This window comes from Dipodomys spectabilis, unplaced genomic scaffold (genome assembly GCF_019054845.1).
Source record: "Dipodomys spectabilis isolate Male_0828 unplaced genomic scaffold, ASM1905484v1 ptg000061l, whole genome shotgun sequence".
Lineage (NCBI taxonomy): Eukaryota > Metazoa > Chordata > Mammalia > Rodentia > Heteromyidae > Dipodomys > Dipodomys spectabilis.
In genome coordinates, this window is record NW_024870738.1 from 5,407,874 (window position 1) to 5,468,814 (window position 60,941).

The 60,941-nt window shown below is 43.1% G+C and overlaps 1 protein-coding gene across 3 annotated transcripts; it reads left to right on the forward strand.

Annotated features, from left to right (window-relative positions):
• The first annotated feature begins 626 nt into the window (after positions 1-626).
• Positions 627-58,749, forward strand: Txlng (taxilin gamma). 3 transcript variants are annotated; one of them, XM_042680425.1, is made up of 10 exons: positions 627-841; positions 21,904-22,207; positions 27,140-27,231; positions 36,943-37,113; positions 40,886-41,080; positions 46,634-46,753; positions 48,566-48,640; positions 53,628-53,720; positions 56,499-56,594; positions 58,070-58,749. In XM_042680425.1, exons 1-10 carry the CDS (start codon positions 740-742, stop codon positions 58,388-58,390), a joined length of 1,569 nt encoding a protein of 522 aa, XP_042536359.1. In that variant the 5' UTR covers positions 627-739; the 3' UTR covers positions 58,391-58,749. The 3 variants fall into 3 exon arrangements, with proteins under 3 accessions (XP_042536359.1, XP_042536360.1, XP_042536361.1); XM_042680426.1 differs by lacking the exon at positions 627-841 and adding an exon at positions 7,999-8,103; XM_042680427.1 differs by lacking the exon at positions 627-841 and adding an exon at positions 8,105-8,147.
• Positions 58,750-60,941: the final 2,192 nt, after the last annotated feature.

The following is a 60,941-nucleotide window of genomic DNA, read 5'->3' on the forward strand; positions in this document are numbered from 1 at the left end:
AATCTAAGTGTGGAGAAACAGTTCAACGCAGGTGAGTAGCAAGCAGTCCTACACTTTAGAGGAGCTTCGGACAGGTAAGTGCAGTGGGAATTCTGGTGGAGTCCTTGAACTTGGGTAAGTGTCAGAGTCCAAGGCGCACATTGAAAGCCATTACATCTCCCACCTTGAAAATAGCGAAGTACTGCCCCTCTATGCCCAAACCATTCGCGCTCAATTCCAAAGAACAACCACCAAAACAAGAACACGTCAAAGTGCCCCTGATTCTGTTCCTTCTCGAACACTGGAATGTTTTAAAACTTTTCCGGTAGGGATAATATTGACTCTCTTTCGGTACAGAGACATCAACTTCCGAAACTACAAATCCCAGTAGGCTGCGCGCGCAGTAGAGTGGGAACTTCACTGCTCATAATGTAGCTTAACACTCGAATCCCCCCCAATCCGGGCCTGTAAGCGGTCGTCGTGCAGCCTTCTGGGACTTGTAGTTCGCTCCCAAGTCCCTCTCTCGGTTAGCGCAGACTCGTGGGGCCTCGGTCTGCCCTTCGGCCCTAGAAGAAGCCCAACCCAGCATTCAGTGCTCCCCACCCCCATCTCGCGGTTTTCCCTTGGGGGCAAACCTCCTCCTGTCACGTGGAAAAACTCCCATGCTGTGATTGGCTGTGGTAATCAGGGGCGGAGCGCAAGGCCCTGCGAGGTTCCTTGCCCCTGGTCGGGCCGCTTGTTTGGCTGCTGCCGTCACCTCATGGCGACGCGGGTTGAGGAGGCAGCGCGGGGAAGAGGCGGCGGCGCTGAGGCGGCTGTCGAGGCCGGACGGGGGGGACGGCGACGCAGCCCTCGGCAGAAGGTCGGTCAGAGGGACTCCTTCATGTTGTTGAATCGGGAGTATACACGGGTTACCTTTTTTCGGGGTCCACCTCTTCACTCTCCCTGGTTACCTTTAGCCATGGGACGAACATCCGGCCCTTTTCCCTCCCGGGGGGTGACGACAGTGGGAGCAGGTGGGGGGGGGATGCGACTGGGATGGATGGGATGGGTAGGGATGATGGTTGGGGCTTGGGGATGCAAGGCACTTGGGGGGGGTGTTGAAGGAGAGCAGTATACACCGCGACTGAGGGGGTAGGTGTGCAAAGCGGGGGCGCGCCAGGTGTGACAGCCACGTGCGGCCGGCCGGCGCCGCGGGGCCCCGGACGCCAGGTGTTCTCCTCTCTCTCTCTCTCTCCCTCGCTCCTAGCCCCTGCGGTCATGATGCTCCGGGCGCTGGACGCCGCTGTCTGGGGCTCCCTGAGGTTATAGGTTCGCCCACTTTGCATCCGGCAGGTGCGCAGGGTGCGCTGCGGGTTGCACCCGGGTTGTTGAGGCGAGGCTGTTGCGCAGTAAGATAACAGAGCGGGAGCCGGGGCTGCGCTGCGCCCCCCTCCCCCCGCCCCTCTCCGCTCCCCGCCACTGCGCGGGCGGACGGGCGGTGAACGCTGCGGGACTGAGTGGGGAGTGGCGGGGTGGGGGGGGCGCTTGGCCCTTAGGACCTAGGCCCCCGGGGTTCGTTCGTCTCTGGGCACTTTGGGCCTTGGTTACACGTGTGGTCGGGGTAGGGGAGGGGATGCTGAAGAATCTCGTGACCCCCCCCCCCCCGCCCCCCAGTCAGGAGCAGCAGCATCTAATAGCCTTCCCAGTCCTCCAACTCCTCACCTTTTCTTTTCTTTTCTCTTTTCTTTTCCTTTTCTCCTTTTTAATTTGGTAAGGGAAACTTGAGCGCCTCCCCGACTTGGCCTTTGGTCTTTCTTCATCTGGGAGGCAGGCTGGACGGTTCCCCTTGCCTTACTTGACTCTTGTCAAGGAGTTTTCAATGTCTCCCTGGATACAGGAAATCGAGACCTCTTTCAGAACGGGAGAATTCCACTTGTTCTGGAGCTCAGTGGGTGGAGTTTGAGAAAGATTGCACAAGGAATGGGGTACTGGGCTTTTGGAAAGCGCTGGGACAGAGAACTGTGGGGAATGGGGCTGAGAGGTAGAATCCCCGTCCCTTTTTCTTGCAGGTGAACATTTGTTAAGATGTCTTACTTGATCACTCAGGGCTATTTCATATTACTTAATTATGTATTTGGCTAATCTTAAAAATAATTCCTGTATGAAATTACGAAATAATATTTTTCCTAATGCGATTCATGAACTTCAAAAGGGAACAAAGGTCTGGTTTACGTTTGAGCAAAGTGTCAAGAATTGGCTTTTGGGGCCAGGCGTGTTTCTACGGTCAGGTATTTTCATGTCTCTGCATGAGAAGTTGGTACTACTCAATTATCTCCCTCTCCTCACTCTCCCCTCTTCCTTCTTCCCCCACTCCTTTCCTCCTTCTTCCCTCTCTCTCCTAAAAGAAAGATCTAGTACTTGTACAACTCAAAAAGCCAGGGACCAAATGTACTTTAGGGATTCAACACTGTCATTCTGGACACTTGACTATTCCCTAAGGGTAGAAAGCCAATCTCTGTGTTTGATTTCATAGGTTCCCCAGGGGAGAACTCAGATAAAAGGCTATTGCAATTGAGGACATAAGTTCCCTTTTATGCCAGTGGGATAAGGACAGAAAGTCATTGAATTAGGAACTGAGGTTTAATCAAGTAGTATTTTAAACTACCCCATAAGAGGTAATGACCCTTGGAGGTACAGAGCTTTTTTAGTATCTAGATATGAATAGTCATATGTATCTGTTGTCTTGTCTGCTTTAATTACCTTGTACTCCTTTTTTATTTTCTTATACTTCTTTGAGACTATTTTTCCTTTTGATTTCAACCGACTTTGATATGAAATTGAAATGCACAGCTAAATACCAGTTTTTGAATTTTCACTAAAAAATAGAGCATCGTATCTGCAGAAATAATTTTTGAGTTATTCTTTATGACCTCCACCTCCCCCCCCCCCACACACACACACATGGAGCTTGAACTCAGGGGCATGGGGACTAGAACTAGCTGGGTTTGCTTGCTCACCTGGCTGTCTCCCACTTGAGCCATGACACCAGCCCAGCTTTTTGCTGGTTATTTTGGAGATGGAGTCTCCCAAACTTGTCTGCTGGGCTGGTTTCAAACCTCTGATCTTCCAGTTCTCAGCTTCCTTGAGTAGCTAAGATTACAGGCATGAGCCACCTGTGCCCTGGAGATCCTTATTATAATTTCCTCCCAGTCACTAACTTGAGAAAATATTCCTATTCGTAACTTCTACTCTTTGTTTTTCAGGAAGCAGAAATAAAATTTAGCAAATTAGGGTTTTGAAATATTGAAGGAATTAAAAGTGACAATCATTGTTTGGTTCCATTATGGAACTTAAAAGTGAGGAAAATTGGAGATGGGCTTTTTTTTTTTTTTTTGGTTGGTTGTGGGGCTTGAACTCTGGGCTTGGGCACTGTCCCTGCACCCTGCACTCTTCAGCTCAAGGCAAGCACTCTACTGCTTGAGCCACAGCGCCACTTCCGGTTTTCTAGTGGTTTATTGGCAATAAGAGTCTCACAGACTTTCCTGCCCAGCGGCTGGCTTTGAACCGCAATCCTCAGATCTCAGCCTCCTGAGTAGCTAGGATTATAGGCATTAGCCACTGGCCCCTGGCGAGATGGGCTTTCTTGGTTCTCATTTGAATCATTTTTGGTTGTTTTGAGACAGAGCCTCACTTGGATTCTGTGGTCTCAGCCGCCTGAATGCTGGGATTACTGGAATTACAAGCCTATATCACCACACCTTGCTTTTTTGAAACAGGTTCTCTCCATGTTGCCCAAGCTGGCCTTGAACTCCTAGGCTCACTTCCCTAGTCACTCTTGATCTGCTCAATTAACTGGCTTCATTTCATAACTACATCCAATTGAATGGTCTCTTAAGGTAACTTTTTTTTTCCTGAAGGTAATATTACAGTACATTTTTTAGAGGTCTCTTGAGGGATTTCTACAACTGTGCTGATATAGTAGCTATGAGCTACATGTAGCTAAGTTGGTTAAAGCTAAATAAAAATGAAGAATTCTGTTTGTCAATCCTACTAGCCACAATATCAAGTGTTACAATAGCCAATATGGCTAGGTATCTGTATTAGAGCAGATCTAGAACATTTTCATCATATAGTTATATTGGACAGCATTGTTCTAAAGATAAAAAGATCATTATATTATGAAGAATTTAGGGGAATTTTTGTTTTATTTTATTTTATTTTTTTTGGGTCCGGGCGTGGGGCCTGAACTCTGGGTCTGGGTGCTTCAGCTCAAGGCTAGTGCTCTACCACTTGAGCCACAGCGCCACTTCCGGCTTTTTTCTTTTTGCTTATGTGGTGCTGAGGAATTTAACCCAGGGCCTCATGCATGCAAGGCAAGCACTCTACCACTGAGCCACCTTCCTAGCCCTGGAATTTTTGTTTTAGACAATTAAGCACATTCATATTATTTTCTAAATTCCTGTGTAGAATTTATTTTTGAGTTTAGTTTGTGTGTGTACGTGTGTATGTGTGTACACGTATGTGTGTACATGCGTATGCACTGGTACTAGGGCTTGAACTCAAAGCTAGGGCACTGTCCCTGAGTTTTCTTGTTCAAGGCTAGTGCTCTACCACTTGAGCCACAGCCCCACTACCGGTTTTTTGGTGGTTAATTGGAGATAAAGAGTCTCATTCCCCTAGCTAACTTCAAACTGTGATCTTCAGATGTCTGCTCCCTAAGTAGCCACGATTATAAGTGTGAGCCATTCATGCCCAATTTATAGGTTGAGTTTTAAGAAAACTAGTCCCACATTTTTTATTGATTTTTATGCATGTGCATACATGTGTGTATGCTGGTACTGGGCTTGATCTCAGGTTCTGGGTGCTATCCCTGAGCTTTTGTGCTCAAGGCTAATGCTCTACCACTTGAGCTATAGCTCTACTTTTGTTTTTTTTGGTGGTTAACTGGAGATAAGATAGTCATAGGCTTTCCTGCCCAGACTGACTTTGAACCATAACCATCAAATCTCAGCTTACAAGGGCATTTGGCTATTTATTTATTTATTTAACTTTATTTTTTTTTGCCAGTCCTAGGGCTTGAACTCAGGGCCTGTGCACTGTCCCTGAGCTTCTTTTGCTCAAGGCTATCACTCTACCATTTGAGCTACAGCGCCGGAAGTGGCTTTTGCTGTTGATGTGGTACTGAGGAATCAAACTCAGGCTTCATGCATGCTAGGCAAGCACTCTGCCACTAAGCCACATTCTCAGCCCCTTGGCTTTTTATTTAAGGAAGAAAAAAAACTCCACATTTTTTTTTTTAGCAGTTTTTAGGTTTACAGGCTAATTTAGCAAGAAGTATAGACTGTCCACAAGTCTCCACACATACTCCTTTCTTTTATTTACATCTTGGACTAGCATGATAATTTTGTTGACATTCTCCAAGTAGCATTGATGCCTAAGCACTAAGCCTATAGTTTACAGGGTTACTCTTACGTTATATAATGTATGTATACCTTTTGACAAGTGTATCATAATATGACTTCTACCTAGTCATCCCTCTTTTTCCCTATACTACTGGGCCCCCTAATCTTTTTCTTTGTTTCTTTTTGAGATTAAAGTCTTGAAATGTATACTCTTTTTTTTTTTTTTGGGTCCGGTCATGGGGCCTGAACTCTGGGCCTGGGCGCTGTCCCTCAGCTCTTCAGCTCAAGGCTAGCACTCTACCACTTGAGCTACAGCACCACTTCCGGCTTTTTTTTTCTGCTTATGTGGTGCTGAGGAATCGAACCCAGGGCCACATGCATGAAAGGCAAGCGCTCTACCACTGAGCCACCTTCCCAGCCCGAAATGTATACTCTTAAAATGTAGCCTGCAATATTTCCCTCTCAGCTTCATGAGTATTAGGATGGGCCAGCTATCGCTGGTCTTTCTCTTTAATCTATAATTTTGACTCCCAGAATGTCTAAGCTTGATCTTTTTTTTGCTAGATTTTTTTTTTGTCTTGAGAATGTTTAAAACTATTTATTATTAAATTTATTTTTAGTTCTATAAACCATTTGGAAGGGTAAAATATATGTTAATTAAGCTCAACTTAACAAAATTATACATTTACAATAGTGCCCTATAGCTTTTTATGGCATAGTTGCACATACATTAATTCTCAGCATTAGTCAGATGCTATGGAGAAGATTGGGCGGCTGTCCTTGCCCACATTTACTGATGACAAACTGCTCAGTAAGGTCAAGTGATTTGCCCAAGGGGTGAAGCTGAGTCTGGAACTCAGTACCCTTTCATCTTCCTTACAGTAATAAGTAGTGTAGCAGTGGTAAATAGTGTAGATTTTAGAGTCAAGACTCTTGGCTCGCTGCCACTTACTAGCTATGAAATCTTGGGCAAGCTTCTTAATATGTAAGTTGGGTTATCTATACGGTGGGGATGATGCTAATGTCTCACATTAGGATTATTCTGAGGAATAAGAATTGATGTGACATTAGGCATAGTGCAGAGCACATAACATTTTCACGGCTGGAGGAAGGTAATTCATACGATGTATCTCTTGCTTTTAGGGTGCCATTAATTTTGTTTTCCAGCTTTTTATATTCTCCCCTCTTTCCAGACTCTGTGCTTGATATAATGAAGAAAAATCAGTCAGGATTGGCAAGAGTGTAGGGTAGGACGAAACTATTTTATTAAATCTTGTCTTTGTCAGTTTGTTGAATTTCAACTTTTCTGCTATAGATATTGATACGTAGCAAAATGATCTTGTGTTTGCAACACTGTTTTCTTTTCTTTTTTTTTTTTTTTTTTTTGGGTCCGGTCGTGGGGCCTGAACTCTGGGCCTGGGCACTGTCCCTCAGCTCTTCAGTTCAAGACTAGCACTCTACCACTTGAGCCACAGCACCACTTCCGGCTTTTTTTTCTTATGTGGTGCTGAAGAATCGAACCCAGGGCCTCAAGCATGCAAGACAAGTGCTCTACCACTGAGCCACCTTCCCAGCCCCTGCAACACTGTTTTCTAACTTTATTGACAAGCTTTGGTAAATTTCACTTTATGAGAGTCAAACAACAAAAGTGATGAAAACAAATCAGATACAGCACATTCCTCTAACAATACCACAGTTTTTATTATTATGTCACAATTGTTAATTTAGTCATTTGGGAGGGTTATTTGGTAGTACTAGGGTTTGAACTCAGGGCCTCATGTTTGCTAGGAAAGCACTCTACTACTTGAACCACACCTTCTGCCCTATTTATTGACTTGTATATTGTTTGTCTGTGTATTTGATTTTTGTGTCTTTACCAGGGTTTGAACTCAATACCTCACTTTGCTTGGCTTTTTTTTTTTGGCGGGGGTGGGGGGGTGGGGGGGGGAGGGGGGGGTGGGGGAGGGGGAGGGTGGGGGGGTGGGTCCGGTCGTGGGGCCTGAACTCTGGGCCTGGACGCTGTCCCTCAGCTCTTCAGCTCAAGGCTAGTGCTCTACTACTTGAGCCACAGTGCCACTTGCGGCTTTTTTCTTTTTGCTTATGTGGTGCTGAGGAATCGAATCCAGGGCCTCATGTATGCAAGGTAAGCGCCCTACCACTGAGCCACCTTCCCAGCCCCAATTGCTTGGTTTTTTTTGCTCACTAATTGCTGCTCTATATTTGAGCCATGCCTCTAGTCCATTTTTTATGCTGGTTTATTGGAGATAGAGGCTCTCAGATTTTCCTGTTCGGGCTAGTTTGAACCTCAATCCTTCAGGTCTCAGCCTCCTGAGTAGGAAGGATTATAGTCATGAGCTACCAGCTCCTAGCTTCCTCTCCCATCTTTCCACATTTCTTGAGCATAGTAAAGGTCAATAATATTGAATGGGAGCAAAACTTTGAGGGAGGTAAAAGGAGTAATAGTTTTTGGTAAACAAATTATGTAGGCTGGGGTTGGATGATTAGGGATATGGCAAATACATTGTAATTGGGGGGGGTGATGTTTGGTTGGTTGAGCCTTATAAACTTATTACATCTTTTTCATTTAAGCCTTATGATATCTGATTTACAAGGTCTGCTTTGCAGATAGCTCCCTCCAAAGGTACCTGCAAATGAAATGTGAAAGGTAAAGAGTTTAAAGAGACCTTTTGAAACTTCAAGTCCACACAGCCTGGTGTTAACAAAGAGCGGAAGTGGTCGAGTAAGTAGGACACGTGAAAAGAAGGCTTGGTGTTTATTTCAAAGGTACATCGGGATTGGCCTATGTGGAGCTGAGAGTGACTTCATAAAATTGGGACAATGATGTTCCACTTAGGTAACCCATAAAATAGAGGACCATTTTTACATCTAGGAGTCTGTGGCTTGAAGATGCCACGGACAATGTGACCTAGGCTCTGCTCTTCAAAATGGGTCAGGCCCAAGTGTATATCAGTGGCTTTGGGCATAATCAAACTTGCTTGTTTTTTTCTTGCTGCTAGGATAGGTGTTTAGGCTAATTGCAGAGAATCTTTGCATTGAAAGAGTTTTAGAGCTAGAAATGGTTTGTAAGTAGAGTCCAGCAGCACCTTTTGTTTTGTGTATTTATTTTATCAATTTTTTATGATGCTGAGGCTCAAGCCCAGGGATTTTGGACATTCTGGAAATGTTCTATCACAGAGCTATATTACCAGTCCTTGCTTTTTTTCTCTTTAGCATTTAAACATTTTTGTGGAAACTACTGGGGTATGTATTCAGGGCTAGGTAGGCAAACTTGAGCATACCCCAGCCCTTTTATTGCTCTAGTTATTCTTAGATTGAGTCTCCCATTTTTATTTATTTATTTATTTGGTCATGGGACTTGAACTTGGCCTGGGTGCTGTCCCTAAGCTCTTTTTTGTTGTTGTTGTTGGTTGTGGGGCTTGAACTCTGGGCCTGAACACTGTCCCTCAGCTCTTCAGCTCAAGGCTAGCTCTCTACCACTTGAGCTACAGCACCACTTCTGGTATTCTGGTGGTTTATTGGAGATAAGAGTTTCACGGACTTTCCTGCCCAGGCTGGCTTTGAACCACAATCCTCAGATCTCAGCCTCCTGAGTAGCTAGGATTACAGGCGTGAGCCACCTGCGCCTGGCTTGTCCCTGAGCTCTTTAGCTCAGGCAAGTGCTCTACCACTTGAGCCACAGCACCACTTCCAATTGTCTGATGGTTAATTGGAGATAAGAGTCTCACAGACTTTCCTTTCCAGGCTGGCTTTGAACCATGATCCTCAGATCTCAGCCTCCTGAGTAGCTAGGATTATAAATGTGAGCCACTGCTGGTGCCCGGGTAGGTCTCCCATTTTTTATACTATGATCTTCTGTGTATGTATGCCTCCCACATAGTTGGGATTATAGGCATAAGCCACCAAGCCTACCTGGGTCCTTGTTTTTTTTTTTTTTTTTTTTGCCAGTCCTGGGGCTTGAACTCAGAGCCTAGACACTGTCCCTAAGCTTACTTTTTCTCAAGGCTGGCACTCTACCACTTGAATCACAGTGCCACTTCTGGCTTTTTCTGTTAATGTGGTACTGAGCAATCGAACCCAGGGCTTCATGCATGCTAGGCAAACATTCTACTGCTAAGCCACATCCCTAGCCCTAGGTCCTTGGTTTTTGAGACAGAGTTTTGCTTTGTAGCCGATGCTGAACTCCATCTTATAAAGGCAAATGATGTACACAGTCTAAACAGATACTATCAGTAAACACCCAGCATTATTACCCACATCTATTAGAGAGATTATGAGTTTCAGGAAGTGGTGTCCTAACTAGACCTTTTCTAGACCCTTTTGTACATTCTGGCTTCTTTACTAGTGTATGAAATCAGGGTCTGTGGTCTATTAGTTTAGCACTGCCTTGCCCCTCTTTTCTGCTCATTAAATTTTTAGTGCTTTCTTCTTTATGTTCTTGGTCCTCTTACTCAATGTGATGATTCCCCTGGATCATTTAAAATTGTTTTTATTGTAATTATAAAGTTGATATGCAAAGGGGTTAAAGGTTACATAAGTCAGATAAAGAGTACATTTCTTTTTTGGACAGTGTCACCTCTTCTCTCATCTGGATCATTTTTGGTGCCAACAGATGGTAAATTGGGCCACCCCAGAACTTATGTTACCCTCAGTTTATGTATGTATATATATGTATGCCTGTACACATCCTCTGTATTAACCTATTGCTGCATAACAAATCATCCCAAATCTAGAGGCTTAAATCAATAAGCACTATCTCACAACCCTTGTATTTATAGACACCAGGAGTGCCTTAGCAGTGCTTCTGCTTTACAGTCTCTCATGGGCTGCAGTCAAGGTGTCTAGCTGAGCCCCAGCCTCTCCTGAAGGTCCCATGGTAAGAGAACCCTCTTTTGAGCCTGCTCACAGGGCTGAATTCCTCATGAGAGGAATTCAGTTTTCAAGGCCTTCTTGAATTCCTGGCCGTGTTGCTTCACTATAAGGCAACTCACAAAGTGGCAGTCAGCTTCTCTTCAAAGTAAACAAGAGAACCCAGACAAGTAGTTCTTGTGTTTATATCTTAGTCTCCCCTTCTCCCTCAATCCTGGGGCTTGAACTCAGGGCCTGGGCACTGTCCCTGAGCTTTTTTGTCAAGGCTAGCACTCTACCCCTTGAGTCACAGCTCCATTTCAGGCTTGTTTTGGTGCCTAATTGGAGATGAGAGTCTCCAAACCAGGCTGGCTTCAAACCACAATCCTCAGATCTTAGCCTCCTGACTTGCTGGGATTACAAGCATGAGCTATCAGCATCTGGCTATATGCTAGTGTGTGTGTGTGTGTGTGTGTGTGTGTGTGTGTGTGTGTGTACGCGCATATGTGCATGTGCACATGTGTGTGCTGGTTCTGGGGCTTGAGCTCAGCCTGTGTGCTGTACCTGAGTTATTTTGCTCAATGCTAGCACTCTGCCACTTGAGCCACAGCCTCATTCCAGCTTGTTTTGGTGCTTAATTGGAGATGAGAGTCTCATGGGCTTTCCTGCCCAAGGTGGCTTTGAACTGCAATCCTCAGATATCAACTCCTAAGTAGCTAGGATTACAGATGTGATTCATCAGCTCCTGGCTTATATCCTAGTTTTAAAGGCAACAGTATCACTTTTGCCACATTTATGCATAAGAAGCAAGTCATTAGTTCTTAGCACACATTCAAGGGGAAAGGATTAAACAAGTAGAAGTACTATTGCAGCTAAGGATTTTGGGTGACCGTTTAACAGGCTGTCTACATACCCTCGAACTCAATAACTCCCAATTTCTAGAAGGGAAATAATCAAGGGCCAAGGATGTAGTTCCATGATAATGTGATTGACTGGCATGCATGACTCCCTACATAAAGGGTTTTATTTTCTTTTAAAGGAAAGCCAGAGCAAATAGCTTGCTGCACTTAGTAGCTTACACCTGTAATCATAGAACTTAGTTGGGCAAGAAGATCATGAGTTTGAGGCCAACCAGCTTAGGGTACAAAGCAAGACCCTGTCTCAAAAAAACACAAAAAACAGATGAGTACAAAGATACACAAATAATACTGTTCATTAAAATCATGTACAGAGCCAGGTGCTGGTCACTCACACCTATAATCAGGAGGCTGACATCTGAGGATAGCAGTTCGAAGTCAACCTGGGCAGGAAAGTCCTTGAGACTCTTTATCTCCAATTAACTGTCAGAAAACTGGAAGTAGTGCTATGGCTCAAAGTGGTAGAGTACAAGCCTTGAGCAGAAAAAGCTGAGGGACAGTGCCCAGACCTTGAGTTCAACCCCCCACAACTGACCTTCCCCAAATCATGTCTAAATCATACCCATCTGGGCTGGCTAATTTGATTACCACATTTCCAGTCACTAAAACATGACCTAGAAGGATATTTTAAGTACATAAGAAAGCATTTGCAATATAATAGCAAACAAGTTTAAAAAGCAGACCTCAAAATCATTGCAATATGGTTCTAATACTCAAGTAAAGAGAAAAAGAAACCACTTTTTAAATTATTTATTTTTCTTCTTTTTTTGCCACTCATAGTACTGAGGAGTCGAACCCAGGGCTTCATGCATGCGAGGCAAGCACTCTACCACTAAGCCACTTTCCCGGCTCCATTTAAAAAAAATTATTTTGGTCATGCGGCTTGAACTCTGGGCCTGGGCACTGTTCCTGAGCTTCTTTTTTTTTGGGGGGGGGGGGGGTCCGGTCGTGGGGCCTGAACCCTGGGCCTGGGCGCTGTCCCTCAGCTCTGCTCTTCAGCTCAAGGCTAGCGCTCTACCACTTGAGCCACAGTGCCACTTCCGGCTTTTTTCTTTTTTATGTGGTCCTGAGGAATCGAACCCAGGGCCTCAGGCATGCAAGGCAAGCGCTCTACCACTGAGCCACTTTCCCAGCCCCTCCTGAGCTTCTTTTGCTCAAGGTGAGTGCTCTACCACTTGAGCCACAGTGCCACTTCTGGCTCTTTTTGAGTAGTTTATTGAAGATAAGAGTCTTAAGGAGTTTCCTACCAGGGCTGGCTTTGAACTGCAATCCCTAGATCTTAGCCTCCTGAGTGGCTATGATTATAGGCCTGAGCCACCAGTGCCTGGCTAGAAACCACTATTTTTAAACATTTTGGAGCATCTTTGAGTAACTGGGTTGCTGGATTCTCATCTCATTTCTTATTTTTTCTTTTGTTTTGGAGTTGTGGGTATTGAACTCAAGTCCTTATACTTGGTAGGCAAATGTTCTACTACTTGGGCCATACTTCCAGCCCCTTTCCGTACTGGTCATTTTGAAGGTAGAGTCTAATTATGCCTCACCGAACTTGGCCTTTAATCCTCTTATTTCTGTTTCCCAGGACCGTGGGGGATGACAAACATGCACTACCAAGCTTAGCCATTGGATAATATGGAGTCTGATGGGGCTGGGAATGTGGTTTAGTGGTGGAGTGCTTGCCTAGCATGCATGAAGCCCTGGGTTTGATTCCTCAGTACCACATAAACAGAAAAGGCTAGAAGTAGTGCTGTGGCTCAAGTGGTAGAGTACTAACTTTGAGCAAAAGAAGCTCAGGAACAGTGCCCAGGCCCTGAGTTCAAGCCTCAGGTCTTGGAGAAAAAAAAAAGATTGAGTCTGATGAACATTTTGCATTGGCTGCCCTTGAACCACAGTCCTCTGATCTCTGCATCCCGAGTAACTAAGATTACAGGCTTGAGTCATTGCACCCAGCTTCGTTTCCTTCTTTATACTTCCTGCGTCCTCATAATTTTCTATGAGTTATATGTATGACTTTTATTAGAAAAGAAAAAAAGGGATGCTTTTTAAAAGTTTTCAAGTTTTCCATTCCCTGAATAGTGATAGTATTAAGCTTTGCTCAGCAAAATAAGCAGAAAGATGGAGCAGAACCTAGCCTCTGTGTGAACTTAGCTGCTAACCAGTGATGTTCTGAGGCAGAGCGAGGGAAGAGGATCAGGCTGCAGGTCACAGACATTGTGCCACTGTGCTTGAGGACAATGTGGCTAGTGGCCATGCTTGGTGGTGTAACTGAAAAACGATGCCCTTCTCTCTGGATAGGCACAATCCCAATCCAGGATGCACAACTTGGTCAGCAGACTGGGAATTAGACGTCAGCTCTAGTCTTCTTCAGCCAGCATCTTTTGTCCTTGTCCTGTGGGTCTATGCTTCAGAGAGTCAACCCAGCTAGAGAGACCTCAGGTCCTGAATGTGAGAGGTCAAAATTTGAGCTTGCTCATACTAGATTCGCATATCACCTTTCCACAGCTATACCCACTTCTGACTATGGGCAGTCATTACTAATACCACCACTTCTTAGAAAAGGACACACCCATGATATGTGACCCCAGGCCAAAGAACAAAGAGGGAGTGGGCAAGGCCTGGAAGAGGAGTCTCTGGAGGCCTCTTCAGGACTTCTGCCTTCCTGTTCATATCCAGCCTCAAATAACAATTCTGACGTCTCCCATCTTGCTCCTTATCACCTGTTTAGAGTTTTCCTGTCTTTGAGTTGGACCAGAACTTCTCTCCTACTTGCTTCCTCTATCCAAAGGACAAGTGGCAAACAGGCAGGCCAGTGGCCAGTGGCTAGTGGAGGCATTGGTGGGGGCTTTCTTTCTTGGGCATTTGTTCTTTGCCAGGTGCAGCTGAAACTTTCATGCTTCTTATTAGAGGTTTGTCCTTAGCAGGCATTATTAGCCCTTAGTTTCTGATAAGCATGAAGTTTGGCAATGGCAATAATTGTTCAAGGCTGCACAGCCAAGAGACCAGCAAGGCTGGGATTCTGAGTTTGTCCAATTAGTTCACAGTGCCTCTGGCCACTCCCTCCCACCTTGCTCTATTCACAGAGCTTCCACCAGTCTTAGGAACACAGATCAAGGCAGCTGAGCTGCCAGGGCCTGGGTAAGCATATAAATGCATTCCTTCCCATGGGCAGGCAGGCAGGTGCAGGTAGGGGCAATAAAAACTGCCTTATGAGCTGGCAATGGTGGTTCACGTCTATAATCCTAGCTACTTGGGAAACAGATCTGAGGATCGCAGTTTGAAGCCAGCCCAGACAGAAAAGTCCTTGAGACTCTTTATTTCCAATAAACTTCTCAGTAAAAGCTGGAAGTAGCAACGTGACTCAAGTGGTAGAGTACTCTCGTTGAGCGAAAAAGCTCAGGAATAGCTCAGGAACAGCACCCAGGTCCTGAGTTCAAGCCCCAGGACTACAAAAGCAAAACAAAACAAAACCCTGTCTTAGGATCAAGCACTGTGAGGGTAGAGTCAACTTTCACTTTGTACCAATCCTAGAGATCTATTATTTTTATTTTTTTTTATCTTGGTCCTGCACTTGAATGCAGGACCTACCTACTATCCCTTATCTTTTGTGCTTATGGCTTATGCTCTACTACTTTGAGCCACAGCACCATTTCCAGGTTTTGGTAGTTATTTGGAGAGAAAAGTCTGAGGGACTTTTCCTGCCTGGGCTGGCTTTGAACTGTGATCGTCACATCTCACTCAGCCTCTTGAGTAGCTAGGATTACAGGCATGAGCTACTGGCACCCAGCTATTACTTTCTTTTTCTGAGACCAAGTTTTGTTGTACCTCAAGCTAACCAGGATTCATTGTGTAGCCCAAGCTGACTTCAAATTCTTTATCATCCTATCTCAGGCTCCTGGATCCTGGGATGCATTATAGGCAAGTACCACCCTGTCTGCTTCTTTTTTTTTTTTTTTTTGGTCGGTTGTGGGGCCTGAACTGGGCCTGGGCGCTGTCCCCTAGCTCTTCAGCTGTAGACCAGTGCTCTACCACTTGAGTCTTAGCCCCACTTCCGGCTTTTTCTGCTTATGTGGTGCTGAGGAATCGAACCAGGGGCCTAATGCATGCAAGGCAAGCGCTCTACCACTGAGCCACCTTCCCAGCGCCACCTGTCTGCCTCTTTGCTTCCAAAGTATGTCCTTCCTCAGAACTCTGTCATTGTTTGGCTTCACACATTTTATTTTTAGAGTAATGGTTTTATTGAGAAAAAGTTAATATGTGGTAATATTTACCCACTTAAACCAATTCAGTAACTTTTAGTGTATTTACAGAGTTGCGTGACCATCATCACATCTATTCATTTATTTAGTACCGGTCCTGGGGCTTGAATTCTTAGTGCTGGGCCTGAGCTATTTTATTTTATTTGTTTCTGGGTCCTCAAGGCTACCATACTACAACCTGAGTCACAGTTCCATTTCTGAATTTTTGGGCGGTTAGTTGGAGATAAGAGTATCAAAGACATTCCTGCTCTGGCTGGCTTTGAGCTGTGATCCTCAGATCTCCGCCTCCTGAGTAGCTAGGATTATAGGTCTGTGCCACTGGTGCCTGGCCATTTATATATTTTAACATAACCTGGGAAGAGTACTCTCATTGGAATGTTGCAAAGATAAGAATTCAATCTGTGCTTTCTGTGTCCTAGGTTCATGACTGTGGGCATAGTATTGTACTCTTTAATGAATGGCTTAATAGAAACAGTTGAGATCTCATCTGCTTCTGCATTTAGTCTGTTGTACTATGTCATTTAAGGTGAAGTATATGAAGACAGTTTGGCTTGTACAATTTGTAGTCTAAAGAGAGGACTATTATAGCCTTTCTGGATAATTGTGGAAGCTTTTTGATTTGACAGATCTGTTTTGTATATCCCTTCCCCCATCCATAAAAGTTTTTTTTTTTTATAATACTGAGGGTGGAACTCAGGGCCTCATACATGCTAAACATGTACTCTAAGCCCTGTTTTACATTCAGTGGATCTTTTTCTTTCCATGCATCAGTTTGAAATATCCATAAACAGTATTAGTTTATGTACTGAATTGTGTTGTTCTGCCCCATATTGACATATTTTGGCAAATAATACTGAAACACCCCCCTTCCCTGTGTATATTGGTGAGGAAGAGAGAATCCTGACATAGTTTAATGCCATGGTCTTGATTTGCTAAGGAGCTAGCCAGCTTTGTTACTGGACGTAGCTTTTGCACCATCAATACATGATGATCATTGTACATAATGAACATGCAATCTGCCTTAATCTTTTGGAAAGTATGTTTAATTTATTGATACTGTGGATCCAGCTTTATTTGTGCGGGCTTTGGTGCTGTTCTTGAGCTTTTTCTATCAAGCCTGGTGCTCTGTCACTTGAGCCATAGCTCCATTTCTGCCTTCCTCCCCTCCCCCGTTTTTTTGTTTTTTTTTTTGCTGGTCCTGGGGCTTGAACTCAGGGCCTATGCACTATCCTTGAGCCTCTTCCTGCTCAAGGCTAAGACTCTACCACTTGAGCTACAGTGCTACTTCTGGCTTTTTCTGAGTAATGTATTGCAGGTAAGAGTCTCATATACTTTCCTGCCCATGCTGGCTTTGAACCGTGATCCTCAGATCTCAGCCTCCTGAGTAGCTAGCATTACAGGCATGAGCCACTGGTGTCTGGCAACTTCTGGCTTTTTGATGGTAAATTAGGGATAAGAGTCTCTTGAGTTTGTCTGTCTGGGCTAGCTTCAAACCATGATCCTTAGAGCTCCGCCTTCTGAGTAGCTAGAACTGCAGTTGTAAGCTGTGGGCACCTACTGCATGAGTTCATTTTACAAGGGAGGGAATTCATTGTGATGCTTCCATTCATGTATACAATATACTTCATCAGCCTTATCCCTCTTTCATTCCCAACTTTATTCTCTTTTTTTTTTTGTGCCTGTACTTGTACATAGTAGAGTTCAGTTTGTTGATACAAATCTAGGTAAAAAAAAATGCTGTCTTACTTTGATTGACATTCTTCTTTGTGTTTTATTATGAACAAGGTTGAAAATGTTTTTCCTATATTTTACATATTTAGTTTTTTAATTGTGATCTGCTTATTAGCAAACGATTGAAAATTAGGTCTCTTGTCTTATTTGTAAGGGCTTCCTGTGGTCTTTGAGCTAGTCTGAAGTTTCAGTTACTATTTTGTAAATTGATCTTCTTTTTTCTCCCCCCCCCCCCATAGATCTTGAAGTTTTTGAAAGGCCCTTTTCATGGCAAGGTTATAAAAAATTATTTGGGGACTGGGAAGATGGCTCAGTGATAGAGTGTTTGCTGTGCATGAATGAGGCCCTGGTCTGGTTTTAAACTGCAGTCCTCAGATCTCATTCTCCTGAGTAGCCAGATGTGAGCCACCAGCACTCAGCTTGTAACTTTATTCTTTTTTTAAAGGTTCTTTCTTCTACTGACCAATAAGTAGCTCTATTCTTTTCTCTTTTCTTTTTTTTTTGGGGGGGGGGGGTCTGGTTGTGGGGCCTGAACTCTGGGCCTGGGCACTGTCCCTCAGCTCTTCAGCTCAAAGCTAGCGCTCTACCACTTGAGCCACAGCGCCACTTCCGGCTTTTTTTCCTTTTTGCTTATGTGGTGCTGAGGAATCGAACCCAGGGCCTCTGGCATGCAAGGCAAGCGCTCTACCACTGAGCCACCTTCCCAGCCCTCTATTATTTTTTTTTGTCAGTTATAGGACTTGAATTCAGGGCCTGGGCGCTGTCTTAGAGCTTCTTTTTGCTCAAGGCTAGTACTTTACCACATGAGCCACAGCACCACTTCTGGTTTTTGAGTAGTTAATTGGCGATAAGAGTCTATTGGAGATAAGATTCTTATGGACATTTTTGCCCAGGCTAGATTTGAACTGCTATCCTCAGATCTCGGCTTTCTGAGTATCTAGGACTACAGGGGTGAGCCACCTGCATCTAGCGCAGCTGTAGTCTTTTTTTTGTTTTTGTTTTTTCAGTTGTGGGGCCTGAACTCGGCCTGGGCGCTGTCCCTCAGCTCTTCAGCTCAAGGCTAGTGCTCTACCACTTGAGCCACAGCGCCACTTCAAGCTTATTTTAAGTAGCTTATTGGAGATAAGAGCCTCACAGGGACTTTTCTGCCTGGCTGGCTTCAAACCGTGATCCTCACATCTCAGTCTCCTAGTAGTTAGGATTACAGGCATGAGCCACCATTGCCCAGCTGAATTTAAGACTTTCAGTATTACCTTGTGTGTTTTTTCCTATTTGAATTAGGTTTAATGTTTGGCATCAGTTCATTAACTCTAAAAGCAAAAAAAAAAATTCCTCTTAAAGGATTAATTTTTTTCCATCAGACAATGTGGTGAATGCTTGTAATCCCAGCATTTGGCAAGTAAATTTTGAGATCAAGGCCAGTTTTGGCTGTATAAGACCCTATCACAAAAACAGAACAACAAAAGATTAAGTTATAAATAAATTAAAATATTTTCAGGCACCTTATTAAAAAAAACAACAAGGCTGGGAAGGTGGCTCAGTGGTAGAGCGCTTGCCCTGCATGCCTGAGGCCCTGGGTTCGATTCCTCAGCACCACATAAGCAAAAAAAGCCGGAAGTGGCGCTGTAGCTCAAATGGTAGAGCGCTAGCCTTGAGCTGAAGAGCTGAGGGACAGCGCCCAGGCCCAGAGTTCAGGCCCCACAACTGGACCCAAAAAGAAAACAACAACAACAACAACAACAAATCATGAAAAACATAATCGTTTTTATTGTTGTTATGCCAGAGGAGGATGGCAGGGCTTCATGTGTGCTGTGCTAGGTAAGGGTTCTGTCACTTTTTTTTCTACTTTTCAGCCTCTGAAAAGCAATGTATCTTTTTATATGTGCCAATACCAGAGCTTGAATGCAGTACTTCATGCTTTTGTTGGGCTTTTTTGCTTTAGGCTGGTGCTTTACTACTTAAGCCATATATCCCCTTTGACTTTTTTGTTGGTTAACTAGTAATAAGAGTCAGAGTTATCTGTCTGATCTGGCTTCAAACCTTGATTCTCAGATTTTGCACGTGTGTGTATGTGTGTGTGTGTGTGTGTATTGGAACTTGAACTCAGGGCTCCGGTACTTCTTCACTCAAGCCTGATGCTCTGTCACTTGAGCCACAGCTCCACTTCTGCCATTTGGTGGTTCAATTGGAGTTGAGAGGCTCTCAAGTTTGTCTACTCTGGCTAGCTTTGAACTTCTATCTTCAGATGTCAGCCCCCTGAGTGACATGAACCACAAATACCTGGCCAAAGCAACCTATCTTTAATCTTTCTCCCTGTAGGAAAAAAAATTCTTGATATATTGTGAATATATCTGTAAATATATATATATATATATATATATATATATATACACACAGATATATTCTTGTAACAAAAACCTTGTTAAAGTAAAATATTCAGAAATTATATGCAGATCTTAAGTATATAGACTTAATGAATTTTACTGTGGGCATCTATGTTAGGCCTTCTAGATCAAGAACTAGAATTTCATCAAACATCCCAGAAGCCCCTACCCCTAGTGATTACCATGATTAGCCTAGACTATTTTGATATATAAATAGTTTCTTCTAGTTGGCACTATTAGCACAACATTCCCTCAAAGTTAGGTCTGAATTTATCTGTGTTTGCTGCATCAAGCAGTAATTCATTCTCATTACTGGATAATATGGACATAGTCCCACTTATCCATTCTTCTTTTGCTAGAAATTTGAGTTGATTCCATTTTAGGGCCATTATGAATAGTGTTGCTTTAAACATTCTTGGCTTTTGTGTGCACATATGTACAGACGGGTAAATTCCTAGGAGTAGAGTTAACTGGGTTAGAAGATATCCATCCAAATTGCCAAAGAGTTTTTAGAGTGGCACTGCCAGTTTGTTCTTCCAGAAAAGCACAATGCTTGGTTTAAACATTAGACTGTAGATGATCATGTTTCAGTTTCCTTTCCATCCTTTCTTCCTCTGATATTTTGAGTACTTTTTATTCAATTGAATGTGTTATAACTTGAAATAATAAACCTCTGCTCTCCCATTAAGTAAATGAATACATAAATAATTTGGGGTCAGATGCCAGCAGCTCATGACTGTAATCCTAGCTACTCAGGAGGCTGAGATCTGAGGATTGAGATTCAAAGGCAGCCTGCGCAGGAAAGTCTATGAGACTTTTATCTAAAAAAAAAAAAAAAAACCAACCAGAAGTGGTACTGTGGCTCAAGTGGTAGAGCACTAGCATTGAGCAAAAAAAAAAGGTCAGAGACAGAACCTAGGCCCTGAGTTCAAGCCCCAGGACACACACACACACACACACACACACACACACACACACACACACGCACACGCACGCACGCACGCACGCACGCACCTACCTGAACAAGAACATTACACATTGAAATAAAGGTATCTTTACCACACATACTATTTGTATTATTCATGACAGGGTGAATTAAAATGTCAATCTCAAAATTTCTATGACTTAATAATGGGAGGGAAGTGTATTACTTGTTCCTTAGTAATCCAGTGCGGGTTTTCTTTGCAAGCAGGGTAGTTTTTTTATATGCTTTAGTAACCTATCTTGTAAACATATTAGTGACCTCTGCATTCAGCCAGAGTGGGTAAGAGAAACAAAACATTTTCTTCTAAGCATCAAAATCTGGTTGAGAAGTGACAATCACCAACTCTGCTCACATTCCATTGATGTGGATGTCATGTGTGGGAATCTCATCTAGATGTTGGGGCTGAGAAATGTCCTTGACTGGGCATTTGTCTTACAGGTGCCAGCTCCACAAAATTTTAGGGCAGCTAGCTTCTGGTGGAAAGCTAGCTAGCTAACTCTACTGTCCTAAGCTCCTTGAGGATAAGGCTAGAATGGGGAAGAGTTTAGTTTTGAAATGGTACCAATTATAACAGTGAATTTTTGTAGGGACCTAAGTCTAGAATTATAGCTGAATAACATTGCTTGCCACCTTTGGTATTATATAATCATATGCTTAAAACATTTCTATTAGCTTACATTAGTTATATAGAGGAGTGTTTCATTCTTATATTCCCATACATGTTTACAATATGTATAATGTTTTAACATTATTATTATTATTTTTTGTCGGTCGTGGGGCCTGAACTCAGGGTCTGGGCACTGTCCCCCAGCTCTTCAGCTCAAGGCTAGCCTCTACCACTGGAACCACAGTGCCACTTCCAGCTTTTTCTGCTTATGTGGTGCTGAGGAATCAGACCCAGGGCCTCATGCATGCAAGGCAAGCACTCTACCACTGAGCTACTTTCCTAGCCCCTAGCATTATTTTTTTGTGGGGTATGTATGCTAGACAGGCATTCTAACACTGAGCTATATATGTGTGTGTATCTTTTTTTTTGGGGGGGGGGTCCGGTTGTGAGGCCTGTACTCTGGGCCTGGGTGCTGTCCCTCAGCTCTTCAGCTCAAGGCTAGTGCTCTACCACTTGAGCCATAGCACCACTTCCGGCTTTTTTCTTTTTGCTTATGTGGTGCTGAGGAATCGAACCCAGGGCCTCAGGCATGTAAGGCAAGTGCTGTACCACTGAACCACCTTCCCAGCCCCAAGTGTGTGTATCTTATCTCCACATATACGCACATATTCCCAGCCTTGTTTTAACTTTTATTACCTTTATACTAAGCTGGCAAGCTGTGATGGGCCATTGGTTTAAAATATGGACTACATATGATTCAACTCCCTCTTTCATCTTTTGTCTTCTTCCCCTTCTAGTTTGAAGTTGGCACAATGGAAGAAGCTGGAGTTTGTGGGCTAGGGGTGAAAGCAGATAGGTTGTGTAACTCTCAGTCAAATGATATTCTTCAACATCAAGACTCCAGTTGTGGTGGCACGACTAACAAGCATTCACTGGAAGGGGATGGAGGCAGTGACTTTATAACAAAGAACAGGAATTTGGTAAGCCCAGCATACTGCTCACAGGAGTCAAGAGAAGAAATTCCTGGGCAGGAAGCTCGAACTGGTCCTCCTGATGGTCAACAAGATTCAGAGTGCAGCAGAAACAAGGAGAAAACCTTAGGTAATAATCTCTGCATACTGGTTGGACATTTTCACATATTGCTCATTTTACTCATGGTCTACAGCACAGATGACCATGAACATGATTAGTTTGGAGATGCTTAGCTAATGCCCTTACTGTCTTTGGTGAGGACAATCTCTATGTCTGTTTTGGATATGGGTAAGAGGTAAAAACAGCAGAGTTATAAAGCTCAGTTCATTCTCTAAATAACCAAGAATTAGCTTTCTTCACAAAATTTGGGTACAACAGACAGAAGTGTTATTTGACTTGCCTTGTTTGTATCTTTAATGTATTCTGATAAAAATTATGTGAAAACTTTATTTGATCAATTTCTTTAAAGACTAGGCACAAAACTTTAATGGCAAAATAGGTATCTGTAGTCAGAAAGGGGTTGGCTGGCTTTCTAGGGATATTTTTCTCTCTCCCATGATGTAATTTGTGATTTAGACCAAGATTGTAATATGTTTAATCTCAACAGATCTTGAAACCCTCTTGCATTTTAGTCTTACTCCTACTCAGGGATACTCAGGTTTTTATGCGTATTAAATATGTAATATTTACAGTATATGATATGCATAGTTTTATTTAATGACTGTAAATTGGAATTATCCTTATTAAACTAATTTTAGGCTATCCGAGAAAATGAAAAAAATTACAGAAATATAAAAAGTAATTTTAATTTCTTATGCATAGGGCATACTTCTTAAATCAGGATCCCTGATTTATGTATATAAAAAACAATGTAGTCTTAAAAAGTAACACATAAGGCAGGCTTGGTGACTTATGTCTATAATACTAGCAGCTCAGGAAGTGAGTGTGATTTGAACCCAGCAAGCCACCCCAGGCAAAAATGTCTACAAGACTGTTTCCAATAATTCAGCAAAAAGCTGGGCTGGAAGCATGGTTCAAGTGGTAGCTCATCAGCTGAGCAAGCAAGCCAAGCAAGAGCACTAGGCTGAGTTTAAGCCCCAGTACTGGTACAACAAAATAAAAAAAATACAATGTTACATATGAATAAGCAATTCTACCTGTAGATATCTATACCCAGGAGGATTAAATTTTTGTGTGCTTAGAAGCTTGTATAGGAATGTTCATGGCAGTTTTATCCACAAAAAATTACTCAAAAATGGAAGCCACATAGATATGCATTGGATAATGAATGGATAATTAATGTATGTATCCACATGGTGACATATTAGCCACAAAATGGAATGAAGCATTGATCCATCCTGCATGAATGAATAGTATAAAACAATCTGTAAAATGAAAGAAGCCAGACACAAAGGGCCACACATTGTATGATATCATTATATATGTAATGTTCAGAATTGACAAATTTGTGGAGACACAAAGTGGAATTGTAGTAGCCAAAGCTGAGAGGACAGAGGAATGATGGAGGACCGAGGAATGCTAACGGGCAAGGGATTCTTTGGGGATGGTGAAAATATTCTGGAATTAGAACGTGGTGATGGTTGTATGACTTTGGGAATATACTAAATTGTATACTATTTCTTAATAATGCTGGCGATAAGTTGTATACTTTAAATTAAAAAAATAAAAAGTAGCTGGGCATTGGTGGCTCACACCTACAATCCTACCTACTAGGGAGGCTGACATCTGAAAATCATGGTTTGAAGCCTTCTGAGAAAGGAAAATCCATGAGACTTAGCTCCAGTTAACCACCAAAATACTGGAAGTGGACCTTCCACTCAGTTGATAGACCTCTAGACTTGAGTGAAAAAAACTAGGGGACTAAGTACAAGCCCCACGACTCACTCAGAAACACACACAGATTAAGTTTTAACTAGGTGTACTATGAGAGCCTTTAGTCCCACCTACATAGGAGGCTGAGGCAGCAAGGTCATTGGACCCAGGAGTTCAAGGCTCACTTGACAACAAAGTAAGGTCTTATCTCTGAAGATTTTTTTTTTGGTCAGTCATGGCCAAGTCATGACCGTGATGGCTTGATCTCAGGGCTTTGGGGATCTCTGTGAGCTTTTTTGCTCCAGGCTAGTGATCCACCACTTTAAGTCACTGTACCACTCCCAGGTTTCTGGTGGTTAATTGGAGATAAGAGTCTCATGGACTTTCCTGCCCAGACTGGTTTTGAACCACAATTCTCAGATCTCAGCCTCCTGCTAGGACAAGCAAGAGCCACTGGCTCCCAGCTTTCTGAAGATTTTTTTTTAAAAAGTGAATTAGATGTTATGAAAATTCTCTGTAAAAAATATATGCCCTGGGCTGGGAATGTGGCTCCATGGCAGGCATGAAGCTCTGGGTTCAATTCCTCCGTAACGCATAAGCAGAGAAATGTAGAAGTGGCAGTGTGGCTCAAGTAGTAGAGTACTAACCTTGAGCAAAAGAAGCTCAGGGACAGTGCCCAGGCCCCAGGACTGGCAGAAAAAGATGCCCTATCATCCCCCAAACAAAACAGAAAGACAGTTTGAGGTTTAAAGTCCACCTCCTTCTTCCACTCTCCCCCATAGCAGTATATATACCAAATACCAAAGTCATATTATGTTATAGTAAATCCTTGATATCCTTGATCTGTTGTTCCTGTTAAACTGCTGTTGAAGAAAAAGCCACACATTCTCAGTATGTGGAGTTCAAGTATTGCACTGAATAGATTTGATTCATTTTTTTTTCTACAGCACTACTCAATTACCTGCTGATGATATGGCTCCTTTTCAGCAAATCTCTAGTTTCACTTTATCACTTCAACTCAGCATATTTATTTATTTATTTATTTACTTATTTTTATTATTATTATTTTTTGTCAGTTGTAAGGCTTGAACTCTGGGCCTGGGCACTGCCTATGAGCTCTTCAGCTCAGGGTGAGCATTCTACCACTTGAGCCACAGCTCTACTTCCGGTTTTCTGGTAGTTAATTGGAGATAAGAGTCTCACAGACTTTGCTGCCTGGCTGGCTTTGAACTGCCATCCTCAGATCTCAGCCTCTTGAGTAGTAGCTAGGATTACAGGGATGAGCCACCAGCGCCTGGCAATGTATTTGTTTTTAACCTTGCTTTTTGGGTACCATTTGCCATTTTATTGTTGTTCTGGTACTAGGACTTGAACTCAGAACCTAGGTACTGTCCCTTAGCTTTGTCAGCTCAAGATTGAACCACAGCTCCACTTCTAGCTTTTAGGTGGTTAATTGGAGATAAGAATCTCACAGACTTTCCTGCCAGGGCTGGCTTTTAACCACAATCCTCATATCTCAGCTAGGGTTACAGGTGTGAGCCACCAGCACGTGGCTCATCATTGCTTTTTGGGAGTCACGTCTTCACAAAAGTAAGGCTAGGGAGACATTTATCAGATTATACAGTGACTTCAGCACAACTAATGACAGACAACAAGGGGTTGACAGATGGTCTCTGCACCCACTAAGGTGCAGGAATTGATCGTGTGTGTGTGTGTGTGTGTGTGTGTGTGTGTGTGTGTGTGTGTGTGTGTGTGTGTGTGTGTGTGTGTGTGTGTGTGGTGGTGGTGGTGGTGGTGGTGGTGGTGGTGGTGGTGGTGGTGGTGGTGGTGGTGGTGGTGGTGGTGGTGGTGGTGTCATTCCTGGATCTTGAACTCAGGGTCTGGGCGCTCTCCCTATTCTCAAGGCTAGCTCTCTACCACTTGATCCACATTTCCAATTGTGGCTTTTTTGAGATAAGAGTCTTATAGTCTTTCTTGTCCAGGCTAGCTTTGAACTAGGATTCTCAGATCTCAGCCTCTTGAATAGCTAGGGTGAAAGGTGTGAGCCACATTGCCTGGTATACAACATCCTTAAAATACTGCTTAAAGTTCTTTTCTCATGGGAATTACCCTGTTTTCCTTTATTTGCAGTAACCTTGATTAACACAAGGGGTATTGTTCGTAGTAAATCACCAGAAAATAAGGTATTTAAATTGTTCATAGGAAAGGGTAATCTGTCACCAGTATTTATAATTTTAGCTAGGCAAAGTATAGTACCAGTTGAAAATCTTTTGAATTTGCTTCTGTATTTGTACTTGGTTAGGAGGATGCTTTTAAAATTATTCTCTGCATTTTGTAATTTGCCCTTTGTTTTTACTTTGACATCAGTGATGAGGCAAGAGAATTATTTTTTTTTAATTATAAAATAAAATCTTTTATTTTACCTATTTTTTTTAATTTTTATTTTTTATTGTGTGAGGCAAGAGAACTCTTAAGCCTTAAATTAGAGTTCTTAGAAATGGTGATGTTAAGCCTGGCACCAGTGGCTCACGCCTGTCATCTTAGCTATTCAGGAGGCTGAGATATGAGGATCGTGGGTCAAAGCTAGCCCAGGCAGGAAAGTCTGTGAGACTCTTATCTCCAATTAACCACCAGAAAACTGGAAGTGGCGCTGTGTCTCAAGTGGTAGAGTGCTTGCCTTGAGCTGAAGAGCTCAGGGACAGTGCCCAAGCCTAGAGTTCAAGCCCTGCAACCAACCCCCCCCCCCCAAAAAAAAAAAAAAAACCCAACAAAGAAATGTTGGTGTTAGTGAAGGAGTTAAGAAATTTGAGGTTAGGATGGGGAGCAGAGTGGGGTGCCTATGACCAGAATTTAAAAATAGCATTCTTTTTTCTACCCTCCTCCCTTATTTTTCTTCTTTTTTTTGGGGTGGGGATTAAATCCCTGGGCATGCAGTCAAGTGCTCTACCATTGAGCTGTACCATCGGTCCCCCAAATAGCTTTCTTTTCTTTTTCTTTTTGATCATACTGGGGCTTAAACTCAAGGTCTTATGCTTGGTAATGCTGTAATGATGAGCCATTCCTCCAGCCCTACTTGGGGAATTGAGCTGATAAATAGTGTGCTTCTAGGTATAGGTATAAACTATTTTACTCTGGATTTAGGAACGTGAGAAGTATTGGTAGAGTTAACAGGTTCGATTTGATTTCATTCTTCTTCAGGGACTTATTTCTTATCTTGTTAATCATCAGGAAAAGAAGTTTTATTACTGATGCAAGCCCTAAACACCCTTTCAACCCCAGAGGAGAAGCTGGCAGCTCTCTGTAAGAAATATGCTGATCTTGTGAGTATTAAATCAAGGGTGTGACGGCCACATTAAATATGGAAGAATGTGTGTATGCTTGATAAGCTTTTGCATATATAATTTTGATATAGCTTAAAATGTAAAATTAATATTTTATTCCAAAACCGAAGGGGAGAATCTGATTCCTTGGGCCTTTTTATTGGTTACATGATTAGGTTTAATATGATAATATATAGACAACATAATAGTGCTAACATGTGGATTTGCTTTTTCCCTTGAGGATGTGGTCTCACTTTGTTGCTCATACTGGTCTCCAACTCTTGGGCTCAAATGATCCTCCTGCCTTTGCCTCCTGAGTAGCTGGATCCCCAGGCTTGTGTCACCATACTGATGTGACTGGCAAATATTTGTTTGTGTGTGTGTGTGTTCATATGTGCATGTATGTGCACATGCATAAGTGCACATATGCCAATCTGAGGGCTTGAACTCTGGGCCTGGGTGCTGTCACTGAACTCTTTTTTTTTTTGTCGGTCGTGGGGCTTGAACTCTGGGCCTGGGCACTGTCCCTCAGCTCTTCAGCTCAAGACGAGCACTCTACCACTTGAGCTACAGCGCCACTTCCGGTTTTCTGGTGGTTTATTGGAGATAGGAGTCTCACGGTCTCTCCTGCCTGGGCTTGCTTTGAACCTCGATCCTCAGATCTCAGCCTCCTGAGTAGCTAGGATTACAAGCGTGAGCCACCAGCGCCCAGCCTGTCACTGAACTCTTGCTCAAGGCTAGCACTCTACCACTTGAGTCACAGCTCCACTTCTGGTTTTTTGAGGGTGGTTAATTAGAGATAAGTCTCACAGATTTTTCCTGCCCAGGCTGGCTTTCACCTTGATCCTCAGAACTCAGCCTCCTTAGTAGCTAGTATTACAGGCATGAACCACCCTAATCCCCCCCCCCCCCCCCCCCCCCCCCGGCAGTAGTAGGGTTTGAACTCGGCCTGGGCGCTGTTCCTCAGCTCTTCAGCTCAAGGCTAGCACTCTACCACTTGAGTCACAGCACCACTTCCAGTTTTCTGGTGGTTGATTGGAGATAAGACTCTCACAGACTTTCCTGCCCAGACTGGCTTTGAACTGCTATCCTCAGATCTCAGTCCTGAGTAGCTAAGGTTACAGGCATGAGCCACCGGCTCCTGTCTTCTCCCTAATCTTTTTTGCTCAAGGCTTGAGTCTATCATTTTACCACTTGAGCCACGATTACATGTTTGGCTTTTTTTGGGGGTGTTTAGTTGTAGATGTGAGTCTCATGGACTGATGTGAGTCTCATTGACTTCCTGCCCAGACTAGCTTCAAACCGTGATCCTCATATCTCAGCCTTCTAAGTAGTTAGGATGACAGGCGTGAGCCTGTGCCCAACTCTGGCATAGATTTTCTAAAGATTTCAGAGTTCTTTCAAAATAAGCATCTTTATTTCAGTGTGGTGCCCTAGATGCCAGTCATTTGGAGTGTCTTATTTAAGTTTATAAACTATTTAACTTTTTTGGTGTGTGTTACAGGGGCTTGAGCTTGAGAATCTGTGCTCTTGCTCAGCGTTTTTGCTTATGGTTGGCACTCTCACTTGAGCCATACCTCCATCCCTACTTTTTTCTAGTTTTGAGATGGAGCCTATTGGAATTTTCTACCTGAGCTGGCCTCAACCATTATACTCCAGGTCTGTCTCCCAAGTAACTATGATTATTAGATGTAAGCCACTGATACTGGGCTTTATTTACCATTTTCTTACAGGAATTGGAGAGATAAAGATTAGCCATTTTGATTGAATTTGTGAGCTATATGGAATGATCTAATAAGACAATACTTTGTATCAACACACATAACATATATATGTGATATATATAAACATATGTTTGTGTTTATATATCATATATACATATATATGCTGGTCTTGGGGGCTTGAACTCGGCCTGGGCACTGTCCCTGAGTTCTTTTGCTCAAGGCTAGCCCTCTACTGCTTGAGCTACTGTGCCACTCGTGGGTTTTATTTATTTTTTCCAGTCCTAGGGCTTGAACTCAGGGCACTGTCCATGAGCTTCTTTTGCTCAAGGTTAACACTCTACTATTTGAGCCACAGTGTCACTTCCAGCTTTTTCTGGTTATATGGTACTGAGGAATTGAACCCAGGGCTTCATATATGCTAGATAAGCACTCTACCACTAAGCCACATTCCCAGTCCACAATTTTTTTTAATGAATAGTTTATTGGAGATAAGAATCTCATGGATTTTTCTGCCTGGGCTGGTTTCAAACTGCTATCCTCAGATCTCAGCCTCCTGAGATGTGAGATGCCAGTGCCTGGCAATGATATAGTTATTTAGCATCTACTATTTGTCAGGTTATTTTTTTTCTCTTCCAAAGAATTTACCTCATCATTTTTTTCTGGCCTGTGTTTTTTTCAGTTAGCATTAATTATCTGTGAAACTATAAAAGTAATCTCAATGTGGAAGCCATGCCATCCTATTTAAATTGAAGAATGCGAAAAGTTAAACTGGGTGAGAGTTTGAGGCCAGCTTGGGTTATGTTGTGAGACCTTGTCTGAATAATCCAAAATAAAGAAAGCATGGAAAAGTCACAGAACCCTTTGAAGGAAAAGTTGTGGAAACTTTTACAGTAAGTGGTTCTAATTAATTATTAGAATTATAATTTTTATGCATTTTCATCTCTTAGAGCAGTTGTTTTATATTATAAACTATTATTTTTTCATATTATAAACCATTCATATTATAAACTATTACTAGCTCGAAGAAATGAGTTATTACTCAACAAATGAGAGTTACTTCCCATCAGTTAAAAAGTGGTCCCCATTTGCCCTGTTTAGCTGGGTCTTAGCAGTCTGGCACCTTCCACTATTTGGACCAGAAAATCTTGTGACTCAAACTCTTGTGGGCCACAAGTTACTGCAATGATGGCAGTAACTGTGTGTGTTAGCTTCAGGGAAGGAATGTGTCCATGGGCTATGGTCCTAGGCCAGTTCCTGTTGGTACTATTCGCATGAGAATCATGCAAGAAGTGGTGGGGAAAACAAGAAGGAGGGGGAAGGGAAGGAAAGGAAAGGAAGGAAAGGAAAGGAGGAAGAGAAAGAAAATTTAAAAAGTAAAACTGTAATGCTGGTGGCTCATGTCTGTAATCCTAGCCACTCAGGAGGCTGAGCCCTGAGCATCACAGTTCAAAGCCAGCCTGAGCATGAAAGTGAGACTCTACTCACCAATTAACCACCAAAAAAGCTGGAAGTAGAGCTATGGTTCAACTGGTGAACCACTAGTCTTGGACAAAAATCACTCAGGGACAGCACCTAGGTCCTGAGTTCAAGCCCCAGGAGAGGTACAAAAAAGCACAACTGGGCTGGGAAGGTGGCTCAGTGGTAGAGTGCTTGCCTTGCATGCATGAGGCCCTGGGTTCCATTCCTCAGCACCACATAAAGCAGAAAAGGCCAGAAGTGGTACTGTGGCTCCAGTGGTAGAGTACTAGCCTTGAGCTGAAGAGCTGAGGGACAGCGCCCAGGCCCAGAGTTCAAGCCCCACAACAGACCAAAAAAAAAAAAAACAAAACTGTAGCAGTATACGTACTTGATGCAGTGCTCTGAGAACAGCAGACAGCACTGAGTAGCTTAGAAGATGGAGCAATAGTCACCTCAGCATTTCTCAGATGTACACAAATCATTGGCGCTTTTGTGAACATTCACATTCACCTCTTCTGCATTAATTTTTTAAATTATTATAAGGGTGATCCTGTAAAGACTCCATTTCTTTTTGTACAGTGTCAAGAGTCTGCATTTTAACAAGCTTCCAGTTGCTGATGCTTCCAAACCTTGCACCATACCTGTAGGAACAGGGGTTCTAGGGTGTTTTTGTTTATGACTCTTATGGTATCTATCACTTTGCACCATCACTCTGGTTATTACACTGATATATAGCACTCCCCTGTGGAGCTCGGTTCAATGTGATTGCGACCATCCATTTAGGAGATCTTGTTTCATGTTGACTAGGTCATATGGATTCAAGAAATCATGATATTTGAGAGTGAATGCCATTAATGTCCTGTGGCATTATTTCATATTGTTATTCTTTCCATTCCATAGTCAGTTTGTTTAGATTATATTGTACTAGTAATAAAGATAAATATGATTGGGTAGATTTATTTCACTTTTTTTTTTTTTTTTGGTGAGAGTCCTTGGGTTTGAACTCAGAGCCTTGGCGCTGTCCCTGAGCTTTTGTGCTCAAGGCTAGTGCTCTACCACTTGAGCCACAGCTCTGCTTTCAGATTTTGGGTGATTAATTGGAGGTAAGAGTCTCGCACTTTCCTGCGCAGGCTGGCTTTGAACTTTGATCCTCAGATCTCAACCTTGTAAATAACTAGAATTAAAGGCATGAGCCTTTGGTACTCAGGTTTTCACTCTTTTTTCCTTTTTTTTTTGGGTCCGGTCGTGGGGCCTGAACTCTGGGCCTGGGTGCTGTCCCTCAGCTCTTCAGCTCAAGGCTAGCGCTCTACCACTTGAGCCACAGCACCACTTCCAGCTTTTTTCTTTTTGCTTATGTGGTGCTGAGGAATCGAACCCAGGGCCTCAGGCATGCAAGGCAAGTGCTCTACCACTGAGCCATCTTCCCAGCCCTCCTTTTTTTTTTTTTAACTGGTCCTGGGGCTTGAACCTCAGGGTCTGGGTGTTGTCCCTGAGCCTCTTTGTGCCCAAGGCTAGTGCTCTACCACTTGAACCACAGCACCACTTCTGGTTTTTTCTGAGTGGTTTATTGGAGATAATAGTCTCATGTACTTTTCTGCCCTTTGAACTTGGATCTTCAGCTCTCAGCCTCCTTAGTAGTTAGGATTGCAGACATGAGCCACAGGTGCCCACCTTCACTTTTTTTTTTTCATCAGAAATATATTGGATTATTTTGAACCTTTTTTCTCTATGAATTTTTAATGTAGTAGTTCCATGGGGCAAAAAATCCTATGTGTACATGTTTTGAAGAAGTGCTGTCTACCTATTTTTTTTTGTGGGTCCTTGGTCTTGAACTCAGGACCTTGGTGCTGTCCTTAAGCTTTTGTGCTCAAGGCTAGCATTCTACTACTTGAGCCACAGGTCCACTTCTGGCTTTTTTTTTGGTGGTGGTTAATTGGAGAAAAGAGTGTCATGGACCTTCTTGCCCTGGCTGGCTTCAAACCGCAATCCTCAGATCTCAGTTTCCTGAGTGGCTAGAATTACAGGCATGAGCCAGGCTCTTAGTATTGTTTCTGAAGTTAGTTTTGAATTCCTGATCTTAGTGAATCTGGGATTTCAAAGAGCATTTCATGCAATCTATAGATGAATTTAGAAAAGAATTGGCATCCTCAGAGTATCAGTAGAATTTTTTAAAAAAGTGTTACACTATAGCTTGGCACACTGGCATGTTTGTAGTCCCAGCTATTGGAAAGGCAGAGGCAGGAGAATTACTTGAGCCATTATGTTGTTATGGCAACATAGTGAGAGACCCTGTCTCCTAAAGAAAAAGGGAACAAAAAAGTGTTACCCTTATAGGAAACAATGAATTCTGTTCTTTATACACCATGCACAACAATGAGTTCCAAATGGATTTAAGTGCTTAAAATGTTACAAGTTAAGCTTTTAGATTGAAAAATCAGTAATTTTCTACTCTCAATCAAAGGTTTCTTACAACATGAAAAGTATTGTCAGGGAAAAGGATTGCACAAATTGACTTTATTGAATTTAGACTTCGCTTCTGCAGAAAATTCCTTACAAGAAAGTCAGAACATATTACAAACTAGGGGAAACATTTCCAACAAATAAAATCAAGAGGGGATTTGGTGTCAAGAATATTTAAGAGAATACCACAAATAGTATGGAAATGACAACAGAGTGAAAGCTGGCAGAAGACATCTAACAGGCTCTTCATAGAAATGGAAAACAAAAGACACCAAAGTAACTTAACTAACCTAAAGACCCACGAACACGAGGGAGGTGTTTTATTATATTCAGTGGTCAGGAAGATTTAGATCAACACCACGATGCAATTCCTTTATATCTGTCATAGTGACAAAAATTAAGGAATGTGATCTTATGTTTTGGGGAGGATGTGGCTTTGCATGTTATCCTACACATTGTTGTTGGGAATTAAAGCTTGCCAGCTACTCTGGGTAAGTATGGCAGTATCATATGAATTGCACATTTAGAAATCATTGCCCAGTTTAGGTTTGCAACCAAGAGAAATTCTGAAATGTGTATACCAGGATACATGAGAATATTCATACTGCTATAAGCAGTAACAAAACCTGGAGATAGTCCAAATGCCCATTAAAATGTTTTAAAATAAACTATATATGACAGAGGCCATATGTAGTTCACCACTCCTAAAATATTTACTTGCCTGGACATTTACCGAAAAAAATTGCTAACCCTTGCACAATAGCTACATATCAGCAATATGATGAATCCTACCAATGCATATAAATGATAAAATGTTGCCCTAAAAGAAAGTAATCTAGGTCTGGGAAGGTGGCTCAGTGGTAGAGTGCTTGTTTTGCATGCATGAGGCCCTGGGTTCGATTCCTTAGCACCACGTAAACAGAAAAAGCGGAAGTGGTACTGTGGCTCAAGTGGTAGAGTGCTAGCCTTGAGCTGAAGAGCTGAGGGACAGCACCCAGTCTCAGAGTTCAAGCCCCACAACTGACCAAAAAAAAAAAAATCTAGAGTTTTGCTGTCCAAGATACTCTCCATTTACCATATGAGGCTACTTAAAGTGAAAATGAATGTCAATTATTAGAGATGTTTAAATTTTTCAGTACCTTAATTTTACTAGTTACAGTAAAGTCACAAGTAAACAAGATGTGTGCGCGCACACATGTGCGCACGCACTGCTCCTAGAACTTGAATCTGGGCCTGGGCACTGTCTCTTAGCTTATTTTGCTCAAGATTAGCACTCTACCACTTGAGCCAGAGCTTCACTTCTGCCTTTTTGGAGGTTAACAGGAAAATAATCTCATAGATTTGCTTCCTAGAAAGGCTTCGAACCATGATCCTCAGATATCAGCCTCTTGAGTAGTGAAGATCACAAGTGTCAGCCACTGGCACCTGGCTTGTTAGTATTGGTTTTTTGGTTGTTTTTTTGGGGGGGAGGGTCCGGTCGTGAGGCCTGAACTCTGGGCCTGGGCCCTGTCCCTCAGCTCTTCAGCTCAAGGCTGGCGCTCTACCACTTAAGCCACAGTGCCACTTCCGGCTTTTTTTCTTTTTGCTTATGTGGTGCTGGGGAATTGAACCCAGGGCCTCATGCATGCAAGGCAAGCAGGCAAGCGCTCTACCACTGAGCCACCTTCCCAGCCCCGTTAGTATTGGTTTTTAAAGGTCTTTATTAGCATGGGTTCGTTTTATAAGAGGGGGTTCACTGTGGTATTTTCATATATGCATACAATGTACCCAACAACGTCATACCCTTTATCACTCTCCCTCACCTTCTGCCTCTTCCCCTCCTTCAAACAATTCCAACAGGTTTTTTGTTCTATTTTTTATGTTTAGCCAATCCTGGGGCTTGAACTCAGAGCCTGGGCACTGTCCCTGAGCCTCTCTGTGCTCAAGGCTAGCTACTCTACCACTTGAACCACAGTGTCACTTCCAGCCTTTTCTGGGTATGTGGTACTTAGGAATCGAACCCAGGGCTTCATGCATGTGAGGCAAGCACTTTTTATATAAAAGAGTAATGTTGACAGCATTATAAGAGAGCAGTGAGGCAAGCACTTTTTATATAAAAGAGTAATGTTGACAGCATTATAAGAGAGCAATGATTCTTTCTGCAAGATTTCAGTAAAAAAAAAAAATTCTTTTTTTTTGTGGGGGGGGTTGGTTGTGGGGCTTGAGCTCTGGGCCTGGGCGCTGTTCCTCAGCTCTTCAGCTCAAGGAGCGCACTCTACCACTTGAGCCACAGAGCCATTTCTAGTTTTCTGGTGGTTTATTGGAGATAAGAGTCTCACAGGGACTTTCCTACCTGGGTTGGCTTTGAACCGCTATCCCCAGATCTCAGTCTCCTGAGTAGTTAGGATTACAGTGTGAGCTACTGGCACCCAGCTTTTTTTTTTTTCCCCTAAATTTTCAAGGTAAGATTTCACTATGTAGCTCAGGCTAACCATGAATTCACAATTATCCCTCTGTCTCGGCCCTCTGAGTCCTGGAATTATAGCTGTGTACTGCAGTTCAGTAAAGGTGTTCTTACAGATTGTCTGAAAGATGCTTGGATGTATGTGCATGCAAATATGTGTTTGGGGGCAGTATGTGGTTTGAGCTTAGGGCCTTGGGATTTCTAGGCAAACTCTTGAAGTTCACCTCCATCCAGCTTGATATGTTTTGAAAGACCACAAGGTGGCACTATTGTTCTTTAAGTTATGACAGCATCATTTCCTCCTTCAGGAAAAGCAGTACAGAAAGGTCAGTAAAGCTGCCATCTTAGCTGTAGTGTTCTTTTAACCTTGAGATAGCCATTTGCTTTGAACTTAAAATTGCAGCATTTTCTACAACTTTTGGATACTGCTTATTAAGTTACAAATCAGTGTTGGAGTGTCTAGGGTGTTATTTTAGAAAAATAAGACAATATTGATTCCTAAAATATTTTTAAAAGAAAATAATGAGCCATAAAGCACAATAAATCTATATTTTAAGTGAGGATCATGGCCCAGTGGTAGAGCACTTACCTAACAAGTGCAAGGCCCTGAGTTCAAGCCCCAGTACGCAAAAAAATGCCATAATTTATATTTGGATTTCAACACTTTTTTTTTCTTTTTTCTTATCAGTTGTGGGGCCTGAACTCAAGGTCTGGGTGCTGTCCCTGAGCTCTTCAGCTCAAGGCTAGCACTCTACCACTTGAGCCATAGCAGGACTTCTGGCTTTTTCTGCTTATGTGGTGCTGAAGAATCAAATCCAGGGCCTCATGCATGCAAGGCAAGCGCTCTACCACTGAGCCACCTTCCCAGCCCCTTCAGCACGTCTTTTGACAGGCAGAAAATTTGTCTAGACAGATGGCTCATCCATCAGGCAGCAAATCAAGACATGTCTGGCCTTGGAACTAAGTTAGTACTAGCCTTCAGCATTGACGGAAGTCTAGCCAGAACACATCAGTTTGTTTTCAGAAGGGTTAAGTAAGCCCAGAACGTGGGCAGTGTTGCCAATGGGCCTTCAAAAACTTCTGGGACAGGAAGTGTCCAGTTCAACTCCCAGGGTTATACCTGGAAGTTGAAGAGCTTATACCCCTGGGAGGGGGCTGAAGACCTGTGCTTATTATTTAGCCTTTGGCGGAAGGCAAGTGAATCAAGGACTCAAGGTCAACACAGAAGCCAAGGAAGAAGCCATTGTAGAGGTTTTGAGGTTTAATTTGATTTTGAAAATCGCAAAAGTAATGAAGGTCATTTTTTTCCACTCACCCTAAAAGTTGCTTGGTTTTCTATTACATCTGGAACTCAGAGGAAGTTGGAAGTATTGGAAGATATAAAACAACATAAATAAAACCACAGTATTTGGCTTTTTGTTGTTATTTCTTTGTTTCTTTTCTTTTTCTCAGTTGGGGATTTAGTCCAGGGACTTTGCTCATACGAAGCAAATGCTTTTACTGCTGAGTTGTAGCCTGAGGCCAGAATTTGGCTCTTTAAAGACTGCATAGCTCATACTATAATTCTTTCAGCTTTTACTGTAAGGTCTTTGTTATACTTCCTAAATATAAAGTTCTTGATTTTAGCTGGAGGAGAGCAGGAATGTCCAGAAGCAAATGAAGATTCTGCAGAAGAAGCAAGCCCAGATTGTGAAAGAGAAAGTTCACCTGCAGAGTGAACACAGCAAAGCTATCTTGGCAAGAAGCAAACTGGAGTCTCTCTGCAGGGAACTTCAGCGACACAATAAGACTTTAAAGGTTAGTCTGTTGGTTTTTCTGTTTGTTTTTTTTTTTTAAGAGGAACTTACTCAACTGGTTTTTATAGTTACCTTATACCTGTTTGAAATGAAGCCATGTCTCTGTTTGGGCTGGTGCATGTGAGCTAGTAACAGTTTTTTCCTATGTTGTGCTATCCCATTTAAGGAACGAGGCCTTTGTTAGTTCCCTCATTCTTGGTCCCAGGTAGTCTACATCCTGATGTTTATATCTGTTGCTCTCTTAAGAAGCTCAGAGTTGCCAGCTTTCTGCTGTGTTCCAGTAGAGCTGATAGCCACGAACACAGAGCTGCTATGAAGTGAGAAGCTAGTAAGGGACTTGAGACAGTGAATCTGAGAAGGGAGAACTGCTGAGATAGACTTTCCTGAGTCTCCTGGCCTATATCTAGCTCTTTGATGCTGAGTACTTTGATAGTACAGCTATACTAAGACCAATTATAACGGAGGAATAAGCATATATCCTAAGTTCAATTGGTATCCACAGGGAATGAGGAAAAAGCAGAACCATGTGAAGGAATCTGTCTTAAACAGTGGGACAGACCTGCCCTTGAGTATATATACTGTAGTAGCACTTTGAGTAGGTTTTCTTTTCTTTTCTTTTCTTTCTTGTGCTGGTTCTTGGGCTTGATCTCAGGGCCTAGGCACTGTCCCTGAGCTTCTTTTGCTCAAAGCTAGTGCTCTACCACTTGGGCCAGAACTGTGTTTTTGGAGTTTTTGGTAGTTTAGTGGCAATAACAGACTTTCCTGCCCAGCTGGCTGCAAATTGCGATCTTCAGATCTCAGCCTCCTGAGTAGGCAGGATTTTGAGTCAATGTATTTAGCTCTTAATTAAAACAGATGGTATTTTTCCTTCACAAAAAGTCATTTTGAGTAGACAGGTAAAGGTCTTGACACACAACTTAGGAAGAATTAATGTTAAGTGTGTGTGTGTGTGTGTGTGTGTGTGTGTGTGTGTGTGTGTGTGTGTGTGTGTGTGTGTGTGTGTGTGTGTGTGTGTGTGTGTGTGTGTGTGTGTGTGTGTGTGTGTGTGTGTGTGTGTGTGTGTGTGTGTGTGTGTACATACATACCCGTCCTGGGGCTTGAGCTCACAGCCTAAGCTTTTTGCTCAAGACTAGGGCTCTACCACTTGAGCCACAGTTCCACTTTCAGCTTTTTGGTAGCTAACTGGAGATAAGAGTCTCACAAACTTTCTTGCTGCAGCTGGCTTCAAACTGCAATCCTCAGATCTCAGCCTCCTGAGTAGCTAGAATTACAGGGGTGGTGCTCAGCAGTGTTGTCTTTATTAATATGTTAATAATAATTATTATTATTATTTTTGGAGTACTGGGTTTAAACTCAGGGCCTAACGTTTGTTAGAAAGGCACTCTACCATTTGAGCCATCCCCTTGGCTGCCTTTTACATTTAGTTACTTTTCAAGTAGGGTCTTGTATTTTTGCCGGGGCTCACCTGGACCCACAATCCCTGGAGTATAGCTGATGGACTTTTCTGCCTGTGCGGGCTTTGAACCTTGATCTTAGAACTCATCTTCCTGAGTAGCCAGGATTACAGGTGTTGAGCCACTCGTACCCAGCTTCTTAAGCTTTTTTTTTTTTTTTTTTTTTTTTTTAGCTCAGGCCTGGGCCTTGTCCCTGAGCTCTTTTTTTTTTCGTTTTTTTTTTGTTTGTCGGTCATGTGGCTTGAACTCTAGGCCTGGGCACTGTCCCTCAGCTTTTCAGCTCAAGGAGAGCACTCTACCACTTGAGCCACTGCACCACTTCTGGTTTTCTGAGTGGTTTATTGGAGATAAGAGTCTCACGTCCGGGCTGGCTTTGAACCTCGATTCTCATATCTCAGCCTCCTGAAGAGCTAGGATTACAGGTGTGAGCCACCGGCACCTGGCCAGTGCTTTACCACCGCAATGCCACTTTTGCCACTTCTGATTTTTGAGTGGCTAATTGGAGATAAGAGTCTCCTAGACTTTCCTGCTTGGAGAGGCTTCGAACAACCATCCTCAGATGTCAGCCTCCTGAGTAGTGAGGATTATAGGCGTGAGCCACCTGCTCCTGCCTCAGTAAGCTTTTAAAAAATGTTATTTGTCTCTTGCCCTGTCAGTAGTGGAAGGTGTGACCCAGCAATTAACTTCAGGAGGGGCTCTATTGGGCTGATATAAAGTCATGTTCTGTTATCAGTGAAGAGGGGGTTGGCAGCATGAAGAAGCTTTAGATAGTTGTATCACACTTGTAATGATATAAGCCACAGTTTGTGTCTCTCTTTTTTTTTTTGTGATGTGCCTGTGCTTGAACTCAGGGCCTGAGTGCTGTCCTTGAGCTTTCTTGCTCAAGGCTAACACTCAAGCACTTGAGCCATACCTCTGCTTTTGATTTTTTTTTTGCCAACCCTGGGGCTTGAACTCAGGACCTGGGCACTGTACCTGAGCTTCTTTTCCTCAAGGCTAGCACTCTACCAGTTGAGCCACAGTGCCACTTCCAGCTCTTTCTGTTTATGTGGTACTAAGGAATCGAATCCAGAGCTTCATGCATGCTAGGCAAGCACTCTACCACTAACCATATTCCCAGCCCCACTTCCGAATTTTGTTGTTGTTGTTGTTGGTTGTGGGGCTTGGACACTGTCCCTGTGCTCTTCAGCTCAAGGCAAGTGCTCTACCGCTTGAGCCACAGCACCACTTTCTGTTTTTTTGGTGGTTTATTGGCGATGAGTCTCACGGACCTTCCTGCCACTTTCCTGCCAGTGCTGGCTTTGAACCATGATCCTCAGATCTCAGCCTCCTGAATAGCTAGGATTATAGGCATGAGCCACTGGCGCCTGGCCCACTTCTGAATTTTTTGATGCTTAATTGGAGATAAGTCTGATGAACTTTTCAGCCTGGGCTGACTTCAAAACCTTAGCCTCCTGAATCACTAGGATTATAGGCATAAGCCACCAACTATCAGCGTTGTGTTTCACAACTATTTGGGAAAAGACTGGCTTTTTTTTGGTGGTACTAGCATTTGAACTTAGGATTTCATGCTGCCAGGCTGGCATTTTACCACTTGAACCACAGCTCCAACCCTCATTTGCTGTTGTTTTTTGTTAGTTGTGGGACTTGAACTCAGGGCCTGGGTGCTGTCCCTTAGCTCTTTTTTGCCAATATCTAGTGCTCTACCACTTTGAGCCACAGTCCCACTTCCAGTTTTCTGGTGGTTAATTGGAGATCCTCACAAACTTTCTGACTGGGTTGACTTTGAACTGAGATCTTCAAATCTCAGCCTCCTGAGTAGCTCAGATTACTGATGTGATCCACCAGCACCCAGCTTTTTGGTGGTTATTTTTCATTTTTTTTGTCTATCATGGGGCCTGGGCTCTATCCCTCAGCTCTTCAGCTCAAGGCTGGCACTCTACCACTTGAGCCACAGCGCCACTTCCGGCCTTTTCTGCTTATGTGGTACTGAGGAATCGAACCCAGAGCCTCATGTATGCAAGGCAAGCACTCTACCGCTGAGCCACCTTCCCAGTCCCTTGGTGGTTATTTTTGACCTAGAGTCTTGTGAACTTTTCTGCCAGGGCTGCTCCTAGGGATCTTGGATTACAGGCATGAGTCAGTGGTACCCATCTCACTTACTTTTAAGTGAGAACCTTTTGGTCCTAAGGAAGAGGAGCTAAAGCTCAGAAGCAACATGTCAGGGCAGCAGTAGCGAACCTGCATTACAGCTGCTGCTTCTGTGAGCATCCTGTCTATAGATCTAAACTATTAACAGAAATTATTTTGGGAATTAAGGAAGAAAATATACAGCAAGCCCGAGAGGAAGAAGAACGCCGTAAAGAAGCAACAGCCCATTTCCAGATTACTCTAAATGAAATCCAAACCCAGCTGGAACAACATGACATACACAATGCCAAACTCCGGCAGGAGAACATCGAACTGGGAGAGAAGCTGAAGAAGCTCATTGAGCAGTATGCACTGAGGGAAGAGGTAACAACTCTCTGTTGGTTTAGCCATCTACTCAACTAGGAAAACACTCTCCATTCACTACTGCAGTAAAACTACTGCCACAGGAGTGGCTGTTTTAGAACATAAGGGTAGTTACTAGGAAAAAAAAAATGACCAAGAGGATTAGTTAGACTCATCATGTAATGGCCTGCAAGTCTGTAGATTTGGCGAGGTGAGGGAATTTCTAGGAGGTTGTTAGGAGCTGCACATCTTCCATGAGATACTGCAAGATGGCATTTTCACATCCAGATCATCTTCCTTATCTGATACCTGTATCAGATATTTATGATCATCAGAGTATTTATGGACATTTGCATTACAGTACTTAAGATACTCGTTTTTTTTTTGTGTGTGTGTGTATGTGTTTTTTTTTTTTTTGAGTCAGGATCTTGCTATGTTGCCTAACCTGGTCTTGAACCTGTGAGCTCAAAGGATTCTCCTGCTGCAGCCTCCTGGGACCATGAGCATGTACAAACTATGCCCAGTTTTAAAAGAAATTATTTTCAGTTTTTTGCTCTGTCTGCAGGTCAAACCCAGGGCCTTAGTTGTGCTAAGGTTTTCTACCACTTAGCTACACTCTGTCCTGTTCTTTATTTACTTTCAGGTTTGGGGACATGCTATGTTAGCTCTCTATCACTGAGCTATCACACAGCCCCATGATTTTTTTTTCTTTTTTTTTTTTTTTGGGTCCGGTTGTGCGGCCTGAACTCTGGGCCTGGGCGCTGTCCCTCAGCTCTTCAGCTCAAGGCTAGCACTCTACCACTTGAGCCACAGCGCCACTTCTGGCTTTTTTCATTTTGCTTATGTGGTGCCGAGGAATCGAACCCAGGGCCTCATGCATGCAAGGCAAGCGCTCTACCACTGACCCATCTTCCCAGCCCTATGATTTTTTTTTCTTTTTCTGATAGTCTAACTACATAGCTCAGACTGACCTTGAAGTCTCCATCTTCTTGTTTCAGTCTTTGGAGTACGGAAATTACAAGTGTATGCCACTATACCTAGTTTATTCTTTTGTTGTTGTTGTTGTCAATCATGGGGCTTGAACTCGGGCTGAGTGCTGTCCCTTAGCAAGCGCCCTACCACTTGAGCCACAGGGCCACTTCCAGTTTTCTGGTGGTTTATTGGGGATAAGAGTCTCACCGACTCCTTTCCTGCCCGGGCTGGGTAGCTAAGATTATAGGTATGAGCCACCAGCGCCTGGCTAACCTTAGTTCTTTTTTTTTAAAAAAAATTTTGCTTACTCTCACCATGCTTCACTTTTTTTTCTAGTCCTGGGGCTTAAACTCAGGGCCTGGGTTTTACTCAAGGCTAGCACTCTACCACTTGAGCCACAGCACCAGTTGCAGCTTTTTCTGTTTATGTCATACTAAGGGTACTGAAGGTACTGAAACCTGGGGCTTGCTAGACAAGCATTCTACCAATAAGCCACATTCCCAGCCTCATGCTTCACTTCTGTTTGTTTCTTTGGTGTTGGGAATGAAATCCACGACCATCTTGCACCTACTGGGCATGTCCTCTACCACTGAGCTTCACCCTAGGATTCTATTTTTTGGTGTGCGTGTGCCAGTACTGAGGTTTGAACTCAGGGCCTTGCATTTGGCCTTTTTGCTCATGGCTGATGCTCTACTGCTTGAGTCCATGCCTCCACTTGTGGCTTTTTGCTGGTTAATGGGTTTTGTCAGCCTGAACTGGCTTTGAACTGCCATCTTCAAAGCTCAGATTCTCAGTTTTCAGAAGTTAGGATTATAGGCATGAGCACTCAAAACCAAGCTCCTAGTGTGTTTTGACTCCTTAAATTATCCATCTATGTATGTTATATATAGTATATATTATGCATATATATGATGTATATAATATATATTATGGATAGAAACACCAAGAACATGATTCTAACTATGGGGCCATGTAAGAGGATGAGAGCAAGGGGAGAGGGAAAGGAAAGATGAAGGGTGAATAATTTCAAACACAGTGTAACTATGTATGAAGAATGTAAAAAATCTCAATGAGAGCTATTGATTAATAGGATTTTGAGGTGAAAAAGAGAAAGCAATAGAGAAGGATATTCTGAATAAAACATAACAGATGCACAGCTGAAATACCATAATGAGCCCCCTTGGTGGTCATTAATACATACTAAAAATAACAATGAATGACAGGAAAGTAAATCAGGCTCAGATGGGGGAGCTGAGCATCACCAAGAGAGGAGGGCTCAGGAAAATGTTGGAGAGGAGTATGGTGCATACAGTTTATTTGTGTGTATGAAAACAGATACGTGGAACCTGTTGGAATTGCTTTAAGGGGGAGTGGGATGGGAGGCGAGGTGGTAAGATAAGGTTTATTGAGATTCATTGAGTGGAAAGTCACAATGAAACCTCCCTTGACTGATATTTGCTAATAGGAAACAGGGAAAAAGTTAAGAAAAAAATGCTAGCTTAAAAAAAGAGAATATAAAAAGATGGGTGCTGGTGGCTCACGTCTGTAATCCTAGCTACTCAGGAGGCTGAGATCTGAGGATCGCGGTTCAAAGCCAGTCCAGGCAGGAAAATCCAAGATTCTATTATCGCCAATAAACCACCTGAAAACTGGAAGTGGTGCTGTGGCTCAAGTGGTAGAGGGCCTGCCTTGAGCTGAAGAGCTGAGGGATAGCACCCAGGCCCAGAGTTCAAGCCCCACAACTGACCCCCCCCCCAAAAAAAAAAGAATATATTACCTGGTTTTAGCAGATGACATCAGTTTCATCCATATCTCTCTACATTGTTTAAAAGCAATCCAAAGTGTTCTCTTTTTGGAATAGATAGATATTGGAATGGATAGCTTAAAGAATAATTTGTGTGTGTGTGTGAGGGGGTTCCTAGGGCTTACATTCAGGACCTGGACGCTGTCCCTGGGCTTCTTTGCTCACAGCTTCTGCTCTATTACTTGAGTCACAGCTCCACTTCCAGCTTTTTCTTCAAACCAAAATTCTCAGAGCTCAGTCTCCTCAGTAGCTAGAATTACAGGCTTGAGCCATTGGTGCCCAGCTAAGATTCTTTTTTTTTGGGGGGGGGGGGGGGTCTGGTCATGGGGCCTGAACTCTGGGTCTGCGCGCTGTCCTTCAGCTCAAGGCTAGCACTCTACCACTTGAGCCACAGAGCCACTTCCGGCTTTTTTCTTTTTGCTTATGTGGTGCTGAGGAATCGAACCCAGGGCCTCAGGCATGCAAGGCAAGCGCTCTACCACTGAGCCACCTTCCCAGCCCCCTAAGATTCTTTTTTAAAAAAATATTTTGTTGGTACTGGGGTTCAAACTCATGACCTTGAGCTTGGTAGGCAAGCACATTGTCATTTGAGCTGCACTCCCAGCACTGTTCCTTTTAACCATAACCATAATAACATTTTCACACTTAAACACTTAACAAGTATTTCATACTAAATATCTGGTCATGTTTAAAATTTTCTGCTTAATCTCCTTTTTAAAAAAGAAGTTGGATTAAAATCCAAATTCAAAAGCTGTCCATTTCACTGGTTTCTATCAGGTCTCAGAAATAGGTTTCTTATTCCTTTTTTTGTATGGTTGCTGTTTTTATTCATTTATGTTTTTTTTGGGGGGGGGGTCAGTCATGGGGCTTGAACTCTAGGCCTGGGCGCTGTCCCTCAGCTCTTTAGCTCAAGGTGAGCGCTCTACCACTTGAGCCACAGCGCCACTTTCGGTTTTCTGGTGGTTTATCAGAGATGAGTCTCACAGGTGTTCCTACCTGGGCAGGCTTTGAACCGAGATCCTCAGATCTCAGCCTACTGAGTAGCAGGATTACAGGTGTGAGTCACGACACCTGGCCATTTATGTATTTTTTAATGCCAATACTGGAGCATGAACTCAGGGCATCCCATACTTGCTTTGCTTTTCTGCTCCAAGCTAATGTCATGCCTTTACTTCCAGCTTTTGTTTTCTAGTTAATAGAGATAAGAGTGTCAGATTTTCTTTACAATAAAAAAAAAAAGAGTCTCAGATTTACCTAGGCTGGCTTTGAACCTCAGCCCTCAGATCTCAGTTTCCTGAGGAGCTAGGATAGCAGCTGTGAGCCACTGGCACCAGGCTTCTTGGTTTTTTTTTGTTTTTTTTTTTGAGAGTATTCTCTCTCTCTCTCTCTCTCTCTCTCTCTCTCTCTCTTTGGTCTTTGAGCTTCAATTTTCTTATAATTTAATTCATAAAGCCTTATTTTTCTTACAATGATTCCTTTAGGGCTGGGAAGGTGGCTCAGTGGTAGAGCGCTTGCCTTGCATGCCTGAGGCTCTGGGTTCAATTCCTCAGCACCACATAAGCAAAAAGAAAAAAGCCGGAAGTGGCACTGTGGCTCAAGTGGTAGAGCGCTAGCCTTGAGCTGAAGAGCTGAGGGACAGCGCCCAGGCCCAGAGTTCAGGCCCCATGACCGGACCCAAAAAACAAACAAACAAACAACAAAAAACAATGATTCCTTTAGTTTTATTGTTTAATACTACAATCTACTTCTGTATAGATGTAGCAGATTTGAAAATGTCATCTTTAGATCATACTATTTAGGATTCTTACTTATTTTGAATCGCACGGGATGTATTTCCTTTGTAAGGAAACAAGTGTGAGGAGATCACTTGCAGATGAAGAGAAATCCTCTGCTGCTGTCCTCGCACACAGAGGCTGCCTTATTCCCCACCATTATACCTGCGAACTTCCTGGTCTTCTAGCTTCTTTTCTTTTTGTACCAATCCTGGCGCTTGAACTCGGGGCTTTGACGCTGTCCCTGAGCTTTTGTGCTCAAGGATAGCTCCTCTTCTAGCTTTTTTGGTGGTTAATTGGAGATGAGAGTCTCCCAGATTTTCTGGGCTGGCTTCAAACCGCAGTCCTCAGAGCTCAGTATTCTGAGTAGTTAGGATTACAGGCATGAGCCTCTGACACCCAGCTTCTTTGAAAAGGTTTGTTTTGAGATGGTTTTTGTGTACATAATCACATGATAATTTTGTTTGGAGATACAATAATGTTTTACCAAATGTCTGATACATGCCAGGCACCAAGCATTTCGCATGCTTCCACCATTACATTCACAGTTCCGTCACCATTCTGCCAGGCCAGTGTGGTCAGATGCCTCTACTTAGGCTCAGCAGGCTCAGAGTTTGTCCAGAGCCATGCCCCAGAAGGGCCTTAACTGCTGCCATTTGTACCATCACATGCTGCCACCAGCTGGGAACTTTGGAGTGTCTTAACGGGTAGAAGAAAGGAATGAATGTTCAAGTTGTGTGAATTTAATGACTTAATTTTCTTACCTGTCTTCGTTTTCATGTAGTTGGAGCCTTATCTTCAACACAGGGCAGAACCAGGATTGCAAATGTAGTGATGGAGACAGCCCAGCTTTGACAGCTGGCCACAGGGCATGGGTCCTGTGCTCTGGGTGCAAAAAGCCCCTGTGCTCTTAGCTGTGGTGGTATTAATGGGAAAGCAGAGCAAGAAGGTTGTAGCCGCAGTTCGTTCTGTGCCGTGCGCCCCTTTGCTCATGAAGTGATGGAAGGAATTTGGCTTTTCCCGTAGCATATTGATAAAGTGTTCAAACATAAGGAGCTCCAGCAACAGCTTGTGGATGCCAAACTTCAGCAGACAACGCAGCTGATAAAAGAAGCTGATGAAAAACACCAGAGAGAGAGAGAGTTTGTAAGTTCTATTTCTTTAAAAAGATGTTGCTAAAATCATAAGCTGAACTCTAAAACATTTAAACTGACTCTATGTGCGTTGTTGTCTCTGGGGCATGCTACTTGTTTTTGTTTGTTTTTGTTTTGCCAGTCCTGGGTCTTGAACTCTGGGCTTAGACACTGTCCCTGAGCCTCTTTGTGCTCAAGACTAGTGCTCTACCACTTGAGCCACAGTGCCACTTCTGGCTTTTTCTGAGTAGTTTGTTGGAGATAAGAGTCCCATGGACTTTTTGCCCAGGCTGGCTTTGAATTATGATCCTCAGATCTCAGCCTCCTGAGTTGCTAGGATTACAGGCATGAGACATCATTGCCAAGGATTAGAAATAATTTTTAACAGAATTCATTGTTGACCTAAAAGCTCACTCTTGTTCTCACATTGAATGCTCTAATTATATTGCTTATCAGTAATTGTAAATGCAATAGCATTTTTTTGGCTACAGATATTCAGTATATGGAAATTCTGCTTTATGCACTGGTTTAATACAAACAAGTATTAAACCTGAGAAACGATGATAATAATGTGGACTATTGCATCCAGCACTGACTCAAATAGACCAGGTCCCCAGATGGGTGCGGTGTAAAGACTTGCTTCCTTAGTGATTTCATGTCATCAATGTGCATGCTGGGAGTCTAGGATTTAGGGACATTATTCACACAAAAAATGTGGTCCCTTCCGTATCTACTCAAAGTGGGATCCCGTGCTCAACTGAAAAATGACTATTATTTCTTAAGTTACAGAGTATAAATTTTGCACACACATAGTCACATGTTTCAGGCACGTAGTTTCGGTTTCAGTAGTTTTTCAGACTTCTTTGGACTCTATGTGATACTGTATTTCAAAGACAGTTTCACAATTGCTTAGTGTGTTCTTGAAAACCTCAGTGTATAAATGAAAGCTCCTATTTCTTCTTAACCTGATTTTTTTCCCCCCACTGGGCTTGAATTCAGGGCTTAGGCACTGTTCCTGAACTCTTGCTCAAGGGTAGCGCTCTACCACTTTGAGCCACGGCTCCACCTCCAGTTTTTGAGTGGTTAATTGGAGATAAAAGTCTCACAGGGCTGGGAAGGTGGCTCAGTGGTAGAGTGCTTGTCTTGCATGCATGAGGCTCTGGGTTCGATTCCTCACTACCACCTGAGCAGAAAAAGCCGGAAGTGGTACTGTGGCTCAAGTGGTAGAGTGCTAGCCTTGAGCTGAAGAGCTGAGGGATAACGCTCAGGCCCAGAGTTCAGGCCCCACGACTGAATGCCCCCTCCCTGCCAAAAAAAGGCTCACAGACTTTCCTGCCCAGGCTGACTTTGAGCCAGGATCCTCAGATTTCAGCTTCCTGAATAGCTAGGATTACAGGTATGAGCCACTAAGGCCTGGCTGCCTTTTTTTTTTTTTTTTTAAACAAAGCATATAGAAACTGGTTCTTAGATTTCATTGCTTTGCTCTTCAGCCTTTTACTCTTTTGCTTTTGGACTAAAGTGGCTTTCTCTGTCATGTGAATGATGTTGAGATTCCTAGCTATATTTTCTCTTCTTATTACACATGCAGTTATTTTCCCCTAAAATGTAATAATTTAGTCCTGAATTTTGTAAGTCTTTTTAGGCCTCCTTGGTACTTTTGCTACTTAAGTAGTAAGACTACAGGTAAATGACAATTGATAGAATCATTACATCTGTAGTGGTACTTCCTAAAATAGCTGGAGGCTGTAGCCTAACTGTATGGTCATTTGATGTGGTCCTATTTGTTATTACTATTAGTATTTTGCCAATTGTTTCTGTTTTCTAGCTATTAAAAGAAGCAACAGAATCAAGGCACAAATATGAACAGATGAAACAGCAAGAAGTACAACTGAAACAACAGGTAACGGCAGCAGGTGATAGAATTTGTAAGAAAAACCTATGGTGTTGATGTTCTCTAATGTGATTTTGCCTGATCCAGACCTGACTGAAATGAAGGAAGAGATCATGTTTCCTCTTCCTTTGTTGTGTGTGTGTACACATGTGTGTATGTGTGTGTACACACGTGTGTGTATGTGTGTATATACATGTGCGTGCACACACCCCAGTCCTGGGGCTTAAATTCAATGGCTCGGTGCTGTCCCTGAGCTCTTTTTCTCAGGACTAGTGCTCTACAACTTGAGTCACAGCTCCATTTCTGGCTTTTTGTTTTATTTGTTTGTTTGTTTATTGTGATTAATTGGAGGTAAGAATCTCAGACTTTACTGCCTGGGCTGGCTTCAATTGCAATCCTCAGATCTCAGCCTCCTGAGTAGTTAGGATCATAAGGTTTGAGCCGCTGGTATCCGGCCTGATTTCTGTTCTGTCACTGTATGCTATCTGTTGTCTGTGCTACCTCAAGTCTTGTTACCAGTCATCTTTTCCCTTTGCAGTGCGTTACCTCTTCTTTGCTGGTAATCCTTCCCAGGAGTTGGCCTCATTTCTGCACTCATCGTGTCATTTCACAGTGTTTGCAGATGATACACTCTGACCACGGTGCTTTGGCCTACTTGCATAATCCATCCATATAATCTGGGCATGGTGTCGCCCACTGTGGGGTCCCATTGAACTCTCCGATGGGACAGTCTTTACCAGGCTGTCCCAGCTTTCATTAGAATGGGTCTTGCTAAAACTGCTGGTGCTTCCCTTAAGTGCTAGGACTGTGCCTTATTTGGCCTAACAACTACTGCTGCTTCCCCAAGTCTCGGCCCATAGCCTCAGAGGAATTGTCAGGATGTGTTTCCTCTTCCAACTGCTGCCAGATTTCCTGCATTCCTCTCCCTTTTTTTGCTGGTCCTGGGGTTTGAACTGTGGGCCTGGGCGCTGCCCCTGAGCTTTTGTACTCAAGGCTAGCGCTCTCCCACTTGAGCCAGAGCACCACTTCCAGCTTTTTGTGGTTTAATTTGTGATGAGTCTCATGGACTTTCCTGCCCAGGCTGGCTTTGAACTGCAATCCTCAGATCTCAGCTTCCCGAATAGCTAGGATGACAGGCGTGAGCACCGGCGCCCGGCCCTCCTGCATTCTTCTCCACTTCCTTACAGCAGCATTCTTCTTGCTCCTAGGCTGTGCCTTCCCTTTCTGCAGGTGGGATCCTCCAGCTCTGGCCTAACAGCACTGGAATGGAGCTTCTAGTTAGCTTCCCCCTCTCCCCTCCTTCAGCAGCACCTGCTCCACTCGCCCCAGAACCTTGGGTGTTCTCTCCTCACATCCTTGTTAAGTGCTGCTGAGTAACATTCTCAACTACAGCAGTGCTTTCTTGGCATGTGGTAAACTTTTATTCCTACTTTTCTTATTGATATTTTGTGATCTTAGCTGTAATCCTAGCTACTTAATAGACAGATCAAAAGGATCGAGGTTTGAAGCTAGGCAGAAAAATCTTGTCATTTTATTTATTTATTTTTTATTTTTTTGCTGGTTCTGGGGCTTGAACTCAGGGCCTGGGCACTGTCTCTGAGCTCCTTTTGCTCAAGGCTAACACTCTCATTTGAGCCACAGAGCCACTTCCAGGCTCACGGGCTTTCTTGCTCGGGCTGGTTTTGAACTGCAATCCTCAGATCTCAGCCACCTGAGTAGCTAGGATTAAGGAGGGAGCCACCAGTGCCTGGCTCCAAAATAACCAGCAAAAAGCCAGGATGGAGGTGTGGCTCATATGGTAGAGCCATGAGCATGCAAGCTAAGCAAGCAGAAGGCCCTGAGCACAAATTCTATAGTCAAAAAGTAATCATTTCTCGGGCTCTGCCTTCTCATTCTGTAAATAATGTAACGTGACATTAGATGGTCTCTGAGGGGTTCACTCTTGGTCTCAAATGAAGTTTTTCAGCCCTCTCCCCAGAGGCCTCCTGGGCTCAAAGCTTTCCCTCTTTGAACACACTGTACTTTGCCACTGTCCTTTTTTCTTCTTCTTTTGTCAGTCATGGGGCTTGAACTCAGCCTGGGTGCTGTGCCTCAGCTCTTTAGCTCAAGGTAAGCGCTTTACTACTTGAGCCACAGCACCACTCCCAGTTTTCTGGTGCTTTATTGGAAATAAGAGTCTCACAGGTTTTCCTTTTGGGGCTGGCTTTGAACCGCAGTCCTCAGATGTCAGCCTCCTGAGTAGCTAGGATGACAGGCGGGAGCCACCAGCGCCCCTGTCCTTCTCTAAGTGCCTGTTCTGTGGGGAAGAAAACAGCGACTGTATTTTGTGTTCTGCATGCGTTGTGGGTTGTTCTGAACTTGAAAACAAATTCCTTGAATCCAGGAAGGAGTTGAGAGAAACAGTGGTGTCCTTTTTTGGTCCCTTAGTATTGAGGGTTGAAGTCAAAGCCTCGCACTTGTTGGGCAAGTTCTCTACAACGTTCTCTACCGCTTGAGCCATACTCTAGCCTGAAAGTAGATGTTTTTATCTTCTTTTATCCTTTGCTTTAACTCTACTCCCACTGAGTTCTTTGTTCCCAACCCTTGTAGTTCTTGGGCTTCTGTTGCATTGCCCTACCTGTATTTTTGAAAGAGATATCCTTGATAGCAAGCTAAGAATCATGTGGGCGGTATGTAATGATAGATGGTCCAGCCAGATTGCTCTCACCATGCCCCCAACAGTTTGTTTTTTTGTCAGTCGCGCGTGGGGCTTGAACTCTGGACCTAGGTGCTGTCCCTGAGTTCTTCAGCTCAAGGAGAGTGCTCTTCCACTTGAGCCGCAGCACTACTTCCGGTTTCTTGGTTAATTGAAGAGTCAGGGACTTTCTTCCTAGGCTGGCTTTGAACCATGATCCTCAGATCTCAGCCTCCTGAGAGCTAGGATTACAGGCATGAGCCACTAGTGCTGGCTCCCCAACAGTTTTTATATGTAAGATGAGAAAGTTCACAAAACATTAGAGGTATATGAAATTTATAACTATAACAAGCATATTCTTCAGGTTTTGTTTAAATGGGTGGAATGGAGCTATCAAAGGTCTACATAATAATTTTTATTCTGTCTTGGGGCTTGAACTCAGCCTGGGTGCTGGCTCTAAGCCTTTCTTCTAGCGCTCTACCACTTTGAGCCATAGCGTCACTTCTGGTTTTCTACTGGTTAATTGGAGATAAGAGTCTTATGGACTTTCTTCCCAGGGCTGGCTTTGAACCTCAGTCCTCAGATCTTCGTCTCCTGAGTAGCTAGGATTACAGGTGTGAGCCACCAGCACCCAGCAAATGTCTACATTACACACACACACACACACACACACACACACACACACACACACACACACACACACACACACACACACACACACACACACACACACACACACACACACACACACACACACTCTCTCTCTCTCTCTCTCTCTCTCTCTCTCTCTCTCTCTCTCTCTCTCTCTCTCTCTCTCTCTCTCTCTCTCTCTCTCTCTCTCTCACACTCCTGGGGCTTAAATTCAGGGCCTGGGTTCAGTTCTTGAGCTTCTTTTGCTCAAGGGTAGCACTCTACCACTTGAGCCACAGCACCACTTCCAGCTTTTTCTGCTTATGTGATGCTGAGAAATCGAACCCCGGGCTTCATGCATGCAAGGCAAGCACTCTACCAGAGCCACCTTCCCAGCCCTCCACTTCCCAGTCTCACAGACTTACCTCCCCAGCCTGGCTTCTTACTGCAATCCTCAGATCTCAGCCTCCTGAGCACAGCTAGATTACAGGCATGAGTCACTGACACCCAACAGATGTCTACATTTCAAATACATTATGCTACTGTGTGTGTGTATGTTCACATGGGTACATGTGTGCAAGCATCCAAGTACAAGGATTTGACCTTTGGGCCTTTCTCTTGCTTAGCTGTTTTGTTCAAGGCTTGTACTCTTCCACTTGAGCCACAGCTCCATTTCTGGCTTTTTGCTGGTTGGTTAGAAATGAGAGTCTCAGAGTTTTTTTTTTTTTTTTGGGGGGGGGGGTCCGGTCGTGGGGCCTGAACTCTGGTCCTGGGCACTGTCCCTCAGCTCTAGGCTGACGTTCTACCACTTGAGCCACAGCGCCACTTCCGGCTTTTTTTTTCTGCTTATGTTGTGCTGAGGAATCGAACCCAGGGCCTCGTGCGTACAAGGCAAGTGCTCTACCACTGAGCCACCTTCCCAGACCCTCTCACAGAGTTTTCTAGTCCAAGTTCGCTTTGAACCTCAATCCTCATCTCTAAGCCTGCCTCCAAAGTTTATGTATTTCTGTTAGTTGAAATTTTATTCATCTGTATTTGGTATCCAAGAATTGGGTGTGGATTCACTTTTGTTCCTATCACTTAAATCAAGTATGTAATTTTTAAACATTGTTTTGAAAGTTTAGGAATTGGCATTTTTGTGTGTATGTGCTGGTACTGGGATGTGAACTCAGAGCCTCATGCTCTTACTTACTTACATTTTTTTTTTTTGCTCAAGGCTGGTGCTCTATCACTTGAGCCAAACTTCCACTTCCTAATATTTGCTGAGTAGTTTCCTGAATAAATACCTTGGATTTAGCCAGGCACTGGTGGCTCACACCTATAATTCTAGCTACTCAGGAGGCTGAGATCTGAGGATCACAGTTTAAAGCCAGCCTGGGAAGGAAAGTCCATGAGACTCTTATCCTCAGTAAACCACTAGAAAACCAGAAGTGGCACTGTGGCTCAAAGTGGTAGAGCTCTAGCCTTAAGTGAAAGAGCTCAGGGGCAGTGCCCAGGCTCTTGAGTTCAAGCCCCATGACCAAAAAATTGAAACAAAAACAAATCCCCTGTATTTGCCTCCCTATGTTTCCAACAGCAATCCTCAAATTTCAGTGCCCTCAGTAGGATCACAGCAATGAGCCACAGGAACCTGGTAGGAATTTTCATGTTTACCCAGAGTTTAGAATTGATTTCATTTTTCTTTCTCTATAGCTTTCTCTTTATATGGATAAATTTGAAGAATTCCAGACTACGATGGCAAAAAGCAATGAACTATTTACAACTTTCAGGCAAGAAATGGAAAAGGTATTTGCATGTTTTTAAGGATGAGTATAGAAAAGTGAATTTATATAACGTATTTCAAACGTAAGTAGTACTATTTGTGTGAATTTATATTGTGATGACTGTTCATTTTGTCTTTCATGATTTTTAGAGCCTTATTTAGTCATTTTGCCCTCTGTGTTAACCAAGTAATAATGATCTCTAAGCTTAGAATTCTAACTTATTTAAAAATTCCTTAGAACTCCTCTGGTACATGTAGTTTGTAGCTGAAATAAGATTTTGGTTTGGGGCAGGGAATGTGGTTTAGTGGTAGAGTGCTCGACTAGCATGCATAAATCCCTGGGTTCGATTCCTCAGAACCACATACACAGAAAAAGCCGTAAGTGGTGCTATGACTCAAGTGGTAGAGTGCTAACCTTGAGCACAGAGAGGCTCAGGGACAGTGCCCAGGCCCTGAGTTCAAGCCCTAGGACTGGAAAAATAAAAGAATTAGGTTTTTTATCATTATGTTTGTATTCAATTACTTTAGAAGATCATTTCCAGTTCTCTCACAAAATTCTGTCTGAGAAGAGTAAAGACAGTCACATCCAGATTAAAAATTAGTGTATTTTTGTTGGTTGAGATGCACGTACACATGCGCACACACACACACACACATACACACACACACACACACAGACACAGACACACACACACACACACACACACACACACACACACACACTTTTTACCATTGGGAAAAAAGCTTTCCTTTCTCTTTCTTTCTGTTAAGTCTTGGGGCTTGAACTCAGTGACTGGGTGCTGTCCCTGAGCCCTGAGCTTTTCTACTCAAGGCTAGCACTCTACCACTTTCAGTCACAGTTCCACTTCTGGTTTTCTTGTGCTTAATTGGAGCTAAGAGTCTCATGGACTTTCCTGCTCAGGCTGGCTTTGAACCACAATCCTTAGATCTCAGCCTCCTAAAGAGCTAGGATTACAGGCGTGAGCCACTGGTGCCCGGCCTCCTTTTTTTTTCTCTTAACTGAAGCCCACTGAAGTCTTTCCCCTCCAACCCAACTAATTCTTTGGCTTCTATTATATCTTCCTGCATGCATTAAGGAAAGATCTTTGTTAACAAGCTAAGAATGTGTCTACTCCTAGGTGGATGCAAGCCTCAGCTTGCCTGTTAGCTGGGATAGCAGGTGCACACCACTGCACCCATCTAAACTGGGAGGTTTTAGAAAAGTGTTGATGAGAAGGGTAGTAGTGCATGCATAGCACACTTAATTATCTAAGAGTTCAGTAGATAGCAGCCATGACTATTAACCTCATCTTACATAATGGTTAATATGCTGGTGGGTTCATCTAACTGTGGACAAACTGTTTATAACTTTTTGTTGCCTTTTTGTGCCTTTGCTTTTAAAAATTGGTAGAAAAAAATAAAAGAGTTGCCCTTCATAAAATAATAAAGAGTATTTCAGATAGTGTTTGGCACATCAACATGTGCTCAATTACCATGAGCTGAACAGTGCTCAAATTACTACCTTGAGGTATTTTTAGACCTAGTAATCTGGAGAATTCCATGAGCAGCAAATTTGTTCAGCCTGTCATTCCTTTCAGTTGAGGATCCAATCAAGGGGAAACTGTGAAGCACACAGAAGTGTTAGCTAGACTTCAGTACATGCTCACTGTTGAGGTACAATAGGACTCAAGACAAGACGGGGAATCCTGTGGAATGAGAAGGGAATGCTGAACTGGGGGTTAGCACCTGACCCGAGGCTTCCATGAGCTTTCTCCATGGCCTTGGTCCCCATTTAGCTTTCCCATAGCACAGGGTGCCTAGCCCAGTGCCCTGACGCGGATCAGCGCTCATGTGCAGTCAGCAGTGGGTAAAGGAATATTGAGAATGTGGCAAAATGACAGGCACAAATCAGTCAGCCCAAATTTCTGACAAGTTGGGTTCTTGTAGCAGAGACTAAGGAGTATTTTCCTAATTTCTGAACTCACTTTATCCTTAGCCAAATCTGAGTAAAATAGTCCTGAGAGTTCTGAGGATGCTCAAAGTTTAAGTGGTTAGTACTTTCTTTCTCCCTGGAATCTTCTGAATCATGCTTCCTCTTAGTTTTGAAGTCATGATTTGGAAGTTATGGTAAAACACCAATTCTTAATCTTTTATAAGACTGAAACTCTGTCCTTTCTAGACTATGAGGAATTCAATGAACAGAAAACACACACGTGGATATTTTTTTCCTAAGGCTTAAGTAAAAGGAGGTTTTGCTCTTCCCAGGTGGAAAAACAGCAGTCCAGCCTTATAGAGAGCTCTGAGTATGCTGTTGCCTCTAAAACACATTCACCTTTTCCCCTCATGAAACCCTCACCTCAGTTGCACCCTAGGAGCTACTTCTTTTCTTTGTCGGTCGTGGGACTTGAACTCAGGGCCTGAGCGCTGTCCCTGAGCTCTTCATGAGTGCTCAAGTTGAGTGCTCTGTCACTTTGAACCACAGTGCCACTTCCAGTTTTCTGTGGTTAGAGATAAGCTTCTCACAGACTTTCCTGCCCAGGCTGGCTTCGAACCATGATCCTCAGATCTCAGCCTTGAGCAGCTAGGATTACAAGCATGAGCTATCAGGCTTCACTCTAGGAGTTTCAGAGAGAAGCCATGCTATCAACAGAACAGACAGCCACTTCTTTCAAAGCACACACAGCTATCAGCTGGTCCGGGCGGGATAGGAAGTACAGAGGATATGCAGTTTTTTTGTATTTTTTAAATATTTTTTTGATACACAGTTTTGAATTTAAATTTGTGATTTTGTTTATTCACAGATGACGAAGAAAATTAAAAAGTTGGAAAAAGAAACAATAATATGGCGTACCAAGTGGGAAAATAATAATAAAGCCCTTCTGCAAATGGCTGAAGAGGTGAGGTAGTTTCCAAGACTCACATGTGTTCCTAATTAATGGGCATTCATTAAATTCAGGTATCTGTCAGGACAAGGGCCAGGTGTTGGGGTACTACTGTGATAGTTGCTGAATAGACGGATGCCTTTCCTGTCAGTTTGAGGTGGAGGAGCTTGAATGAGGGATTGAGCTCATCATCCAGTTAATTCTCCTACGCTTGTAGTGAAGACACTTAGAAAGCATCTTCTGCTTTGTTCTATAGAAGTAGTTTCTTAACCTTTAAATTTGAACCAAACTCATGTTCCAGGATGAGATTTCTAGGCCCCAGCTAGAGGCTCTGACTCACTAGGTCTAAGGTCGGTCAGGGAACCTGCTTTTCTAATAAGCATTCAGTTGATGACCTTGAGTGCAGTACTCACGCCTTAGCAAGCAGGGACTAGATTTCCCAGTGAATATGAAAGCAAATGCCTGCTTTTCACAAAAGCGAAAAAATACTGTAGTTTGGCCAGTTTTATAATATGACACATATTGCTTGCAATCACCAACTTTTACATCTCCTGAAATTTCGTAAGACTCAGGTAAAATTTCACAAAATAAATCACTGGAGCAAAAGGATCTTAGCTAAAAATTGGTAGTAGGAAAGCTGTACAATTGAGTCATGTTTTAATTGAATTCTGGAGGGCATTTTTCCCTAGTTTCTGATTGGTGCTGGTCCTGGGGCTTGAACTCAGGGCCTAGATGCTGCCCCTGAGCTTCTTTTGTTCAAGGCCAGTGCTCTGCTACTTTGAGCCATAGCTGTACTTACAGCTTTTTTATAGGTAATTGGAGAGAAGCGTCTCTCAGACTTTCCTGACCAGGCTGACTTTGAACCTCTACAGATATCAGCCTCCTGAGTAGCTAGGATTACAGGTGTGAGTAACTGGCACCTGGGCCTTTAATTTTTTTTTTGTTGTTGTTGGTTGTGGGGCCTGAAGTCTGGGCCTAGGTGCTGTCCCTCAGCTCTTCAGCTCAAGGAGAGCGCTCTACTACTTAAGCCACAGTTCCACGTCCAACTTTTTCTGCTTAAGTGGTGCTGAGAAACTGAACCCAGGGCCTCATGCATATGAGGCAAGCACTCTACTGCTGAGCCACTTTCCCAGCCCCTGGCCTTGAATTTTTAGTAGTTCATCAATATGAGTGTTTTAAAAAGTGGATTTTTGTCAGTTTTTAAAAGATGGGACCCAGGGAATTTAGTTATCATAGAATAGTATTAGGGTAAAGATCATTCCTATATTTAAATGCATACATATGTAGTGAAAGCAACCTTGCCCCATAGTGTTAGTTAGGCGTCTGAAGAAACTGAACATGTTCAGTAGGTGGCAAGACAGATGAATTTCCAACTTGGCTCACCTCATTTCTTTGGTTTTATTTTTATTTTTTGCATGTGCATAATAACCTCAGTTGTACTTGAACAAGGTTATAGACATACTGGTGTGTTTTTTTTTTCCTTCCAACAGAAAACTGTCCGTGATAAAGAGTACAAGGCCTTTCAAATCAAGCTGGAACGGTTAGAGAAGCTGTGCAGGGCTCTTCAGACAGAAAGAAATGAGCTCAACGAGAAGGTAGAAGTTCTGAAAGAGCAGGCCTCTGCCAGAGGGACTGATGGGGACTTGGTGTCATCTGCACTGCAACCCTGCACTGTCCTGGATTCTCACAAGGAGCCCAGCGCTTCCCCAGGAGCGGTGGGGGTGAGCCTGGAGGCCAAGGCGGAGAGTGAGAGTGCCGCACAGAAGCTCGTGTCGCCAGCCTCTGCCGCCGGCATTGAGTCGGTTGACTAAGGTGAAGTGTGATCACTGTACTGAGAGATCTATTTTGTGTATAACTTTCTGTTAGTAGTAACTATTGGTTTTGTGGTGAAAATTTTCTTACTTTTTCTACCATATCTGTATTTTCTTAGAACTACTGGACTGTGGTACAGGAGGCTGCTTAGCAGTTTGAATAGTTTGAATCTATAAATTTCTCCCTCAGCTATGTTGCACATCTGCCTCATTTTCCCCTTTGTTGGAGTGCATGTGTTCACTGCCTTGTCCGTCCATTTTCTTCCCAGCTCCCTGCATATAATGTTCCTAATTCAGACATCACTTGACAGGGCTGACCATCACACAGGAATTCTGTTCTTGTGATGGTTCCCTGATATGGAAACAATACTAAGTTAAGCATCTTGAATCCCCTATTAATAGTATTCAAAGGAGGCTGATTAGTTGTCTAATAACCTATTCAAATGGTGAGGGGAAAAAAACTCCTGTAGTGTTGGGTCAGAAACAAGCATAAGGTATTCAGATAACGTATTCAGATGAATGCTTTGATAATGTTTATGTAACTTGACAACTGAGATGGCTATAGGCCTTCACTTCCAAGTTTGGCATATATATAGTCACTTGGGAACAAAGTCCTATATATTGGCAAGAACACTGGACAATAGGCTTCATGTTTACTTGGCTGGAAAGAGAAAGAAATGCCTTGATTTCAGGCTAGAACGCATGTGGAATTCGGGCTACCTGATGCTCATCTTAGGTAACGGTGGTGTGAAACTTAGCCGTGACTCCACTTCCATGGAAAGCTAATTCTTTGAAGACATTTGGTCTGCAGTTCCTTGTCTGGTTAAGACAAGGGTAAATTGTCATTTAGCTTTTATTAGACATAAGTTCATTGTCTTCTGCCTATGTAAAAGTTCATGTTCAGCTGTTGTGTTGGAACCACCAGGGGCTGGGGTGTTAACAAGCTCGATGTAGGTGTAGAGGGCATTTCTAGTAGGTGTGAGGCCTTGGTCTCTCTTCCCCACCCCCCCCCTCCCCCCACACCAGTGAAGAACTGGAGACTTACTGATTCACAATTCAAATTCTCTCCCAAATAGATTTCATTTACACAACAGAAACACTGGAACTAGCATTTTCATGTTGGGAAAACTTGGCAGAGTGTGACCTGTAACTTATGCTTTCAGTCTCATTTCTTACTGTTAATTTTTTTTCAAAGAGAAATACAAGTATTGTCAAGTTCTCTATCTGGAATTGGAGACGATTTGAAATTTGCCTTTTTCTTCCTTCAGTGTTTAAGGCTACACTGATGACAGTGTCTTTACTGTCTCTGGTATTTGTATTGAGAAATACTTTATGGAATAAATGAAATAAAAAGGTCCTAGTAGAATTGATGTTAGCACATTTCACTGAGCAAAACTATCAAACTGACACTTGTTAAAATTGCTTACTGGACTGAATAAACTTGTTCTCCTTTATTTGTAAATTCCTGTCACATTCATGGTCTAAACTGCGTTGAAAGAACTGAAACTTATCCGATACAAAATAGTACCTGATGTGGAGGGATTTTTTTTTTCCTAAGCTTCCACCATCAGTCGTGTTAAGGGGATAGACAGTGGAGGAAAAAATCCAGAGTAGATCATCTCAAAGAGTCAGAAGCAAACTCATAGAAATACACCCTACCCCCTTTGGCTACTGAGTGATATGTTGATTTAATTCCCGCCCCCCTAGGGGAAATGAAGGTATAATATCAAATATTATCTACCTTGAAATTAGTACTAATGGTCATATATCATGAGAACTGCTGGATGTCCAGCTGTTAACATTTTGTCAAATCGTGTGTAGCCCACCACATTTCTTTGTGGTACCGGTCCTGTGTGGAAGACTGTAAATCTTGGACCTGTCTCATATTTTCAAGGGCGTTATAAAGCAATGTGATTTAACAGTACTTGGCCTGCTGCTTTTGGCTTATGTATATTTTTAGCTAGATGCTGTTGTGGTGTTTAAAGGCTGTGGATTCTGTCTGGGATGCATTCAGAATCTCTCCTCCTATTACCCTGTGAACAAAAAAATGAAATGGGACCCTCCCCGAGGAAGTACCGCCTCCCCTAAAGCAATCACATCGCCAGCCTTGTGTTGTGGCTTTGTAGTACGCCCTTTATCTACCATATTCTAGAGCACTGTAATGCTAATGCTACTTAGGCTGGCCCAGAAAAGGTTTCAATGTTGAATTCACTTAAATTGCACCACCATACAATCTTGATGTATATTATTTATAGTGGCAGTAGACCTCCAAGGTGTAGAGCAAACTTGGGTCTTGGATAATGGACCATTTCATCCTCAAACTTGTAGTATATTTCTTGGTCTTGAGACCAGTATTTGTTAGTTATGTATGCAACTGCCTTTATTACACCTGGTTATCACAATTCAATTCTCAGGTGTTGCAGAAAAATCTACCTCTTTCAGACTGTACATGGAAGTAACTGTGAGAAAATGATGCAGATATCTTCTAGTTTGTGCTAAACACACTGCTTTATTTTTACAGCCCACGTCTTTCATGAGGATACGAATTGTT

Bases quoted from the DNA above. Each gene is read 5' to 3' on its own strand.
- Txlng (XM_042680425.1), top strand. From the start codon at position 740: ATGGCGACGCGGGTTGAGGAGGCAGCGCGGGGAAGAGGCGGCGGCGCT. The intron at 22,208-27,139 runs GTAATAATCTCT...GTTAATCATCAG, and splicing joins AAACAAGGAGAAAACCTTAG to GAAAAGAAGTTTTATTACTG. The intron at 53,721-56,498 runs GTATTTGCATGT...GTTTATTCACAG, and splicing joins TCAGGCAAGAAATGGAAAAG to ATGACGAAGAAAATTAAAAA.